At 38.9% G+C, this 72089-nt stretch overlaps 1 protein-coding gene across 2 annotated transcripts; it reads right to left on the bottom strand.

Annotated features, from left to right (window-relative positions):
- Positions 1 to 23462: 23462 nt before the first annotated feature.
- Positions 23463 to 47954, bottom strand: LOC145000007 (tRNA/rRNA methyltransferase (SpoU) family protein). Of its 2 annotated transcripts, none has more exons than XM_078959146.1 (35): positions 47629 to 47954; positions 46447 to 46543; positions 45147 to 45244; positions 44410 to 44873; positions 44126 to 44324; positions 43392 to 43703; positions 43131 to 43284; positions 42406 to 42543; positions 41925 to 42006; positions 41381 to 41640; positions 40740 to 40853; positions 40256 to 40500; positions 39287 to 39523; positions 38782 to 38937; positions 38178 to 38312; positions 37639 to 37887; positions 36544 to 36671; positions 36179 to 36314; positions 33843 to 34004; positions 32358 to 32505; positions 31630 to 31730; positions 31035 to 31196; positions 30204 to 30251; positions 29394 to 29501; positions 28124 to 28198; positions 27982 to 28032; positions 27661 to 27798; positions 27363 to 27490; positions 26903 to 26990; positions 26757 to 26816; positions 26294 to 26528; positions 25568 to 25719; positions 25107 to 25177; positions 24366 to 24522; positions 23463 to 23716 (listed from the first exon to the last, which is right to left on the bottom strand). In XM_078959146.1, the coding sequence occupies exons 1-35, from the start codon at positions 47779 to 47781 to the stop codon at positions 23537 to 23539; spliced, it is 5421 nt and encodes a 1806-aa protein (XP_078815272.1). In that variant the 5' UTR covers positions 47782 to 47954; the 3' UTR covers positions 23463 to 23536. The 2 variants fall into 2 exon arrangements, with proteins under 2 accessions (XP_078815272.1, XP_078815271.1); XM_078959145.1 differs by having other exon boundaries at positions 38782 to 38940; positions 47629 to 47953.
- Positions 47955 to 72089: the final 24135 nt, after the last annotated feature.

Below are 72089 nucleotides of genomic sequence, written 5' to 3'. Positions count from 1 at the left end.
CAAGGTTTTCGTACATATAAAGAACACTAAAATCCGAGTTATAACGAAGAAGTTATGACCAATCTAAGATTCGCGGCAAAAACTAGCAACGCTGAAAGATGTAAAACGCGAAGTTTCGATACAATAATTTTTACCCTTAGGTATCTAAACTAAAACCGTAGATTACGTTAAACCATGATCATGCATAAAAAGAATGCCCAAAACAGACTTCGTATGAAGAAGTTACAAACTTTCTAAGTTTCGTAACAGCGGTAGACAGCTAAAAACTCGAAATAGAGATCGAGAGACTTTTCTTCCGAAACAACCTAAATGAGAATCGAAGGTCTCAACAATAGTAGTGTAACGGCGAAAAGTCTGACGAAAACGGACATCGGATGAAGAAGTTATGGATTTTAACGGACTTTTCGTGTCCCGGCGCGTTAAAAATAAATAATTAAAGATAAATTCAAAATTTTCCGATGAAGTCTAAACAACAGTTGTAGAGAATATTTTCAACTACACGTGCATATAAAGAACGTCGAAAATGGAGCTCATACGCAGAAGTTACGGATTTTACAAGTTCGAGACACAAAATTCGAGGCTGTCAGGCTGGCCACGACGTGGCATAGTGACTGATGGGGTTTTCAGGCTTGGCAGAAGATGTCTCGTCCATGGAAGAGGATAAGGATCAACCCCACGATGTGGCAACCTTATGGCCACGATGTGGGACCCCAAAAGTTGTCCTATAAATAGATTTCAAGGGTTTTCCGAGTTAGGTGCTCATCTCTTTCCATCTAAGTATTGTTACTCTGCGAAATTACCTCGATAAACCATCCTGAAGCCCCGGTTTTAACACTAAAGTTCCGAAGGAAGGTTTTACACTCCCAAGATTCCCGAGAATCCTGAGAAAAATCAGCTCTTCCAAGTCGAAGTTCTGCTCGATTATCATCTCGCTTTCTTCGATCTATCAACTGAATTCATATCCCTATCAACTACACTTTCAAATGTTTTATCAATGCTTTTTATACACTTTTAAAGGGGGGGGGGGGGGGGAATACAAATAAACACACGGTTATTATCGTGTGCAATATATATACCCGATAACGTCTCTTCTTTGGAAATAAAAACTTCCGTATGCAATATATATACCCGATAACGTCTCGTCTTTGGAAATAAAACATGTTTATATATATATATATATATATATATATATATATATATATATATATATATATATATATATATATATATATATATATATATACGAATCAAACACTTTATTTATACTTTAAGTATATATGGTCATTTATGTCACTTTAAATGTTATACTTTACATAACAAGTAGGCATTACACTGGGATTTACTACATGAGCGAAACACACTTTGAAAAACTATAATATGTATATTTTATGAGAAATTCATGAACATTTTTATACTAGAAACATTTTATCAAAGGGATATTTTCATACGCAAGAACAAATGGACATTTTCATTTCGTAAATCTGTTTTATACTAAGTTTTGTTAGACATTTCACGTACTTTCGAGTATACATTTTAAGTCCTGTATTATATATCATAATCCCTTGTATGGGGAGCATGATACTTGTGTATAGATCTATACGGGATTGACAATACTACACCTAAGTTGTTAGCTACAGTTAGGCCGGCAGGCCTGGGGTGACAAACGTCATAACATTCCAACGCCTGAAGAACGTTGTTACAGGCAGTCTGGGTCATTAGTATGGTTATAAAACTCACATGGAGTATTAGAAACACACAGGTTTACGGGGTTATCAAATGCCTTAGTGATTTTATATTTACACAAATCTATTATTTAGGCATGAAAAACATCATTTTGTTATACTAATAGAAAATATTGGATTTCTAAAGATAAACATACAAAACAGTCGAGTCTTGGTAGAAGACTACTTTTATACTAATAGAAAATATTGGATTTTCTAGAAACTTTCAAACATGTACAAACCATTTTATTCAGTTTTATACAAACATAGAACAATTTCAAACGTTTTCTTCATACTTATACGAACAATTACATTGATTAATTCCAAATGTTTTCTTCATACTTATACGAACAATCACATTGATTAATTCCAAACGTTTTCTTCATACTTATACGAACAATTACATTGATTAATTCCAAACGTTGTCTTCATAATTATACAAACAATTACATTGATTAACTCTTCCTACTCCTCCAGCCATCCCCGCTTTAGGGCAGTTCCTCTTGTAGTGGCCCACTTCGCCACAACCGTAGCAAGCTTGGCGTGTACCTGCGTTAGGAACCTGGGCTGCCTGAGCTGTTGGAGCCTTGCAGTAACGGACTGTGTGTCCCTTCCTGTTGCAGTTAGATCACTTCATCTCCTTGCTAGGTCCGTGGTGGTGGAAGTTGCACTTGGTGCACTTTGGGAGAGTTCCAGCATATGTTTTTGTTGGTAAGGGGTTCGTAGGGACAATGGGAGTCACTATGGCAGCATTGATCGCCACAAGTTGTTGTTTCTTGGAGGATCCTTGCGAAGCCCCTCCTTTCCTCTTATTCCACCCCTTCCTGTTGTAGTCGGGGTTGGACTTTTGTGGTACGGGTGTAGGGATTGTCGGCTTCCTGTGTTTCCTGTGGTCTATGAGAGATTGTGCCAGCTCCTTGGCACTATCAAAAGTGACAGGCTTGGAGGCTAACACACTTGACTGGATCTAGGGTGACAGTCCCCAAATGTATCTCTCTATTCTCTTGCTCTACAGAGCAACCATATCAGGGCATAGGATTGCCAGATCACAGAACCTATTCGTGTAGGTTCCTATGTCGGATCTAACCATTTGCAGGCTCCAGAGTTCCTACTCGAGTTTTTGTATTTCTCCTCGAGGACAGTACTCTCTCATCAGCATGTCCTTCAAGTGTTCCCAGCTGATGGAATATACCACCACCAGAGTCAGGTACTTAAGATGGCCGTTCCACCATGTTAGCGCCTTGTCAGAGAAGGTACAAGCTACGAACTTGACCTTGTTGCTTTCTTGGCAAGCGCAGATTTCAAAGACAGATTCCATCTTTTCAATCCACTGCCTTAACACCATAAACCCACCAGTACCATTGAAGCTGCGGGTTTTGGCGTTTGTGAAGTCCTTGTAGGTGCATTCCCGAGGGTGTCCATGGCTTTCGCCGTGGTTCGATGGAGGTGCACCTGTTCCCGATCCACTAGGGACAGGAGTGTTGATTGTTGACATAGTAGCTGCAACTGCTGCTGTGAAAGCTGCCTGGAACATGTTGGCATCGAAGGGGTTAGGTGGTTGAGGAGGTTGAGGTTGTGGTGGTGGTGGAGGTGGTGGTGGTATCGGTGCTTCGTTGTTTGGGTTACGCCTAGGATTTCTGCGTGGCGGCATCTTTAACTATATGTTTAACAGATGACGACATGGATAAGAATAAGTGAATAATGACTGTGTCTCATGGACTAACTCCCCATAGCCCAACAACAAATGAATAGAATGTCTAAATGAAGATGACAGCATTTGGATAATAATTTCCATATGATTAGATATCTGTCAACAATACTGAAATTAAAGATGTAACAAGTTCGGGAAAAATGGCCTAGAAGTAGGCCTTACATCAACCAAGATGGAAATTTTTGACAGAATTAAGATTAGATCAAGACCTAACATGTCTATGATTTATAAAGATAGGAAATTAGACCAAAGTTTTACATAAGCTAGGTTATATCCAAAAGATGAGTCGTTGGGAATCTATCGACGATGAGAACTGCTAGCATGAATTCTTGATCCTGATAGTAGATGTTCCATGTCCCTCATACGCTTGTCAACTCTTGCTTGCTAAGCTAGAAGTTCCCTAACTTCAGCTCAAGTTTCAGCAAGTTCCCTCTGCAGAGCTATATTGCGGACTAGAGTTCTTTCGTGAAAAGACTCTAGTTGGCGAATGCGGATAGTGTTAACACCAGAGTTGGCATCAACTTCCAAAACTTGATTGATAGTCGCCTGAGCCATTATCGTGTTTTGAGAACTCCTACGAACCATGATTGGTAGGACTCTGTCAGCAGAACCTCCTTCAGTGAGGTTGTAGAAACTTCGGTCTCCATCGTAGGGAATGGGTTGACCCTGTTCATGACTCCATGTATTCAAGTTAGTGGCTCACAGAGGTGTGGGTCCTTGAAACACAGGAAGGGGGTTCAGGTTCGGGTTTTGAGCAGCTAGGGGTAGGTTATTAACTTCAGGCTCCGACTCAGAACTATCGGAAAAACCTTCAGCATGGTGATCATTCAAAGGTATTTGGTGATCATCTTCTGGTTCTGCTTCTAGCCAACAAGCATCGCCTTGGTTTGGGAAGTACGAATCGCCATGGTGAAATCCAGCCATTTTAATCTACGCGAGAAAAGGGATATAAGAAATAGCTAAATAGACGAACTAACTAAGATAATTGCAGTAAGACCAAATACCCCTATGGTATTTCTTGATGGATGTGTTGGTAAGATTTTAGACTTGTAGCTACATCACAACCATTCTTGGTCATATGCTAATCACTCCTCGGACCAGCATAGTTGATCAGGCTATGCCATTCCCAAGACTGACCATATATCCCCGGCTTACTTGTGATATTCAACAATCGTAATACTTTTGTTCTTGTCATTGTGACACTGGTTTTAGTATAATGCAGGCACGTATACTTTGTTTACTATTTTATTATTTAAAAGTATAACTCTTAGACAGAGTGTTTTAATCCCTATGCATTTATAGTTAGTATATCTTTTATGGGTTGATATACTATATTCACTATAAACAAAGCTCTGATACCAATCTGTCACACTCCAAAACCACGAACGGCGGAAACGTTCAGGGGTGGAGGACGTCATGTACACTATCACAACAGTGTAAAATAGTAAACAAGAAACAACATCATCCATTGTATTATAAGTAAAGTTTTAATACATATGTGTTCTTTCATTGTAATAAGACATCAAAAATATAATCAAAATAAAAGACGAGACTTGTCTGCTCCGTCTTCTCAAAACCTGGCCACCGTACGTGTCTACAGATGACCTGAGAATACAAGTTATTTTGAAAGAGAGTATCAGCTTTAAAGCTGGTTAATTTATAAGTATTTAAGTGTCATTGTCTTGCTTTGATAAACTGTTATGAATGTCATGTAAAACCATTAAGTAAGACATTTGATATAAGTATGAAAAGCCCTAAGAAATCCCTTATTTCCTACTATTATGAAATGTAGTCTTCTACCAAGACCCGAATGTTTTGTAAGTAAAATGATAGTTTTTCCTTTCTATTGACTAGTACTAAAAGAACGTAGTCTAACTCATCGTTTATGTGAATGTATCACAAAATAAAGTAAATAGGAAAAATGTAACCATGTAAGTGTTATCCCTGGTTGACCATGATTAACACGACATCGCCGAAGCGAAAGGTATACCCTATGAACATCCGAAGATTGTCCCCTCACCCCCTGTAGCGGCAGCAGGGTAGAGGGAGGGTTAGTCCCATAACAGCGTTAACCTAATAATCGTCTGAAGACTTTCATCTCATCCTCTGTTGCAACAGTAGATGGAGGAATGGTTAGTTCCGTAACTGACTCCTAATATCAGAAACAACCTTAGACATCCATAGATGTTCACCACCAAGTGTTACTAACAGCTGGGTGCTGGAATGCTTAGTCCCGTATAGACATCCCATTGAACAGGGATAGGCAGGAAAATTTACACAGAAGGTACGAATAAATCTTCCTAATAACTCTAGGTACAAGTATCCACGTAAGTGAATACAGGATAATGTATCTAAGTAACAGTATTCATGTATGGTATTCATGTAAGCGTATTCAGATAAATGTAGTTATGTAAACGTACTCATGTATCATGTAATCCAAGGTAATTGTACTCATGTATCATGTAAGGTACTGGTATAGACTCATGAATGAACTGACTCTTGTGTGATTCCTTGTAATAGGAATAATGTTTTGTTTCATCTAACTATCCCTATGATAATTAACTGGAAAGTAATTGATTGTTCAAGTAGATTTATACACCCTCGATACACCAGGGTGTGGGAAACTGAACGAAGGATGGAAACTATAACATCAATACATATATAAGAACATATGCATATATGTGTAGTTTTGCTCAAGAAGGTAAAAATAATGGTTTTGCAAGATGTCTAGGAGTTTTGAACAATAATTAAGAGTGACTTGATGTCATTTTAATAAACATTTCAAAACTAATACTTTTGTTATCAAGGTATTTTAAGATAGAAAACCATTTCATGTGTCACCTTTTGAAGTATGTGAAATCTACTGAGTGAAAATACAGTTATAAAATACATAATATTGATTTAATAACATACTGTTTTCTACTTGTATTCCCCCCCCCCCCCATTAAAGCATTTAAAATCATTTAAAATATTGATTAAGGGGTATGAACTCACTTGTAGATGGTGATTTGGATGAACTGGACGGTGTAGGATTGTTACGTGTCAAGTGAGGACTTGTACACACACACTACGATCCTAATGAACATATAATCACACATATATGTACTCAATTGGTCTTAAATTACTAATTGATAAGATTAAGACATCCTAGAACATAATAAACACTTTATATAAGTGTTTTAAGCCCTAAGGATTGCATCTAAGCCATTGTGGGATAAGGTACTTAGGTTTAGGGTTCCAAAGGACCCCATAATGAGTTTACCCTCCATATACCATCACACATGGAGTTTACGGTTGTAAACTCTTGAGTTTACGGCCGTAACCTCCCAAACATGGTGGTATTTTGTGTTTTGAAGTTCTAAATGATCCCTAGAATTATTCCAACTTGGTGGTTCATTTCTTGGAAGGATTTAAGGCATAGAAACACTCCTTTGAGGACTTTACGGATCTTAGGCCATTTCCTTTAGAGTTTGCAGTCGTAAACTCTTAAGGGAAAGTGTTTTTGATGCTTTCAAGTCTCTTGCATATGTAGGATAGGTTCTAGACTTTTACCTAAGGCATATGAAGGCATTAAGCACACTTTGGTGCCCTTCTTTGATGTTCACGACCCAAGAACCTTATTGGGGCCGTGAACTCACTTTGAGGGGTGTTTTGGATGTGTCTTGGGTCCTTCAATTAAGTGGGAACACTTCTATGAAATTTCTAGAGCTTTAGGTGCCTTAAAAGCACCCTTTGATCCAATTTATTAGAGTTCTCGGTCCAAGATCATCTTGGGCCGTGAACTCCCATGTGTTTGAGTTTCTTGGTTGTTTTCTTGTCCCCAATACACACACACACACACACACACACACACACACATATATATATATATATATATATATAAGTCTAAGGTAGTAGTAGTATAACACAAGGGACGGTCTAGGCTTTGTTTCGGGAGTTTACCGCCCAAGAACACCATGGGGAGTAAACACCTAAATCTAGTGATTTTGCCTTCTAAGTCATGTTATAAACACATATGAAGCTTTCTAACACTACTTGAAAGAGTTACTCACGTTTTGGTATAAAAGCCCGAAGATCCGTGAGAGAGAAAATGGCTTTTCTCTAGTTAGAAATGCGAATAATGAATGAATTTGGTTTAGAATTCTATTTATAGTCCTGATATTTTTGGCAGAAAATATTTTATTCCCAAAATGATCTCTAATATAATAGAGTGTTGGAATAACAGTGTTGCACAAAACTCTAGTGCATCCACTCTCCTGATATTTCCTGAAGTGTAAACCCTAAATCACTCAAACTTATACGGAAAAGTCTGAAAGTTTACTGTGACTGATATAACTTCTATTAAAGTGTTATTGTTTATACAGAGTGGAAATTCCGAGTTGTCACATCGTCCCCTCGTTAGAAGGAATTTTGTCCCGAAATTAGAATTTAAGAAAGTAAGAAGTTACAATTAACTAAGCGAAAAGATAAGGTTATTTCAGTTTCATCTGATCCTCTCGTTCCCAAGTGAATTCAGGTCCACGCTTTGCGTTCCAGCGAACCTTCACTATCGGGATACAACTCTGATTTGTTTGCTTGACCTCTCGGTCCATGATCTCTACTGGTTCCTCCACGAAGTTAAGGCTCTCGTTGATCTCGATCTCATTGAGTGGAATAACAAGAGTCTCGTTGGATAGACACTTTTTCAAGTTCGAGATGTGGAAGGTAGGATGTACGTTACTGAGTTCGTGCGGTAGATTAAGTTTGTAAGCTACAGGGCTGATTCTCGCGAGAATCTCGAAAGGCCCTATGTATCTTGGATTGAGATTCCCACGCTTTCCAAAGCATATCAAGCCCTTCCAGGGTGAGACCTTCAGTAGGACTCGGTCGCCCACCTGGAATTCCAATGGTTTCTTTCGCTTGTCAGAGTAGCTTTTCTGTCGGTCTCTAGAGGCTTTCAATCGTTCATGAATTTGAACGATCTTCTCTGTCGTTTCCTGAATGATCTCCGGACCCGTAAGAGTGCTTTCGGGAACTCGTCCTTTAGCTAACTGGGTATCACCCACCTCAGCCCAGCATAGAGGGGATCTGCACTTTCGGCCATAGAGGGCCTCGAATGGAGCTTCCTTTATGCTCGTGTGATAACTGTTGTTGTAGGAAAATTCAACGAGGGGTAAATGGGTATCCCAAGCTTTTCCAAAGTCAATCACATAGGCACGCAACATATCTTCTAAGGTTTGGATAGTTCTCTCACTTTTCCCGTCGGTCTGTGGATGGTAGGTTGTACTCATGTCCAGCCTAGTTCCTAGGGAACTTTGTAATGACTGCCAGAACCTCGAAGTGAATCTACTATCTCTGTCCAAGATAATAGATAAAGGAACACCGTGCTGCCTTACAATTTCCCTAATGTAAGTTCTTGTAAGTTTCTCCATCTTGTCTGTTTCTTTGATTGGCAAGAAGTGTGCAGACTTGGTCAGTCTATCGACGATGACCCATATGGAATCAAGTCCACTCGTCGTCTTGGGCAACTTGGTTATGAAGTCCATAGTGATCCGCTCCCACTTCTATTCTGGTATCTCTGGTTGTTGTAAGAGAGCGGAGTGTTTCTGGTATTTGACCTTGACCTTTGCGCAAGTAAGACTATTACTCACGAATGTAGCAATATCTGCTTTCATGTTAGGCCACCAGTATAACTTTTTAAGATCCAGATACATCTTATCTGAACCCGGGTGGACGGAATAACGAGTGTTGTGAGCTTCCGTCATGACCAAGTCTCTGAAGCCACCTTGTTTCGGTGTCCAAATCCGATCCATGAGGTATAAGGCTCCGCCACCCTTCACTCCCAAGTTCTTATCCATTCCTCTAAGATATTCACCTGCTATGTTTTCAGGTTTCAAAGCGTCGAGCTAAGCCTCCTTAATTTGCGTGGACAAGTGTGAACGGATAGTTAGAGTCAAAGATTTGACTCTACGACCAGTATATTCTTTCTAACTCAGGGCGTCGGCTACTACGTTGGCTTTACCAGGATGATAATGAATTTCGCACTCGTAATCACTGAGTAGCTCTACCCACCGTCGTTGTCTCATGTTGAGCTCTTTCTGGTCGAAGATGTGTTGTAGACTCTTGTGGTCTGTAAAGATCGTGCTTTTGTACCATACAGGTAGTGTCTCCAGATCTTTAGAGCAAATACCACTGCTCCTAGTTCAAGATCGTGGGTGGTGTAGTTAACCTCATGTGTCTTCAGTTGTCTCGAGGCATAGGCTATGACTTTACCTCGCTGCATCAGAACACATCTGAGTCCTTGATTGGATGCATCGCAATAGACAATGAAGTCTTCCATCCCTTCGGGGAGGGATAGTATCGGTGCGGTACACAAGGCTCGTTTGAGCGTTTAGAATGCTCTTTCCTGTTTCTCTTCCCAGTCAAAGGCCACGAATTTCTGGGTCAGGGTTGTTAGAGGTTTCTCTATGTTGGAGAAGTTCTGAATGAACTTGCGATAGTAGCCAGCGAGACCTAGAAATTGACGAATTTATGTAGGTGTCTTCGGTGCTGACCAGTTCTCAATGGCCTTGATTTTGGAAGGGTCCACGTGTATCCCTTCTTCGCTAACAACATGGCCCAAAAATTCGACTCGTCGGATCCAAAATTCGCACTTGGAGAACTTCACATAGAGCTTCTGCGCTCGCAATGTTTCTAAGACTCTACGGACATGTTGACTATGTCCCTCCTTACTTCGAGAGTAGGTGAGTATGTCATCAATGAAGACGATGGCGAACTGATCCAAGTAAGGACGACACACCCTATTCATCATATCCATGAATACGACGGGCACGTTTGTTAATCCGAATGGCATCACTACAAATTCGTAGTGTCCATAACGAGTTCGGAAGGTTGTCTTGGGAACATCCTCCTCTACACTCGTAGTTGGTGATATTTGGATCGCATATCTATCTTCGAGAAGTAGTTGGCTCCTTGAAGTTGATCAAATAAATCGTCAATGTGGGGCAAAGGATAAGGATTTTTAATGGTAAGTTTGTTGAGTTCTCTGTAGTCGATGCACATGTGAAACGATCCATGTTTCTTCTTGACGAACAAGACCAGTGCTCCCCATGGTGAGAAGCTTGGCCTAATGAATCCCTTCTTGAGAAGTTTGTTAAGTTGGCTGGAAAGTTCCTGCATCTCGGCTGGTGCTAGACGATAAGGAGATTTGGCTACTGGGGTAGCTCCTGGCACTAAGTCGATTCTGAACTCGACTTGGCGCTGCGGTGGTAAACCGGGAAGTTCTTCTGGGAAGATGTCGGGAAAGTCGCGTACTTCGGGGATTTTCTGAATGTCTTTCATTTCTTGACTTGTATCAACGACGTATGCGAGGAATGCATGAGATATTCCTTTCGCAAGCTTTTTTGGGCTTGAATACACGAAATGATGCGAAGACTCGTACTAGGTTTGTCACCGTAGATAACTAATGTTTCATTGTTAGGAAGGTTAAGACGAATTGCTTTTTCAAAGCACAAGATGTGGGCGCGAAGAAGACTCAACCAATCCATACCGATGATAACATCAAAACATTTAATTTGGACTGGCATGAGATCTATCTTGAAAGTATGGTCATCTAAAGTTAAAGTACAACCTACGTATATGTAGTTAGTACTCTCTGTTTTCCCGTTAGCCATTTCTACCGTGAATGAATTATCTAATGCATAGGGTTTTTGTTTAAGCAGGTGTGCAAATTTGTGCCTTACAAAACTTTTCTCTGCTCCACTGTCGAAAAGTATGCAAGCATATGAGTTATCGAGGAGAAACATACCAGTAACTATCGTAGGATCAGCTACCGCTTCCTCGTGACCTAGGGCCATAACTCTTCCTACTCCTCCAGCCATCCCCGCTTTAGGGTGGTTCCTCTTGTAGTGGCCCACTTCGCCACAACCGTAGCAAGCGTGGCCCATACCGGCGTTAGGAACCTGGGCGGCCTGAGCTGTTGGAGCCTTGCAGTAACGGACTGTGTGTCCCTTCCTGTTGCAGTTAGAGCACTTCATCTCCTTACAAGGTCCGTGGTGGTGGAAGTTGCACTTGGTGCACTTTGGGAGAGTTTCAGCATTTGTTTTTGCTGGTAAGGGGTTCGCAGGGACAATGGGAGTCACTATGGCAGCAGTGATCGCCACAAGTTGTTGTTTCTTGGAGGATCCTTGCGAAGCCCCTCCTTTCCTCTTATTCCACCCCTTCCTGTTGTGGTCGGGGTTGGACTTTTGTGGTACGGGTGTAGAGATTGTTGGGTTCCTGTGTTTCCCATGGTCTATGAGAGACTGTGCCAGCTCCTTGGCACTATCAAAAGTGACAGGCTTGGAGGTTAACACACTTGACTGGATCTAGGGTGACAGTCCCCAAATGTATCTCTCTATTCTCTTGCTCTACAAAGCAACCATATCAGGGCATAGGATTGCCAGATCATAGAACCTATTCGTGTAGGTTCCTATGTCGGATCTAACCATTTGCAGGCTCCAGAGTTCCTGTTCGAGTTTTTGTATTTCTCCTCGAGGACAGTACTCTCTCATCAGCATGTCCTTCAAGTGTTCCCAGCTGATGGAATATACCACCACCAGAGTCAGGTACTTAAGATGGTCGTTCCACCATGTTAGCGCCTTGTCAGAGAAGGTACAAGCTACGAACTTGACCTTGTTGCTTTCTTGGCAAGCGCAGATTTCAAAGATAGATTCCGTCTTTTCAATCCACTGCCTTAACACCATAACCCCACCAGTACTATTGAAGCTGCGGGTTTTGGCATTTGTGAAGTCCTTGTAGGTGCATTCCCGAGGGTGTCCATGGCTTTCGCCGTGGTTCAAGGGAGGTGCACCTGTTCCCGATCCACTAGGGACAGGAGTGTTGATTGCTGACACAGCAGCTACAACTGTTGCTGTGAAAGCTACCTGGAACATGTTGGCATCGAAGGTGTTAGGTGGTTGAGGAGGTTGAGGTTGTGGTGGTGGTGGAGGTGGTGGTATCGGTGCTTTGTTGTTTGGGTTACGCCTAGGATTTCTGTGTGGCGGCATCTTTAACTATATGTTTAACAGATGACGACATGGATAAGAATAAATGAATAATGATTGTGTCTCATGGACTAACTCCCCATAGCCCAACAACAAATGAATAGAATGTCTAAATGAAGATGACAGCATTTGGATAATAATTTCCATATGATTAGATATCTGTCAATAATACTGGAATTACAGATGTAAAAAGTTCGGGAAAAATGGCCAAGAAGTAGGCCTTACATCAACCAAGATGGAAAATTTTGACAGAATTAAGATTAGATCAAGACCTAACATGTCTAAGATTTATAAAGATAGGAAATTAGACAAAAGTTTTACATAAGCTAGGTTATATCCAAAAGATGAGTTGTCGGGATTCTATCGGCGGCGAGAACTGCTAGCATAAGTTCTTGATCCTGATAGTAGATGTTCCATGTCCCTCATACGCCTGTCATCTCTTGCTTACTGAGCTCGAATTTCCCTCACTTCAGCTCGAGTTTCAGCAAGTTCCCTCTGCAGAGCTATATTGCGGACTAGAGTTCTTTCGTGAAAAGACTCTAGTTGGCGAATGCGGATAGTGTTAACACCAGAGTTGGCATCAACTTCCAAAACTTGATTGATAGTCGCCTGAGCCATTATCGTGTTTTGAGAACTCCTACGAACCATGATTGGTAGGACTCTGTCAGCAGAACCTCCTTCAGTGAGGTTGTAGAAACTTCGGTCTCCATCGTAGGGAATGGGTTGACCCTGTTCATGACTCCATGTATTCAAGTTAGTGGCTCACAGAGGTGTGGGTCCTTGAAACACAGGAAGGGGGTTCAGGTTCGGGTTTTGAGCAGCTAGGGGTAGGTTATTAACTTCACGCTCCGAGTCAGAACGATCGGAAAAACCTTCAGCATGGTGATCATTCAAAGGGATTTGGTGATCATCTTCTGGTTCTGCCTCTAGCCAACAAGCATCGCCTTGGTTTGGGAAGTACGGATCGCCATGGTGAAATCCATCCATTTTAATCTACACGAGAAAAGGAATATAAGAAATAGCTAAATAGACGAACTAACTAAGATAATTACAGTAAGACCAAATACCCCTATGGTATTTCTTGATGGTTGTGTTGGTAAGTTTTTAGACTTCTAGCTACATCACAACCATTCTTGGTCATATGCTAATCACTCCTCGGACCAGCATAGTTGATCAGGCTATGCCATTCCCAAGACTGACCATATATCCCCGGCTTACTTGTGATATTCAACAATCGTAATACTTTTGTTCTTGTCATTGTGACACTGGTTTTAGTATAATGCAGGCACGTATACTTTGTTTACTATTTTATTATTTAAAAGTATAACTCTTAGACAGAGTGTTTTAATCCCTATGCATTTATAGTTAGTATATCTTTTATGGGTTGATATATATCTGTCACACCCCAAAACCACGAACGGCGGAAACGTTCAGGGGTGGAGGACGTCATGTACACTATCACAACAGTGTAAAATAGTAAACAAGAAACAACATCATCCATTGTATTATAAGTAAAGTTTTAATACATATGTGTTCTTTCATTGTAATAAGACACCAAAGATATAATCAAAATAAAAGACGAGACTTGTTTGCTCCGTCTTCTCAAAACCTAGCCACCGTACGTATCTACTGATGACCTGAGAATACAAGTTATTTTGAAAGAGAGTATCAACTTTAAAGCTGGTGAATTCATAAGTATTTAAGTGTCATTGTCTTGCTTTGATAAACTGTTATGAACGTCCTGTAAAACCTTTAAGTAAGACAGTTGATATAAGTATGAAAAACCCTAAGAAATCCCTTATTTCCTACTATTATGAAATGTAGTCTTCTACCAAGACCCGAATGTTTTGTAAGTAAAATGATAGTTTTTCCTTTCTATTGACTAGTACTAAAAGAACGTAGTCTAACTCATCGTTTATGTGAATATATCAAAAAAATAAAGTACATAGGAAAAATGTAACCATGTAGGTGTTATCCCTGGTTGACCAGGATTAACACGACATCGTCGAAGCGAAAGGTATACCCTATGAACATCCGAAGATTGTCCCCTCACCCCCTGTAGCGGCAGCAGGGTGGAGGGAGGGTTAGTCCCATAACAGCGTTAACCTAATAATCGTCTGAAGACTTTCATCTCATCCTCTGTTGCAACAGTAGATGGAGGAATGGTTAGTTCCGTAACTGACTCCTAATATCAGAAACAACCTTAGACATCCATAGATGTTCACCACCAAGTGTTACTAACAGCTGGGTGCTGGAATGCTTAGTCCCGTATAGACATCCCATTGAACAGGGATAGGCAGGAAAATTTACACAGAAGGTACGAATAAATCTTCCTAATAACTCTAGGTACAAGTATCCACGTAAGTGAATACAGGATAATGTATCTAAGTAACAGTATTCATGTATGGTATTCATGTAAGCGTATTCAGATAAATGTAGTTATGTAAACGTACTCATGTATCATGTAATCCAAGGTAATTGTACTCATGTATCATGTAAGGTACTGGTATAGACTCATGAATGAACTGACTCTTGTGTGATTCCTTGTAATAGGAATAATGTTTTGTTTCATCTAACTATCCCTATGATAATTAACTGGAAAGTAATTGATTGTTCAAGTAGATTTATACACCCTCGATACACCAGGGTGTGGGAAACTGAACGAAGGATGGAAACTATAACATCAATACATATATAAGAACATATGCATATATGTGTAGTTTTGCTCAAGAAGGTAAAAATAATGGTTTTGCAAGATGTCTAGGAGTTTTGAACAATAATTAAGAGTGACTTGATGTCATTTTAATAAACATTTCAAAACTAATACTTTTGTTATCAAGGTATTTTAAGATAGAAAACCATTTCATGTGTCACCTTTTGAAGTATGTGAAATCTATTGAGTGAAAACACAGTTATAAAATACATAATATTGATTTAATAACATACTGTTTTCTACTTGTATCCCCCCCCCCCCCCATTAAAGCATTTAAAATCATTTAAAATCATTACAAATATTGATTAAGGGGTATAAACTCACCTGTAGATGGTGATTTGGATGAACTGGACGGTGTAGGATTGTTATGTGTCAAGTGAGGACTTGTACACACACACTACGATCCTAATGAACATATAATCACACATATATGTACTCAATTGGTCTTAAATTACTAATTGATAATATTAAGACATCCTAGAACATAATAAACACTTTATATAAGTGTTTTAAGCCCTAAGGATTGCATCTAAGCCATTATGGGACAAGGTACTTTGGTTTAGGGTTCCAAAGGACCCCATAATGAGTTTACTCTCCATATACCATCACACATGGAGTTTACGGTTGTAAACTCTTGAGTTTATGGCCGTAAACTCCCAAACATGGTGGTATTTTGTGTTTTGAAGTTCTAAATGATCCCTAGGATTATTCCAACTTGGTGGTTCATTTCTTGGAAGGGTTTAAGGCATAGAAACACTCCTTTGAGGAGTTTAGGGATCTTAAGCCATTTCCTTTAGAGTTTGCGGCCGTAAACTCTTAAGGGAAAGTGTTTTTGATGCTTTCAAGTCTCTTGCATATGTAGGATAGGTTCTAGACTTTTTACCTAAGGCATATGAAGGCATTAAGCACACTTTGGTGCCCTTCTTTGATGTTCACGGCCCAAGAACCTTATTAGGGCCGTGAACTCACTTTGAGGGGTGTTTTGGATGTGTCTTGGGTCCTTCAATTAAGTGGGAACACTTCTATGAAATGTCTAGAGCTTTAGGTGCCTTAAAAGCACCCTTTGATCCAATTTATTAGAGTTCTCGGTCCAAGATCATCTTGGGCCGTGAACTCCCATGTGTTTGAGTTTCTTGGTTGTTTTCTTGTCCCTAATACATATATATATATATATATATATATATATATATATATATATATATATGAGTCTAAGGTAGTAGTATAACACAAGGGACGGTCTAGGCTTTGTTTCGGGAGTTTACCGCCCAAGAACACCTTGGGGAGTAAACTCCTAAATCTAGTGATTTAGCCTTCTAAATCATGTTATAAACACATATGAAGCTTTCTAACACTACTTGAAAGAGTTACTCACGTTTTGGTATAAAAACCCAAAGATCCGTGAGAGAGAAAATGGCTTTTCTCTAGTTAGAAATGCGAATAATGAATGAATTTGGTTCAGAATTCTATTTATAGTCCTGATATTTTTGGCAGAAAATATTTTATTCCCAAAATGATCTCAAATATAATAGAGTGTTGGAATAACAGTGTTGCACAAAACTCTAGTGCATCCACTCTCCTGATATTTCCTGAAGTGTAAACCCTAAATCACTCAAACTTATACGGAAAAGTCTGAAAGTTTACTGTGACTGATATAACTTCTATTGAAGTGTTATTGTTTATACAGAGTGGAAATTCCGGGTTGTCACAGTTTCCTTCATACTTATACGAGCAATTACATTGATTAATTCCAAACGTTTTCTTCATACTTATACGAACAATTACATTGATTAATTCCAAGCATTTTCTTCATACTTATACAAACGATGACATTAAATACTTATGAATTCACCAGCTTTATTGTTGATACTCTCTTTCAAAATAACTTGTATTCTCAGGTCACAAATAGACAGGTACGACGACCAGGTTTTGTGAAGACGGAGAAATCAAGACTCCTCTTTTATTTTGATTAGTTATCATGTTGTCTTATACTATGAAAGAATACACTTGTAATTTAAAATTTTACTATTAATGCAATGGACGATGTTGTTGCTTGTTTACTACTTTACATTGTTGTGATACATTACATGATGTCTTCCACCCCAGAACGTTTCCGCCGTTCTCGGTTTTGGGGTGTGACACATACTTCGGGGATGCTCTCAAGGTTTTAACTTCTGATTCTCATTGATCACATGGTCTAGGAATGCATGGCACTCCTTTCAGGGAACTTTTCAGCTTTGATGCACGAATGAAGCAAAGATTGGAACTAAGTTTATCGTCGTAGATTATGAGGGTTTGACCAGAGGGAAGGTTGAGATGGATAAATTTCTCGTAACAAAGGATATCAGCATGATTGAGACTCAATCAATTCATGCCAATGATAACATCAAGCTCTTTATTGTAAAATCAGCATAAGATCGATGGGAAAGAATGATCATCGAGGGTAAGGGTACAATATATGAATATATCGCTAGTGTTCACTTTCTCACTGATGGCCATTTCGACGGTAAACGTTTCGGTTACTAATTGAGGATTATGATAAAAAGTTGTTCGAACGAATGATTAATAGATTTTCTTTCAGCACTATAATCAAAAAGGATTGCAAGTATAAGGGCTGTCGAGGAGGAATATACCTGTGGCAATGGTGGGATCGGCGGATGCCTCATCTTGTCTTATTGCTAGGACTCTTCCAGTGTTGCCAGTTGTTGCTGCCTTGGGGCAGTTTCATTTGTAATGCCCGACTTCACCGCAACCATAGTAGGCCTGACTGATGCCCGCTCTGAAAGCTTGAGTGGTTGATTGGGTTGGTGTCTTGCAGTTTTTCGTAGTGTGACCCTTCTTGCCACAGCTGTTGCAAAACACCTCTCGACACGGGCTGGAAGTGAGGTGATGATAGTTGCACTTGTTACACATAGGGAGGGTACCAGCATACCTACTAGTAGGTGTTTGAGGTGTGGATCCGATGGTAGAAACAGCAGCAGGGATAGTAGCAGCGTGGATTGCCACAGTTTGTTGCTTCTTCGAGGACTCCTGTGAAGGCTGACTCTTTTTATTCTTCCAAAACTTTCTTTTCTCACCACTTCTCTCTGTCGGCTCCGGAGTGGTGGTTGCTTCCTCTAGGTCGTCACTATGGTCGATTAGGATTTGCGCTAGGCATTTGGCGCTGTCATATATGTCTAGTTTCGCAGCTAATACATTACCCTTGGTTGGCTGGGTCAACCCCCATATGAACCTTTCAATCTTTTTTCTTTCCGGGGTAACCATTCCTAGATAAAGAAGCGCCAAGTCGTCAAACCTCGAAGTGTAAGCGACGATATCGAAACCTTTCATCTTCAGGTTCCAGAGTTCATGCTCCAGCTTCTGCATTTCGCCCAGAGGGCAGTACTCTGCAAGCAAAAGTTCCTTCATGGCCTCCCAACCCATAGCATTGGCTACAGGTAGGGTTAAGGATTTGATTCGTCCATTCCACCAAGTCAGGGCTTTATCGGTGAAAGTGCAGGCAGCGAACTTCACCTTATCCGATTCAGAGCAGGCATAGATTTCGAAAATAGATTCGATTTTCTCGAACCATCGGGTTAAGGAAATGACACCTCCAGTGCCATCGAAAGATTTGGGTTTCGCATTCATAAAGTCTTTATAGGAACACTCCTTCTGGTGTCCCTGGCACATGTTGGCTGTGTCTCCGTAGAGTCTTCTCCATTCGCAATGGCACACGACGGTTCGTTGTTTGGGTATTGGGTAAGTTTTAGGCATGCTGAACACCACAGTCACTCCCAGGCACATGTTGGTTGTGTCTCGAATGAATATAGTTGATCAAGCTATATTGACCCTAGACACGACTACATAACTGCCCAAGTTTAACCGCAGCATACAACACCCAATTACTTATGTTTTGTTCTACTCGTAGTTACGGTTTCCGGCGGCTAGGTATACTTGTATACTTTTGAAAATACTTATATTTTAAAGTATACTTTTAGTTCAGAGCACTTCGTCCCCTTAGTGTTTATAGTCTTATACCATGTAAGGTTTGGTATACTAGTTTACTATAAACAAGGGCTCTGATACCAATCCGTCACACCCCGAAACCGATGGCGGAAACATTTCGGGGCGGAGGACGTCATGTAGTATCGCAACCAATGTACATTGTAAGCATAGTAAACAAAAAACTTTACATTACATATGAATAATTACATTTGTTTGAAAGCAAAGTGTTACAAAAGTTATACATATATCATATGAACAAAAGTTAAGACGAGTCTTCTATAAGCTCCGTCTTCTCCCAAAAGATCGATGTGTACGTGTCTAATATGGACCTAAGAATACAAGCAGTTTGAAAATCAGCATAACGCTGGTGAGTTCATAAGAGGTTTGTTTTCAGAAAATGTACAAGTTTCCTTTGGTTTTCCGAAAAAGTTTGTTATCCAAGAAAATCCCATATTTTCTTATATGTAAAGTTTAGTTATCCGTTTGTTATACGATCCGGTTATGTACAGTTTGTTATCCTAGGAAAAACCCTTATTTTCCCTAAAAGTTTGTAGTCGGTTATCGGTTCTGAAAGTAATGTACAAGTGTCTACCATACTTTATGTGTTCGTGTGATGTTTTCCTGAAAACCTGTTTATCCTTGAAAAGTACATTAGTTTTAACATGTATATAAAACTAATAAGTAAGTATAAAAGTATTCATAATCTAAATTGCAAGTTCCATAACCATACTATAGACTGGATAAGGCTCGAAACAGGGGCCAGTATCTTTTTATGACTTTTGTCACCCTTGAACCTTTCGGATCGATTGTAGCTAGCAGCCAGGTGCGGGGTTGTCAATCTCCTATAGATCTATACACTCAAGTCACGTTCTCTCTCCAAGAGATTCTGGTTACGGGGGTAGTCTTACACTCTCGTAACTAGGGGGAGTGTTACAAGGACGTGTCTCCAATCTTAAGATTAATGAATTAAAAGAAAATAAAACAGGAAATTTTGTTTTATTAGTCCTTCACTCTCGTAACTAGGGGGAGTGTTATCAAGGACTTGTCTAGAGTTCTAAGTTTAATGTTACTATTCCTCGACTCTCGTAACTAGGGGGAGTGGTAAAGTTCTAAGTTTAATGTTATTATTCCTTCACTCTCGTATCTAAGGGGAGTGTTATCAAGGACGTCTTAAAGTTCTGAGGTTCATGCTTTTAATAGTAATGATGTGGAAATTCATTTGTGAAATATAAAACATAACATTTTAAAACGAGTTTCACAAATAATATGACGGTTTACTCTACAGATTTAACGATTAGTTAATATAGTTTTTCGTGTTAAAAGCATACGAAATATGAAACAGTTCAAATGAAATCATAAGTTTGAGTACAATATTTCCTTGTACTTTTGCTTGTATCCGCTCCCCCCTGAAAACATGGAAAAATGTAGGGGTATGAACTCACCAGTCGAGAAATGTGTCAGTTTGGATGCTAAACGTTAGTTCGAGGCTTGAAAACACGCGAGGTTCCTATGTAATATGAAGAGATACATAATTTTATCTAATTAGACCTTGAACCACTAATCAAATATGAATAAACACTTCGAGACGCGAAAACACTTCAATATAAGTGTTTGGAGTGACCAGGGTAACATCTAAGGGTGTGTATGGCTTGGATATGGAGTTTACTCTTCAAGAGTAAACTCCTAATGGAGTTTTCGGCCCAAATGACCAACTCCCCATGAGTTTACGGCTGTAAACTCATGGTGGGGGGTTCTTGGGTGCCTAATGGTCTTACAACTCATGTGGGGTAATGCTAGGCTTGGTTTTAAGGCATTAGAGTGGAACTTGAACATCATAGGGACCATTTGAGGAGTTTACGGCAGTAAACTAGGAGTTTACGGCCATAAACTCTTGGGTACCCATTCAAAGGGTGTTTTGGTGGTCATAGGTCAATCACAAGTGTTTCTAGCTCAATATACAAGTCATAGGATGAAGTTAAGGCACCATTTGACCCATTTATAGGAGTTTACAGCCCAGGAACTCATCCTTGGGGGTTTTACGACCGTGAACTCCTAAGGGAGTGGTTTTCATCAAGTTTAAGGTCCCTAACACATTTGTGGTTGCTTCTAGACATTTTTCCAAGGCTTAGGAGGTGTTTAAGGGGCATCTTAACACCTTAAAAGGTGTTTACGGCCCATGAAAGGGTGTTTACGGCCCAAGCATGTTCTTGGGCAGTAAACTCATGTTTACCCCTCAAATGTTAAGGTTTTGGTGTTCTAAGTCCAGTATTGAAAGCCTCTGAGTCATATCTAAGCTTCAAATGTGGTTTGGAAGGGTTTTAAGGCTCAAAAACCCCATTTGTATGTGTTTACGGCCTAAGGCTGTTCCAGGGCCGTAAACACATGTTTATGGTCCTATTTCATAATCTAAACACGAATTTGTAGGCTAAAGATTTTATATTATGAGCTAGGATAGTTATCTTACCGATTTGGAGCTTGATTTAGATGATTTTTGGATCAAACTTGGGTTTCCAGTGAGAGAGTAGAGAGAGAGTGTGTGTGTGGAAAAGCTTCAAATGAAGCCCACTCAACTTTAAATAGGGTTCGGGTTTGGGGCTTGGTGGAATTCTACCCGATACTGACGTTAAACATGCTTTTGGCCGTACCCAATTAAGTTACCGTAAACCGACGCAGTCGAAACTAAAAGTTTTCCAATTAATAATTTCGGGTGTTTCTAATGGGTTTGGACACTCACGAGGTCATTATAAAAGTCTCAAATTAAATGACCTAACCCAAAATGTTAGCGGAAAGTTTGAAAGATAGACGGGTTTCGCTGACGGAAACGGGTTATCGTGATGGAAAAATTTTCGGGTTGTCACACTCTAAAGTATGATCATCTGTTCAAGTGGTGATCTCACCTTAGTTACTTATGGTTAAGCGTTTCATGGAGGTTAGCTGGTATCGGGACAGTGTGTTGTGAGAGGAGTAGTAGGAAGTAGTGAGCTATATGATTGATGTTTACTTGTATTATGTGCTACTTGATCCTTGATTGTTTGTATGTCGATATATGGTGGTAGTGGGTTGAGGCGGTCATGTTTTGTGTTGTAGGCCAAGATACCCGGTATGGGTCGGCTGTAAGCCATGGGCATTAGACCCATTGCATGTTGGTATTCCAGTCTGAGGACTGTCTGGACCTGCACATTCCAATCTGTTGATTGTGGATCGTTATGCATGCTTGTATATTTATCATATGTGGTATTTTGGGGGGAACTCACTAAGTTGTGTGTTTACCCAGTTGTTTATGTTTTTCAGATTTTATCGGTGATCCTACAAAGGCGAAGGCGGAACTGTACACACCCATCAGAAGCATGAAGATTTCGCATTTCTTATATTACTATGATTTTCAATAACTGTATTTTGGAATAAATTGTTTTCTTAGTAATTGATTTATAATTAGGAAGTTTTACCTTAATAAAATGAAAATTTTTGGTTCTGAAAACAGGATGTTTCAACTTTCCAAGTTTATTATACATTTTTCATGTCATGAGGATTTGTTGTCATGCACAATAAATACACTACAATTACCATGAAAGTATTACAATATAAACACTTACCTCCAACATTATGTCTCTGACACCACCATTGTTGCATAGTTGCTCAAAAGAAATCAATCAACATTGTTATTGGTAGTTTTCATGTCTCTTAATAACTCATTGATGGACGCAGCACTGTTTAATGTTATAATATTGTACCAAACCATAAAGAAACACAACCTTACCCATCTCTTGTTACCGTTTCTATAGTCATGTACGACAATCATCGTTTAGTGCACAATGTAACTTATCCAAACTTTCTTTGAAATCGGACTCTCAGTAAGCTATTGCAGCCTCCCAAAACAAAATCTATGTTCTTTCTTGCTTGCCGATCTTTGCTCTCATATTCATTAACAAATAGTGACAACAGAGTCTGTAATATGCATTCGGGAACATGGCTTGAATGGCCAATTCAATTGAATTGGCTCTATCTGATATGATAGCCAAAAACGGCATGTCCCCAATACATTCTTTGAATCTTGATAAAAACCATATCTATGACTCCACCCTTAGTTTTCCCAACACCAAATGCAATAGGGAGAAACTTAGCTATTACCATCCATGCCTACTTCTAGGAACATGGTACCCAAGTATTTCCCTTTAAGGTATGCGTCGTCAATGATAACAATCGCCACATCAACAAAGAATACAAGATCGTATAAGAAACAGAAAAAGAAATGCAGTGTTTGATAAACAATAAGAGTAGAGATCCTGAAATGAAAAGATGATATGACAAGAAAGTTGGGAAAATTGTCTTTTTCGTTTTCTTTATAAATAATAAATAATAATTAAAAAATTACAGAAAATGTAAGTATCTATGTATGTTGGATGGATGATGTTCTTTGCTGTCTGGTATACTCCCAGAGAGCAATGGCACCGCTGACATGAACATTGAGTGATCTTACAACTCCTAATTGAGGGATTTCAATGCAGCCATCCAGTATATGAATCAATTCCACCGGGATCCCCTCCTTTTCTCGACCAAGTACTAAAACCTGTATGATGATCACATTTAATTTACTTTAATTTTAATTTATAACAACAAAGTTTGCCAAACAAACAGATGAGTTGCAAGGAAGGATTGACAAAAATGACTAAATCTACCTTCAACTCAATAATTTTACTTACTTCTAAAGGTTGTAAAGGATTACAAATATATCTATTGCTTAACCTCTTTGTGTCTTAGCATTGTCTTTGTGTTTAGGCTAAAATGAAAAAAACAACAATGTAATGTACTTCGATTATAGCTCGTGTTCGTAGCAATGTGATACAAATACTTAGTGTTATAATTTGGTAGATTTCAAAGCATAGCATTGTATTGTAGTTTGAAAAATCTAGCCAACCCAACTAGAGTCTGACCATTGAATTGAAGGGGGTAGTTTGTCATCACTGGGCATCAAATTTTTTCTTATCAAGTAGGAACTGAAAGGTCAAAGCTTTGTAGGGCTATTTTCCAGGATGAGAATTGAGAAAACAACACAACTATAAGAGATGGAAAGTGAATTGGCCCATTGACATATTAGCCTAATGCATGCCAAACGCATTACAAGACCGTTTGTTGTGCTGTGTAACAAACAAACAAGGAGAAGAGAAGTAGTAATGAAATGAACAAAAGTAGAGAAGTTAGGTGGGGTGGTTGTTTACCGTTTTTGTAGGGAAGAGATATTGGTCAAGAGAAAGGCTGTTGGCTGTTTGCTCTAAACCGAGGATAGAGAAGCCCTCTCCTTTCTTCTTCTCCAAGAAACCCTTAACATTGCTTACAGGTACCTCTATTATGGGAACCCACTTCTCTGCAGTCACACTGCCAACAAACAAAATAACCTTCCGTTACTTTAATTCCAAACCTTGTTTTATTTGCTTTTTCACTTAAAATGAGGAGGAATACATAACATAAATAACAACACATTCTCATTGCCTTGCTCATACCAATATACATGAGAAACCATGCCATGGACAACATATTTGTTTAATTTGCAAAAAACTTTCTATATCTAACAACTACAGTGCAATGGAACCCGGAAACACCTCAACTTTAACTTACTTATCAAGTCAAGTTATATGTGTTATAAGATACGGTTCCATTTAAAATAATAATAATTTGTTTCGGTTATACTACATCTACACACCCCTTTGGTGGAGACGAGACTGTACTGTAGTAACAGAAAAATGAATGCAACACACCCAACCTTGTCTCATGGCCTGGGTTATGCAACGCACTACTTTTCTCTTTTTTTGGTTTGGATAAAGTACCGACTGAATAAATGATATTTAAAAGATATTAAGGAAAAACAGAACTTGAAGAAATTGAAGGAAGCCTCTTTTCCCAGACTTTCTCTATCAAGTTGTAATTGATTCAGAAACAAAACCTAAGTTTGAATAACAAACCTGATAAGTTGAAACTGCTTGTCATGCAAAATGTTCGCATTATCAATCACTAAACTCGCTGCTTTAAAAACCTGCACATCAACACACGGTATTTGTTGTGGATTGTATATAGCATCTGCAAACAACCTCAGTGACGGCTATTTATGAATAAAATGGTTGTACTGCATGCACGTGTGTGTGTGTGTTTGTACTACACTTGTTAACTGTTCTTTTGTTTTTTTTTTTTTTTTGCATTAAGGGTTAAATGCAAGAAATAACAACATACTTCCATTGATTCAGTTATTATAGGATCTTACTTTCATTTCTTCCTATTACAACAATCAACTTTGAAAAATCCAGAAAATTATAGCAAACTGGTTTTAGATTTTAAAAAGTACAATGTTCTAATAGGGATTAAAAAAAGGTAGATTTTTCGAGAAAAGTGAAAGTAGAAGGATGTTATAGAAAGAAAGTGAAAGTACCTCACAGGTGCGTGCCAATCCAGCAAGGTTAGGCACACGATCAAGTAAAGAAGCTACAAGAATGATTTGTTGTCTTCCAGATTTAAGTTTATCCATACCAACATGTCTTGCTCTTATTGCCTCATCAACAAGCTCATCCTCCTTTTCCACATCTACATAGACATACACTCAAATCAAAACTAATTTACCCAATTAAAACATCACTTTATTTTTGCATTTACGTTTACTATATAAGGAATCACCAATTTATCAACTTAGCAACTTAATTATTTTCTGTCATTATATATATATATATATATATATATATATATATATATATATATATATTTCACCGGTGTTGATTTTTCTTAATAGGACATACTATTTTGGAAAATCAAACCAATTTTAGCAGTGAAAAATGTATTTGCACGCCTTTGCTACAACTCTTTTATTTGTTTATTATAGCATTCTACTTTCATTTTTTTCCTATCACGGCATTGTACTTTGAAAAATCTAACCTATTATAGCAACGTTGTCCAAATACAAAGCAATTTTCACTGCTATAAGTGGGTAGATTTTCCAAAGTACAATGCCTAATATGAAAAAGATTTTTTAAGGTACTATGTTATTGTTAGGTAGACTTTTTAAAGTACAATAATGTTTTAATAAGAAAATCTTTTATGTATAATCCTGTAAGTTGATATTCCATACATTTTATTTAACCCTTATGCAAATGTCAAAACATACCCAAAAGTGAATTAATAGTGGTGTTTCTGTTTATAGAGGTGGAATGTGAATCCTGGAACTCATGCTTGGAGACAGTAACTTTTTTCTGGAAATCCAATGACACATCATGCTGCAATTTTGAAGTTGTTTCATCTATGACTTGACCAATTGACTCAGAATCTTGCACATGTATTTGCTCATTTTTCAGTTGTGTTGCATCCTTGGCCATTGAACATCTGAGGTCTTTTCTGACATCCTGCAATTGTATGAAATGGAATGATGAAGAAATAGAATGGACAGGATAATGGAATGAATTTCTTATGGATTTTCCATAATATATGTAAATATAACCATTAGTTCTAAATTTGAATTCTAATCCATAAATTATTTAATTCTATTTCATGAACTTTCATTTACAAAATTAACAGAAGAATATAAAAACAAACAGTTATTTTTTATTCCATCATGCGAAACAATATCTTACATTTAGAAAGTCGATGACACGCTCTAGGAGGGATACGTGAGCACATTCAAATTGGATGTCCTGTAAATGAGAGAAATAAACCAAAAATGAAGAGAAATCGGTGGTAATCAACAGTCGTTGCTAATTTGTACAAGTGTCTTTCTTACATCAACTCGATTACTGAAAATTCCAGCTGGCATTATGGATTTGTTTGGATCAAAAGCATCAAGATGAACTTCCATCGATACTCTCAACCTGCCACACAGGTCAAGACAAACTACCATTAAAGAAAGCACTTCTAGAAGATGAGTAACTGAAGCCAATGTCTAGGGGTAAGAAAGAAATGCAACATGCATATTGGGGTATCTGAGCATGGCAATGAAATGATTCATTACATTCCGCGATCATGTTTGGTTGGCTTGTAAGAATAGAATGAATTTTCAATGTTGTATGTAGTAGATATAGTGTATAGTTCTAACTATACTCTAATTTCTATACATTATATAGTTGAAAATACAGCTGCAGCAACAAACACCCATTAGATTCCTTTTCATATTCCAACATACGAAATGGTAGGTATGAATATGATAAAATAGCATAATAAAGGTAAAAACATGTGATACATACCGTGCACAGTCAGAGTTATCCTCCAAATAAGATTTTAATTCCATGAAGCACCTTTTCTCCAAGGCCGGCATTTCAACATCAAGTGCAGGCACAGGCATCAATTTGGAAAGAACTTGGTATACTAATAACTGCATATAACAACTAATCCATATTCAGACTTGAAATAGTCCATCTCCATCTATTCTCTAAAGACGTAAATGCCCTCCTCCTTGTCCTAGAAAGTTTGTCAAGTCCTGTCCAATCCCGTTTTGGAAAAGGAAATACTGCACCAGTTATAGAGAAATACCAATACAAATACCTGGGTAAAACCACGTAAACTGTGGTGATGTGACGTTAGCAGAGGAACAATGGGAGGAAGCAATTCATCTAAATGTCTAGTTGATTGAGGAGCATGAAGAATAACATTTGCTGCTATGAATACATATGATGACAGAGCCTGCACATCATCACAAACATGATTAATCAATCGCAACAAGGTAGCTTATCCAAAACGCATCAGTGAATGCCCCATCCTCCTCCAAGTCATTTTCCCAAATATTTTTTAAACTTCATTTATCTGGATAATACTTATTGTGTCGGGTGAACTAGTTTATAATATCAGGTAATGAATGATACTTGCCTGGGTTCTCATATCGTATTTCCGGACCATTGGGACTAACTGCTCACCAACCTGCAAGTCGGTGCATACGGTTATTGTAATAAACAAGCAAATTGTTTTTTCGGGGTTAAATAATATACAAATCAAACATTCCCTTCCTCACCAGTGATGGAAACTTCAAATATACATAGATCGCAAATGTTTCCAAGTACTGTCGAACACCAGGCATGTTGTTTCTCTACATCAACATTCAACAGTAAAAACTAAAAACATTATGAAGGAATCAATGGATACTCCCAACGAATATTCACATAACATGTTGATATCACCATACTTAATAAGTTAATACCAACAGCTCTTAATGGACTTAACAACCAACACCCTAACTTCAGTTTAAACTATTCATCATGTTGTGATTCCATATTATTATGATCAATTTATGTTATTAATAATCATGTTGTGACTAGATATAAAATTTTAGTATTTCATCTTTGTTAAGTTTGGTCAATTAATATTTCAAGTTTTTCATCACTTTTTAGACGGGTAAATTGGTCATTTACTCTGGTTGAGACATCCTGACCAAAATAAATAAATAAAAATACACAACTTTCTCCGAACACACACCATTTATCCACTGAACACCTAATGGGAAAAAAGAAGCAAACCCTATGTCTGATGACTAAGGGCATTGAGAAGAAAGTTTGTTAAATTCTTGATTGACTACTGCCACATTCTAAGTCCATTCTTGGTCAACCATCAGATTTTAGACTTTAGAGTAAGATGTGCACAAAATTATAATTATTCAAATGAATTGAGTTTTGCAGATTAATGACAGTATGAAGGTTTAGAAGTTGCTCAACCTAGGTCACGTACTAACCCCTGTTTCTTGGAGTTTTTAATGAGAAGAGGAGTGAAGCAATGAAGAAATGATGAAATGCAAGTAATGGCATTGTACTATCATTTACAACCTGCTTCCTTTCTTTTTCTATTACAAAATTGTAATTCCATTTTTATTCTTACTAAGGCATTACCTAATATTATAACATTGTATTATCAATCATTTTTTTTCTTGTTGGGCATTATACTTGAAAAAAATCTACCCAACTATAGCAGTGAAATTGCTTTGTACTATGATGGAATTGCTATAATTGGATAGAGTTTTCAGAGTACAATGCTATAACAGGAAGAAATGAAAGTAGGATGCTATGCTAAACAAATAAAGAAAAGGATGTTTCCATTTTTAATCCAAAAAGGTAACATATATATATATATATATATATATATATATATATATATATATATATATATATTCTTTCCTAATCATAAGGACTTTCTTCCTAAGCATAGGTCAAATGTGCTAGAGCTTCAAGAAATAGAATCGTCTTTTTCCAAACAAGTTATTTGATGATACTAGTGAAGCATCCTCTACTTACATAAAGGGCCGTATGTAAGCAATCCATTACTTGAGATACTATTTCTTCATCAACAAATCGCGATAATATACAGATCATTTGCCAGGCACGAACTTTCCGCCTATGAGTCTGCCACAGAAAAAAATCAAGACAACACAAGTTGAATTACAAGGAATAAGACGTATTTTCAGCATCTTACTTTCCATTACAGCATTGTACTTTCAATTGTTTTTTCTTTAAGATGTATTTTCAAAAATACAGTCAATTATAGAATTGTACCTTAAAAAAAATTCTTTCTAGGACATTTTACTTCGAAATTATATCTGAAAACTGTTTGTATTCGGATGACATTGCTATAATTGGGTATATTTTTCCAAGTACAATGTTGTAACAGAAAGTAATGAAAGCAGGATGCTATAATATATATATATATATATATATATATATATATATATATATATATATATATATATATATATATATATAAGAAATAGCAACATACTTTCATTTACCTATGTAGCAGCATCCTAATTTTATATATTTTTATCAGAGCATGGCAATTTCTTTTTCTTTTTTATCAAAGCAGTGTATTTTGAAAAGTGTACTCAATTACAGCATTGTAGTTTCAAAGGTTTTAGAACTAGGGCATAATAGTTTGAAAATTCTACCCAACTAAAGCAGTGAAATTTCTTGTATTTGGATGACATTGCTATAACCGGATGGATGATTATTGAGAGTATAATGTTGTAAGAGAGAAATGAAAGCATGATGCTACGAGAAATAAATCAATTGCTATAGCCTATAGTGATAAGTAAATGGCTCGAAACTAACCGCACTGTACTTCTTATATAACTCCTTGGAAAGATCGGTGTCGCTCACCTGCATTTCAAATCATCACAATCACAATGACACAATCAGCCAGACAACACACAAAATGATAATCGGAGGAAAGCAGTCATTCTAGTCCTTATAATATTCCAATTTCAAAGACTATAGTCGATCATATGATGTCTAAAATAAAATTTTCCTAATTTGCAGAATGATTTGGAAGGAATTGGGATCTATCATAGGAAATGGAAATACAACAATCTTGCAGAAATTGAATTCTACCATGTGTTTGGTTGGCAGGATCAGAAAGTGGGATGGAATTATCGAGCCTTCATGAGTGAGAGTGTAGAAAACTAAAACAAAAAGAGAGGTGTTTACAAAGGAGGAAATACTGTTTCATCGGTCAAAAGGATTTTGTAAAATCAACTCCAATGGAAATCATCTACAACCAAATGCAAGATAGGTGGGAACCAAATGCTCATACAAGTATTTCGAGTTTCAGACTCATCCCTCACATGTCTATAACACATTAACAGAAAAAGTCAACAGAATTCATCATCAGCTTTTATTGGGCTGAATAGCTACATGCTTCCCTTTATATATGTATTATAGTTTACCATAGCATCTAACTTTCATTTCTTTCTAATTCTATCACAGCATTGTACTTCCATTTTTTACTAATTAAGGAAAAATAACCTTCTACTTTTAAATTGCTTTCCTTATTAGGATGTTAAACTTAGAAATTATAGTATTTTATCTTTTTGTATTTAATTTGCATCACTATAACTGGGTAATATTTTTAAAGTACAATGCTAAATGTAATATGAAAATTACCACAGAATTTAAGAGCTCAAGCAAAAACAGTTTGCCAGATTGCAGGGAAGCATGGCTGCTTTCGGTTTCATCATTTGAGCCCACCGTATCCGCCAAGTCTGCTAGCTTGTTGAACATAACAGCAACAGACACCCTTGCATAAAGCTCCGTATTCAAGAATACCTAAATAATATCAAAACATTTTAACCACAAACTTACGCCCAGTTTGGATTTTTGTTTAGAACACTACCGTTTCTCCTTACTTGACTGAGTATTTAAGATTTCATTAGTTAGTCGTGTTGTCGTATATATGTATAACGCTTTTTTTTCTATTACGTACATAGATATTGTAAAATACAACAAATATGAGTTCGTTTTGTACTATTCATCAGCCACTTTTATTGCTTTATGGAAATGGAACTGAAGCTTATGCTTGATTGTAGAAAGTACAACTCCCGTGAGACTTGTTATCAACTGGATTCGGTAGCTGAATTGCTCTAGGTATAATAAGATCAGTTTATCAAAAATCTTAATGAACCCATTTACTATTTAATGTTAATAGTTTTTTTAGGCAAAAGCAAAACACATCATGCCTCATGAGATTTTAACCTCCCACCTCAGTTAACTCGGGATCGCAACTCGGCGACAAAATTGATACTTCAGTCTTTGCATCATGATTTTCAGTCACTTCAGCTTCAAAATCCTCATCAAATGCCACTGGTATCATAACATAATTATAACAGATACACCAAAGACTAAATGCAAGAAACAGAAACATACTTTCATTTATTTGTGTATTATAACATCCTACTTTTTATTTCTTTCCGTTACCACATTACATGTAATCTTTTTCCTTGTCAAGGCATTATAAAGCTCTATGCAACTATAACATCCTACTTAAGATTTTTCTTTTCTTATTTGGCATTATGATTTGAAATATCTATCCAGTTATGGCGTATAACTCAGTAGATTTTCAAACTGCGATGTTGTAATAACCAAATCAATGTAGTATCATTTATTTGTGTATTATAACATCCTACTATTATTTCTTTCTTTGACAGCACTTTGCACTATCGGTTTTTTGCCTATGAAGGCATTGTACTTTAAACAGTGCACCCAATGAAAATTGCTTTGTCTTTGCATTATATTGCACTACAATGTTGTAGTAGGAAGAAAGGAAAGTAGGATGCCATAATAATGGAAGTGCATTGCTATTACACCTGATATGTTAATATTAATTTCCTGGTAATGGTAACAAATAAAGGGTAGGGTAGTTATGAATATATATATATATATATATATATATATATATATATTTAGAGAGAGAGAGAGAGAGAGAGATACCAGAACCGTAGAGAGTTAAGAGCTTCAACTCCTTCATGTAGTACTTAATGGCCATTGGATGTGTGAGCCAAAGCCCTGTTAAATGTAACGCTGCAAGACGGATAGTACGCGGACTTCTTGTTCCTTCTTCAAGAATTTTCTCAACAAACTGCAGAAAGATATGCTAAATTTATTATGCCCATATTCTCTTTAACTTGACAGAAAAAAGCACGATTAGAGCTGCACTTTTTTCGCCAAGAAAGCTTCTACTCCAATAACTACTTTTTTTAAAAGTGAAGTTTGCATCATTACCAGTACAAATAACCGAAATGTTTATGTAATAATACCATAAAAACTCGTATTGTGGAAAAAACACAAAAAAAAAATAAATAAATAAAAGAGCAATAGAAAGATGAAAACTCTAGAAAAACAAGAGGCCACTCCCGTTGAACCCATAATCAAAATTACATAACTGAAAAAGAACCGAACGAAATTGGATCAGTTCTTTTGGGGATAGAAACCAACTTTTTCAGTACAATTTTGGTTTTAAGCAAAAAGAAAAAAGAAAAAAAAAAATCATGGTTCGATATTTCGGTGTCCTAGGCATAGTGGAACCACACCAGTCCATCCCGAACTTGATGGTTAGACTCCACTACGGTGACAATATTGTAGGGGAGGTCCTGTGGAAAAATAGTTCGATGCCTGGATGATAAAAAACTTGACACCTCCCGTTCTACTTCTTTAGCATGAAAGAAAAAAAAATCAAAAGGTTTTCTTATTCAAAACCCCAATTATGGCATCCCCTATGTCCCACTTCACACCTCGTTCTTGTAGAGATGAAGGCGCTTTGACATCTTAACCCAATTACCTGAAATGGTTGGGAGAGCAAAGGGTAATGCTGGGAAAAGATGAAGTGGGGACTGTAGCTCATAAGCTTACAACAACCGGCCCAAAAGGGAACTTGGGGTAGCAAAATCATGATCGGGATAGCCGACCAAAAGCTATGGAACTTGGGTGTGGGTGGGTCTTTTGTCGAAATGGAATGGCCCTTTTACTTGTTATTTTTATCATATATGTTCTCGAGTCTTCTTATTGTTATCATCATCAAACCCAAAATCCCATATGAATGGGGTAGCGGAAGGTAGATGTTGCCAGTCTAACCTCTACCTGAGTTGGACGGCCGTTTCATGTTCTTGATGTTAGAAAACCAGGAAGAAAAACGTGTTATGGAAAAACACAAATTTGAAGAAAAAAAATATGATAACCGTTAAAACCATGGAAAAAAAAATGATACACTTGAACCCAAAAACCGAATAAAATGTATTTTTTCGAGGCTAGAAACCAACTTTTTTCATTTCAGTTTTAGGCAAAAATTGAGCCAAACACTCGCCCCTATACCCACCTCTAATGCTTGGCAAAACTTTATATGTGTATACATGTAATGTAAACATATATAATTAAGTTATATAAGTATAGAAGGGAAGTCGGGCAGAAGTTATTACATACCCACTTCAAAGGCCCAGGGGTGTTGTCAAATTCATGCATGTCCATATTACCAAACACTGAATCATGTAAAACGGAAGATAAAAGTGCAGCAATAGGTGCAACCCTTCGCTTGTTACAACTGACATGCAATAACCATGAAGATTGTACCAAATGCCACATCATCTGCAACACAAAAAAAGATGTAATTTTCAGCCATCTGATTTAGAAATCTTAAATTTGAAGTACGACTTAAATACAAGAAATAGCAATGATTTGGTCAACTTTCATTTCTCATTATTATAGCATTGTACTTTGAAATTTCTACCCAATTATAGCAATGCCATCCAAATACAAATCAACTCTCACTGCTACGGTTGAGTAGATCTTTTAAAATATAATGTCTTTATAAGAAGAAAAATTAAAACTACAAGGGTAGAGTTATCAAAGTAGAAAGTCTCAAGAAGAATAAAACTTGAAAGTATAATGTTGTAGACAAGACTAGGATGCTATAATCAGGGCCGGCCCAATACAAGGGCGGCTTGGGCAAATGTTCAGGGCAGCAAGGAAAAAGGGGCATAATTTTAGCCCAATCTCTTATAGTATAGGTAAACTCAGCTCTTAAACTGGTGTTGGAGTGTTGGATTATCAGTCCCATCGACGATTCTTCAATCGAGGCAGGAAAGCAAGGGCATGAAAACTAAAAGCCCCAATTCGATGCATTGAAAAATGAAGATGCAATAATCACAATGTAGAAGACGATGAGTTTCCTATTGGCAACTGTCTATTGTCTCTAACCTCCTGATTCTTCAATACGGCTATACATCTCAGTCTCCCACATTCCAATCATATTTGGTATTTCACCAGACCAAGCGTTCAATTTGTAAAACTAAAAGACAATATCTCTCTGATTCTCTCTTCAATTCAGAATTTTGGTCTCGATTTGGCGATTTCTGTATCCCATCCATGGACGATTTGATGCCCTCCCCCATTTAATCTGTTTTGTTACCCATTCAATTCCTAAATAGTTGATATGTTCTCTCATTTAATCGATTTCTGGATACAATCCGCAAATAAATCCCCGTTTTAAGTTCTGCTACTATTGACTTTTTAAGTGAAGAGTGAAGACAAGAGTTCGAGACTTCAGAATTGGAGTTCAAAGTTTGCTTCAGGCTTCTAGAGCTATTTTTTCTATTTGATTAATCTTAACTCTTATTTCTCGGTATCTATTAAATCTGTATTTTATCTTTCTGATCTTCTCTCTAATTAATCTGAGTTATCTTTTATCTAAACTCTAAAGTTCGAATTTTGTTTGAAAGCTGGAGGTATGTTTATGTGTTTTGATTTCTGATTTAGAGAGGTTTGGAGTTCATCTATTCATGTATTTAACTTCATATTTGTCTTTCTCATTCAGGTTTACTTTTCTCTCTCAGTATGCCAAGATTCCTTGAGTTCTTGGCCGGCTTCGCAATTATAAATCTAAAATTCTTGGAGACTTAGAGTTCGTATAAGGATTTTTTATTCCATGGCATTGTTTTTTATTTGATTAGTTTGATGTTTTAAATACTAAATTTTGTATTTTTGTTTTGAAGATTCTCAATGTCAAAAATAGTTAAAGTTATATGTTTGAATAAGTTGTGATTTGAAACCTATGCCACCTGAGTACTTGACCTTTTGAACATTTGGAGTTCAAAACTACTTCTACAACTCTATAAACCATTCATCTTTTTTGGTTATTTTAGTTTCATTATTGTAGACTTAACTAAAATAGTATATCTACCATCTTTCTCTAATATATTGTTAAATAAACTTGTTAAATATATATATATATATATATATATATATATATATATATATATATATAGTCCTTAAAAGTTTAGATTTGATTATTCCTCTTTACTTAATCAGTTATTAATATCTAGTTTTATTTTTCAGTTAGAAATGCCTGAGGCTTTGTTATTGTAGATAGTGTGAGGTAGATTTTCAATTGGTGAAAATGTATAATGTATTGGTAGTGTATTTACTTTTGAAGGGCATAAATGTAATGTCGTATTAATATGAAATTTAGTTAATTAAAATTTTTACTGTGCTTATGTTTAATAAATTTATGTTATATAAGTGTTTGGTGCATTGTTCGATACAGATATATCGGCATCATTTCTTCATCTCGCCCTGGATATGAAAAATCAATGGACCGGCCCTGGCTATAATTCACAAATCAAAGAAAGTACATTATTAATCACCCATTGTTATCAAATATATTAATCAACTCCTTGGTTTAACCAATAGCATCGGTAAGAGTAAGACACTACACAGGTGGGTTTATTCAACAGAAACAAACTTGAGAAGTTTGGGAGAACCTGAACATCAATGGCATTGACATCGTATGAAGAAACAGCTGAACCTTTGCATCCTCCTCCTAAAGCAAAAAGATCCAGTACCAATCTGGCAGATCTTAGCATGGGCAGAACAGAACCTTCACTAGCATTTTCAAGGCTGTCAATTAATTGCATTACTAGAAAATGTTAGGTTCCTCAAAGTAAGTCATATCTGCCACAATCAGTTATGACACATCACAAAAATTATATACAGAGTGTTTCTTTTTTACTTCATGGACATAATAACCCGGTAAGCTAATTTCTTTTTTACTTGATGGGGAATAAAAGAGCCACAAAGATATGCAATAGAAATGATTCACAGAGGAGTCTTCTTGTGGTTGATTTACCTGTCAACTAGATCATTGAAGATCCTTCTGACTACACCATCTGAGATGAAGTAATCACAATTTTCTATGTAAACTCCTCTTTCAAGAGCATGCTTTGATACTGACAACAGGGATTCCAAGCACATCCACTGAATCAATCACAAGAAGATCGACAGGATTAAGCATAAAATATGACAAATTAGCAATACATTCTCCATGCCCAATAAAAAAAAGCATAATATATGTTATTTCAATATAATTTAGAAAGGAGAAAAAAATAAAGCCTTAATAGAATCGAAAAGGAATGGAAAGGTTATGGAAGAAACAAAGTAGTTGAATGAATGATTACATTACATGAATTTCATATGAACTATAATATTATATGGTAGAACGCAAATACAAGTTATAGTTTCAACACTGTTATAAAATTCTTTCACTATAATTAAAGAATTTATTATTTACAAAGTTATAAAATTACCAATGGACCTATGTGCCCCTCAACCAAAGGTTGAGAGTCACATCTCGTTTGGGAAGAAAGGTGTAGATTTAGGAGTAGAGTAGTGGGTGCGAGTTAACAACAGTACATTTTAATAAATAAATAAAGAGTAGAGTAAATAAAGGCTCATTAAAACCAAATAAGATTATATGATAGAGAATATTTAGAAGTTACTTTTAGAAGATAAAATTATAATTTAATTAGAACCATGCAATTTTAAAAAAATATATATATCAGAAAGGTTAGTATCATAAAATTAGGTTCCATTCCATGATTAATGGAAAAAACTACCCCTCCCTAACGAATGATTTTTTTAATGGAGGCTAAAGGATCAGACAATTCCTTTCCATCAGGCAAAACAAAGAGTTATTTTTCATTCATTATTCTGTGATTCCCTCAGATGAGACCAAACACTAATACGTAATTAGACTTGGCAATTCGAGAACACAAATCCGTGAGTGACACGAATACATCTCGAAAAGGGAGATGAAGCTTATTTCTCTGTGTATTCGTGTCGTGTCTGACACGTGAAAACGACATGAATCATCACGAATTGCCAGGTCCAACGCTAATAAAAGACTGCATCAACTGAACAAACTCTTAATACTGTAGATGCTCACCTTCCAGTCAATCAATATTGCTCTTCGCGCCCGTGCCAAATGTCCAGCCTCAATCAGATTATTGATGTTCTCCAGATATATCTCAACAAAGTAATCTATATGGGGTTTGACTTTTACTTGAGCTTCCGGATCCAAAAGATTATATGATCGGGTTAATAGACCCAATGCTGAAGGGGAAGGCATAAACACTAGTGACTTGAGGATATGATGTAACGCTTCATATGCTCCTACGTAGATTTCTGCTTTACTCTGCATACAGGACCAAATTTACTATACAACAAACTCAGACTTCATGACACCTTTAACACCCATTTGTTCTTTCTTGTACTGTGTGTGGTGAGCCTTGATGTCAATGGAACAAATATTGTTATTTTTGTCCACCCAAAAGGTGTTCAAGCTTAGCCCTCAATCTCTCATTTTTTGCAAAAGATGTGAATGCCCTTAACATTGGAAATGGCCCTAGAAGTCTAGTCCTATCCCGGGTAACAAACACAGCCTTACAGAGCTAAAGTATTATAATATAAGATGACCGTACATACCTCTGAGTTACATGTTGTGCAAGAAATTATCTTCCAAGAGAGTTGCCAAAGAACACTCAAAGTAGAATTCAAAGACTCTTCTTCAAATTGTGCACAATATGAGCAGATTGATGCAAGAGTCTTAACACAAATTATCTGTATGCATGCGGAAAATTAACAATAAAATCACCACCATCAGGACTATGACTAGAAGCAATGTGATTATGAAAGCCCTCGTATATATTTTAAGGGCTACATGCAAGAAAAAGCAATGTGCTTTCCTTTATTTGTGTACTAATGTACTATATATTTTCTTTCTAGTACATCAAAAGAAAATTCATTAGTATATCTAATTAAGGCATTGTACTATGAAAAATCTACCAAACTATGGCATTGTATTTCCGATTTTTTTGTTCTTAATGGGAGACTATATATATATATATATATATATATATATATATATATATATATATATATATATATATAAAGCCCATCATAGCATTTAAAGTATCTTTGTATGTGGATGATATTGCTATAAATGATAGAATATGACAAGTATGGTTGCTATTCCTTGCAGTTAACCCTAAGATCATGAAAGAGATATGGAGCATACTAGAAATCATACAGCTTGCAATACAGCAGTAGTGTTAGAAGATGACAAGCGCCGTTGACTAAGCCCTCCTAGCCTTCCTTTAATGGATGAAGGTAGAGTTGTGTCCCCACCCTCACCCTCCTTTGACCAGAAAACCAAACATGACTGCAGGGTATATGATTCCAGATCCTTCTGCATGCAACTCATGTTAATAACTGCCACTAATCATTTGTACCTAATTCAATAGAACATAGGGCTAAACACAAGAAATTGCATCTTTTTCTTATCAAGTGGAGCCATTTCACTTTGAAAAAATCTAGCCAATATTTTTAATTCATTTCTTATTAGGACATAAATACTTCGAAATTCTACTTGATTATATAGCAGTGAAAATTGTTTCATATTCGGGCGACACTGCTATAACAGGGTAGATTTTTCAAAGCATGATGTTGTAACTGAAAAAAATGAAAGTAGGATGCTATAGGTGTTAGTAGGTTGCTATTTCTTGCATTTAACCCAGGAATATAACTTTCTATACCAATATGAAGGTGAAGAGTTTAGTGAACTTGTTAATAATCATGGAAGCATCCATAGACCCTGCATGATCCACCATATCAAGCAAACCATTGGTTCTTTGTCCATGCCTATCAAGTGTTAAGGTTTTCTTTTCATGGAGTTGTTGAACAACACTCAAGATTAGAATCATATATTTTACTGGCAACCACTTCCAGTGACCATTCTTATTGCAGATGTCATTGCCATGTGATTCAATAAACTGCACCAACAAGTACAAGATCTGTAAGCTGATGAAGTATAACAGCAATGAACAATGAAACAATGAAACCGAATAATCTGAACAATGAAGAAGGTGATGGAATTAATGGAAGAAATTGCAAATGACAAATCAATCAGGAGATTGCCCAGGGATGTGGTCCCTCTCTCACTGAGAATCAAATCTCATGAGCCAATACAATACTAACAAAATTACATCATATCGAATCTTACACATTCCCTGCTTATTTATTCTATTTGATGGCATAACTAACTAATTAGCCACTTTTCTTTTTTGCCCTCATTCCCCTTCTAGAATATATCAGCAATGGCCTTTGTGTGTATACAGCAAAACAAAAAGATTATGCATTTGTAATGATTCCATGACAATTAATGATCTCACTCATCCAAAAGTAATGATTTCATGCTTGAATCAACCAATCAAAAAGAGAGCAATATAATGAGTAAAGGCCTTGAGATTTCAAGGGAAGAAAGAATCTGAACTAAAGCATTTACTGCTGGAAGTATGCTCATGGTCACGCCAAACTGGGGTTGAGTGTACCATATGTCGAGTCAAACAACCCCAATTTTGCAAAAGGATTTAGAAGGGTCCTCATTTTGCAAAAAAACCTCTTGTAAACTGCCCAAATTATAAAAAGGTCCCCTACATCATGATTCTTTTTCTCAATCTTAATGAAATATAATTTTATCAACCATGAAGCCACAAAAAAAATACCTGAAATAGAGAATCTAACTGATGTTCCTCCTCTAGTATAAGAAACAGTGTGTGTGCCCATCTTTTTGCTTTAAGCTCCCACATTTCCATGTCTTCATCGTCATAATTGACAATATCATTCTTTGAGTGATTATGATTTATAAAACTTTCGGGGAATTCATTAAGCTTTTTCATGAGCTTGGATGATGTAGAAGCTTGCTTTTTATAACCTCGAAGCCATTCCTGCCCTTTTTCTCTTAATGAACCTAGAAAATAGTGGTGGTACAATAAGTAGAGTGATGTATACATATAACTGGTCCTGAAATATGCAAACAATCCAGTAATTCGGTCTGGTCGATGGCCTGGTCAACTCGGTCTAAATAAAGCCAACGATTATATATATATATATATATATATATATATATATATATATATATATATATATATATATATGGGTAAAGAGATTAGAATGATAACTGTAACCATGAGTTACATGTAAGCTTACCTCCATAGTTAAGAAAGTCATGAGGGAAAGAGGAAATAAAGTGAAGAAGGGTCTCGAGAGGCACATCAGATGATGACATTACTGAAATAGTAGCATCCAGAATATTTCTGCACACTGCCAGTACTAATCGTCAGAAGAACTTACATAATGATGCACAACAAAAATACAAGTACTCAAAAAAAAAAAAAACATAAGAAGGTATCCAGTTCAGGGGTGTAAGCGAGCCAAGCTATCTGGGCCCATTAAAAGCTCCACTAGAGCCCGAGCTTAAGTGTGTGTGTGTGTGTGTGTGTGTATATATATATAATCAGGGCTAAACACATGAAATGGCAACATACTTTCAGTTATTTGTTTATTATTGCATCCTATTTTCATTTCTTCGTATAACAGCACTGTAATTTGAAATTCTACCCAATTATATATAACTGAGAAGATTTTTTAAAGTACAACCAATGTCTTGATAAGAGAAAAGTTGAAAGTAAAAAGCTGTATATGGGTAGATTTTTCAAATTAGAATGCATCAAATAAGAAAAGAATTAGAAGTAAAATGAAAGTAAGATGCTATATGATAGTACATTGCGATTTTTTGCTTATGATATACTAAATATTTATATATTTATATTTAAGTAGCAATCTTGAACCTTTAAGACGATAATTAGGATTGAAATGTTGTTTGCTGGTGTCAAGGATAAATCTGAAAACATCAAGTAATGCTGCCTTATCATTGTAACTAGTATCTGTATCTGCAGCTTCCAATTCCAAATCAACTTCTTTCTTGTTGAGTCTCCTAACCCCATCAGCAGCAGCCGCAACACATTCAGCAAGGCTCATCAATCCCGCCCGACTAAAAGACTGGTTTTTTACAAGTAATGCTACATCCATCAACAATCTCATCTGCTCCCTGAGACATTACCAAGTCAATGGATATAGATGGTCTAGAAAGTATTTGGATGAATGATAAAATGGAAATAAATGCAAATCACAAAGCTCCTTTCCCTCACGGTCACTATTAGGTCCTTCTTTTAAATGATCCATTACATCAGAAAGAAACAACACCTATGTCATCTGTCCCACAGGTCCTTTGCAACTTTTGCAACACAACACTTGACTAAGAAGAAATTGAAAATGCATCGCTGTATCTAAAAAAAAATTACTTTATTTTGGTTTCGGGGTAGAAAATTTTACCCTTCACTTAGGCATGCAGTATATTGCTGTAAAAATGTGCTAGCACCATCAATTGTCCTTGAAGAGTAGACTCCTTTTAGTCCTAGAGAATAATCGAATAACCAATTGAGGAAATCAACAGTCAGTAAATATCAATAGACAACTAAAATATAGGAGTATTTGTCAACCAATAAATAACGATTTTTAAATGGCTTCTAATACAGTTACCATTTCAAGAAAAATACAATGATGCAACTATATATTTAATAGCCACTTCTCCGAACAAAATCAAGGTGAGTTTCAACTTTCAATCCCCATGTGGATTTGGCTTTTATTCCAGCCACCTACTAGCACGATGTGGGCTACAGGTGTTGCTGGAAGAATAACCCTTTTGCAGAAACAATATATGAAAACTAGCTATGAAAAAGCAATTTATTTGGATGGTTTTGATGATATAAACCAATAAAAGACATGAATGAGAAAGAAAAAATATGGAGCAAACCGAATTCTTTGTGGTGTACGGGATCATTCAGCCCTTGTATGAAAGAACCAAGTACAAAATCTCTAGGCACAAATTTCGCATAATTTCCATGCTTCTTCCATTCTATCCTAAAAACCGACTGCATGATCAAACACCGGACTGCACAATAAGAAGAAACATTTTAGAAACCTTTGCGGTTGTTGCCTGCTTGGATCATTCATTGATGTCTAAAACAAATGATGTCAAACTTGGCAAAATGTAAGGAAAAGCTAAACAAGGCCCAAGTTGTAATAAGGAAAGTCTCATGTCACTGACTTCCTCTATTAAGCTGTTTTCTATGCATCAAGTCAAATTCGTTCATTGATGCAGCAGATATAAGAAGAAACACTAAGACCTTGTCTTTTTCTTTTCCCATTAAGTCTTGTCTAGATTAAAAATAAAAATAAATAAGTGTTTTAAATTTTGAAAAAATGACTGGTGCACTTGGATAAGTCTAAGGAAAATATAAATGAGGACAACTTTGTAAAAAGTTATCACTTAATGGGGAAAGCCTCATTTCCTTGACAATCCGTATTAAGTCGTTTTGTCTGCATTAAGTCAAACACCATACTACCTACATATACAAGAAAAAACCATAAGTCATGTCCCCATTAAGTCAAAAAGAAACAACACCAAAGCACACTAAAGACCCATATAATTTACAGAAAACCAATTTTGTGATGAGTATATATGAATAGACTGCTTGCCTTGAGGATTATCATGGCAAAGCCCTCGTTCCCACAACACAGCTAACCAATCAAACATATCTTGTACTGTTTCCATAGGATCAAGTTGAAGCCTTTCACCAACAGCCTTCAAATGATTATCACAAGATTCAGATGTCTGGAGCAACAGGTTCATCTGCACAAAACTCAAAGTCTTAAGTTGAACTCTGAAAGAAAAAAGATGGAACTTTCAGCATCAGAGACGAAAAATCTACATATGTATAAGCAAAAAGGTTAATGAACCTGGTAATTCCATGCAGCCTCAACAAGATGAGTACCATACTCTTCAAGCATTTCATAGAGCAAGAAAAATGCACCCCATTTCAACTCCCTGCTTGAATCAGAATCAACTGTATTATTGCATAAGCTCTCTATACCAAGAGATTTCGCTTCCTTATTAGCCCAACGCTCTTTTTTTGTCAAACCATGAGAGTTTGAACTAGTCTCATTAGATATTGTCTCCAAAAGACTTGTGTCTTGCTTTCCTTTACTCCTTGTAGCTGTACTCTTCAATATATGTAATGCCTGTTTCCTCACTATGCTTTCTTTGTCAACCTAGTATTAAAAAAAATTATAAATTGCAGAATGTTTTTAATAGAAATGGAGCCTGTCAAAGGAATTGGAATCCCAACAAATTGTATGCTCATGAAATTGCAGTCTGTCACTAGTTTGGTTGGCAGGAAAGGAAAAAGAATTCAATGATTAAAACTGAACAGTTTTTTGAAATTTAAAGTTATAACTAGATATATTCTATATTGTGTGTGTGTGTATATATGATGGGGGTATGTTGGTCTTTTCATATAAAATGAAGAACAGAATTGACAACCATCAAACATGGAATTTAAAGGATTTTGATGGAAGGGAACTCCATCGATTTGGCAATGGAATGGAATCTCAATTCCAATTCCATCAGATTACGTTGAAAATCCACGAACCAACTACACCCCTAGTGTAAAGAAACAGATAGAGATATATACCAAGCCATTCTTCATCTCGTCCCAGAACTCCTTCTCAGCCCTCAGATCAAAATCAAATGTTCCATTATCCTCACATCCATCGGTCTTGGAGAAATAAGATATATACAAAGAGAGTACAGTATATGCATCTCTTCTCTCAGAAGACCCCAGCTGAAACAAATTCTTGCAGCATTTCCAAATCTTAGCAAAGAAATCCTTCCTGGAGAGTAAAAAGAGACGATGTAACATCCATCATCTTCACATAGTAGCAAAAACAATACAAGGAGACTTGAATGTGTGTGTACCTGGATAACATAAATTTCCGGGTCTGAAACACATTTGCAGATACAAATGCTTTGAAAATGTGTGGAAGGAAAACAGTGATGGCATAAGACCGATGGTCAGGGCTGTGTGAAAGCATTTGCAAAGTCATGCTACAAATATCCCAAACCAGGTTTCCCGTAAACATATCCACAACACTGCATCCATTTGCCAAAACTGATCCTGATCCTGATCCTGATCCAGACCTACTTTCTGAAACAGGTTTACCTTTTACACCTAAAGTAGATGCCAACATATGGCATGCCGTCAACAATGGGAAATACTTGAAGCTGGTCAATGTGGAGTCTTCAGCAGTCCACGTATATTCTTCACTTTCATGCATTCCCATGGTGAAACCAATCACTTTGATAAGATAGGGAACCATAGTTTCTTCTAATACCCCCCATGCATTTCTTTCTTTCACAGCATCCAAGAAACAACCCATGACCTAAATCAAAACCATATCAGCAAATTAGTGAACACAGACCTAGTTGATGTGGTGGGTAAGGTTCATAAGATGCAACAAAGTAGACATTTCTTTCCAATTAGTTTCAATCTTTTTCTTATCAGGGCATTATGTTTTGAAATTTTACCCAGGTGTGAAACTTGGATGGCATTGCTATAAATGGTAGATTTTTCAATAGTACAACGCTATAAATAAGGAGAAATGAAAGTGAATTGCTATTTCTTGCATTTATTACTTCCCTAACTTGGGCCTGACCTTGTCAACTATCGCACGATTATAACTCTGTGTCAACCTCATCAACGGAACTAACACCCTCCAAACAAAATTCCGTAAAGCTTCAACATTATTAAGCCCTGCAGAAAAATAACTTTAACTTTTAGCTTGCAGGAACAAGAAAGTAAGAGTGTACATGGAATATTATCTTATCAAATTCGAGTTCAGAAAAAAGAAAAGTCTATCGACAACAATATGAGCGATTTGCTTTGCTGTCAGCTAACCGTTATTCTGTGGGTTTCTCTAATGTGCTTATCAGATTTTTTCAAGAACATATTGTTAAATATATTAAACTCAGTTAAGTCTTTTTATTGTATGAAGATATAGCTACAACAACTTGATCGGTTTGCTTTTGGCGTGCTTATCAGTTGTTTTTGGCGATTAAATTGTAGTATACTTCCATAACATGATTTTATATATGAATCTATTGATATTTTATAATGAAATGATGCCTAAGTGGTTTATTTAGAATATCATGGAAGTAGACTTGTGCTCTCTTCAGTGGTGTTGTTTCTGGAACTAGGTGCGTCATGTACAAAGCATGTCATCTAAAACACTTGGCAGCCAAGTGATATATATAGACTTTACGTATGCTGATTGCTGAATTAAAGGGTGATTAGCATTTCATATCATTGTATTTGCCATTTGTATCGTACGCGCCCAGCATATGCCAAAATAAAAATAAAAAACTCAAGTTGGCAAAAACTAACATATGTTTGTTTTTCACACAAAAGGTTCTTTGGAGATGTTTAAGATATTTGAGAAAATGATGGCATACTTGGGTTAATGGAAGGAAAATAATGATAGCAAAACCATATAAAATAAATAAATAAAGAGTTGATGGGAAAAGCCTCATCTCCTTGATTTTCTCTTTTAAGTCGCTTTTTTTCTGAAATAAGTCAAAAAGAAAACCATATATAGCTTTAACTGACTAATCATGACCGCATTTAGTCCAGTAAATTAGGGAAAAAAAAAAAAAAAACAGCACCTTGAAGATATGCTGAGAAAAGATCACTCACTCTAACGTGTTCAACTATTTTTCTGTTTCGTTTTCCAAGTGATGGTTGCTTGAAAAAGAAGCGGATACAGTGATGTGAATCGTGAAATGCTAATCACTCATGGACTTTATATACACTCCAATCCCAGATTGAAAAGTTCACAAGACTCATTTCTAAAAACATCACTCCAAGACCATATAAATAAGCAACTTTGAAATGTGACCTTGCAGGAAAACCAATTCAAAGGTATAATTTAGACATTTATAGAGCAACATGTTGTTTACCTGGTTTCTTCAAAAGGTGACAGAGTGCACCCACATATGATGCAATATAATTACAACACTCATCATCCAAGCTTTCTTCATTCTCATGTGTAACTTCCTATTACAGAAAACAAATAGCCATGGTTAATATATTTGATTAAAATCATGAAAATCTTTTAAGACTAGAAATTTCACAAATTAAAAATGGATTATATTGCAAGTTGTTATTCCATTCCGATTCAAAGGATAATTAACAAAGCGGAATGAATCATGTTCCTTCAAGAATGGTCCATTCCATTCCATCATGCAAAATCAACAGTGACTCGATCATACCGATCATATTACTCATAGCAAACACTACTGTGGTTAGAGTTTTTTCAGTTTTCACTTTTGCTTGATAGTTGTATGCAGTGGGCGTTAGTATAAATTGGATTGATGACAAACACTTACAGGAATTACTTATATATTTGAAATTGAAGGGTTCAATGTTATCTGAAGTCTCATGTTGACCAGACTAAAGCTTTAAGAGTTAGCATTTACTAGCCTGATATGTACCTACTGAAGCAGTTTCAGATTCCAGAATATCAACGGTTTAAAGTTCATCAACCAAAGATGACATTCTGAAGATCGAATATTAGCTGCCAGCAGCTAAAAAATAAAAGAATTGTTCAAGGGCCAACTAATGAAGATTTGGTCAAAAGCAGTGATCAGGATTTAACATCAGTTCAACTGTGCACACTAAAGGACTCGTCCAAAGTGGCACAGTTGTTGCTGATGCTAAAGATGTGCTGTCATAGATGTATGACTCAACACTTGAAAGGTTTATAAAGACCGATCGAATCTCTGAAAAGTTGTCTAAATCTTTTGACAGCCTGTTTGTCTTATTAGTTTTGCCAAAAGCATGATGCTATTTAAAGGCTTCATAAACAATGTTTGAATGAGCAAGCTTTTAACCAAGACATTATTTTTCTATTATTTTTGTAACACCTAACATATTTAGCTTCAAATTTGAATCGATTTAGTAGGTAGCTGGGTTTTAGCTGGGACTGGAGCGTTTCTGTAACGCTTACACAAACAACTAAAATTGTGATACTTACCATTGAAAAAAAAAAAAAAAAAAAAAAAAAAAGAAGAAGAAGAAGAAGAAAGTATGGGCAATTCACAATATTAGTTGCGACATCATCTCAATATAGACCAAATTACCTGTAAGAGGATTGGAAGTGCATCAAGGAGCAACGAGAAAAGCAATGGTGGAGGGGAGGTTGTTGACGCTAAGATGCAATCTAACGTAGCTGGTATGGCAGACGGAGGGATACGCCGGAAACTGGACATGAGTGATGTTGCGTAATTCGTCATTATGTGTGGCTTTGCGATTAGGTTACGATGAGGGTTTATATGAGCGATAAACTATGGAGAGAAATCCAAAAAGGGATTTTGCCGGTAGGAAGTGAAGCAAGAGCAGGTTGATCGATAGAAACGGCTGGTTAAGGGTTTAGTAGGGGCTTTACCCTGTCTCCTTTGTTTCTAGACAAAACTGCGGTATTTTTTTTTAGAAAGTTTATTCCAAATTTCGATTTTTTTTTTTTCATGGTTATTTCAAAGTATGTTTCTGGTTTTGGTCTTTCAGATTACGGAATGCTTTTTTGATATATGTTTTTATGTTTTTTCTATTTAACTTAATAGAAAAAGAAAATTAATAATTAATTTATGCTCTATTTCTCTTTCTCTCCTCAAATTACATATCAGCCATGAGAATGAATTTCGACTATCAGTAACTTGAGTCAAATAACATATACAAAACTCCAATTTTTACTATTCTGAAGATTCCATATCATCATCATCAGAATTCTTTCCGATTTTTTACGACCCATCTGTGTTAATCGGAACATTAACATCGACTACATTTATAAGCTTGAAACCGCTAACTCTTCAAACCAAAAGGATCGTTAAATCAATTCCTTAATTGCTTCCTAAACCACATCATAAGTTGTGAGTTTGTCGATAAAATTAATATACGTTAGTCATAGCTACATCCTAATTTATTCGAGCATTCTCGTTCCTTTTTCGGCAAATAATATTGATTTTGACTACAAGAACTGGCTTCAATCCACAATCATTAGAACACTATATTTAATCTGTTTTAGTTAACCAATTTGATAATCAAATCCACGTCAGTCACTTTGACGATATCATTACATGTGAAACATCAATTTTGATTATCCAAAAACTTCTTTGATTAATTAATTTTCAATTTTGACTATTGCTTCATCACTTCATCAGTTTTGACAATCGTTCCATCACTACACCATCTTCACATAATCTTCCCATCACTTTCACAAAAGAGAGAGACTAATTACGTTGGGGAAAGGAACTAACTGACCTGATTGGATTCTAACCATCACTCCTTTGGTCATCATCTTGTTGGTCTGGTTAAGTGGTAGTTAAAAGATGTTATATAGCACCTAAACGATGGTTGGAACTTCACAAGTCTCTCAGAAATGTGTTCTCTCTCTTTTTTTTTCTCTCTCTCCTTTATATCTTCGTCGCCGGAGAAAACAATCTCACAGCTCTCCTCCCCGTCGTACAGAGCTCGCTAGAGAGAATCGAGCTTGGAAAGCCCATTCACTCAAAGATCTTGGTTCTTGTTGTGTTGGTTATTGTGATATCTCGTCGAGACTTAACACCACTTTTGGATGACGTGACAGGGTTAAGTCTAAGAATCACAACACAGAAAGAAAATGTGTCGGTCGTTGTCCGGGAAGGGTTCCCGGAATGATACTCCGACGGTCTAGTCGACGAAATGATTAGAGGATTAAGGTTTAATGGACAATAAAGAAATAGGTGATCCCCTCTCTTGAATGATAATGGTTCTATTTATACTTGGCATCGTGGGGACAGGGACCTGACAAAACCTTTTTGTCCCTTGTTGAGCTGACAGGACGTGGGGACATCCCATTGGTGAAGCGTGCTCCACTAGTGGTTATCCACTATGGGTGCAAAATCCTTAGAGGGCAACAGCCTGAGGACTACACATGTCGCTCTAGGAGGCGACTGATACTATTTTGTCTTGCTGTTGACTGGGTTTTGTCACACCCTTGGTCGAGACGGCGGAACATGTCGGGTTGTGATACTAAGTTCATGGAGCACATGTAAACTGAATATATAGCACAAGTATATCAATAAACAAAATAGCATTCATGTTCCATCGTGATATTTGAATACTAGGTTTTTTCATATAATAATAGTATGTGAATTGCCTTAACAGATATGTAACATCCTCCTCTTGCATGTATCACAATATTATCCGCTTTGGGCCACTCGACACGAGGACTTCCCAGGGGGTCACCCATCCCGGTACTACTCCCCTCCAATCACGCTTAACTGCGGAGTTTTTATGGGATCTGTTGCCCTCACGACTTTAAAACGCGTTGTGATAGGGAATGTATCTGTAACGACCCAATTTCACGTCCAAAAATTTCGTTTTTAAATCAATACTTTGGAAAACATTTGTAAATAAAACATTGTCTGATCAAGCCATTTCATAACATACATCGTGTCTGGAACCAAAATATGAAAACAACCAAATATCTGAGTACAAATCCTAGAACAAGTTCGTAAAGCGGAGAACAGTGTATGTGTATGATGTGTCGCTACCGCGCCAGCTCCTTCCCCTTCGATGAAGAGGTATCTGAAACCAAAATTGAAAACTGTAAGCACGAAGCTTAGTGAGTTCCTCCATCGTACCACATACCATACAACTACATAACATACATATATTGTCAGGCATATTTGGGTGTCCGACCTACCCCTTCGGTCCTCTCGACCGGATGCTGACTAGTATATTTGGGTGCTGGTCTCTCCTTCGGTCCTCTCAACCAGATACCGACAAGCATATTTGGGTGTTGGTCTCCCATTCGGTCCTCTCGACCGGATACTGTGGACTATCTCCCCTATTGTCACTAGCACATAGCATCATATCATACTAGCATGTAGACATATCAGGTAGTAGCAAACCTAGATGAATATCACATAGACAATCATCTAATCATAAAACTCCTACCAATGGGCCGACATTGTGGTCGTAGACCCACTGCTAGTGGAAGGTAACTTGCCTCGAAGTAGTTGCTGATCTGCACGGGAACTAACTATCTATTGCTGCTGCTCCGGAAATCCTCTGACTGTAATTCCCACAAAACACTCAATCAAACCCTGCTAACTATCCTTGGAGTAAAATGACCATCTTACCCCCAACCAAGTTAAAGTCAAAGTCAACTACCAGTTGACCTGACTCGCCGAGTTGGCTCGCCAACTCGTCGAGTCCCTATCCTTCTATTTGTCCTTATACCCATATCTACTCGTTGAGTTAGGCGATGACTCGACGAGTTTTCCTTCCAAATGAACATCGACTGAGTCTTCATCTGACTCACTGAGTTGTATGAACAACTCGTCGAGTTTATCTTCAACTGATAAACAGGTCCTGTCCTTGACTCGCCGAGTTGTATGAACAACTCGTCGAGTTCATCTTCATCCATATGAAGATTGCCTTGGACTCGCCGAGTCTGCTCATACACTCGTCGAGTCCCATGAATATCCCGAACAATGGCTTAGTCCAGAACATTGGGTCACTCCCCAGGACTCCCTAAAACCTTTCCACACTCAACTGGGTCCTTTTGACCTCAACTGATTTGGGACTCAATGTTGGACTCGCCGAGTCTGTTGCATATTCTCACTAGATCTTCAATTTCTGATGTACAACTCTTGATCACAGAATAGCTCTATGCTCCTAGGACCGTTCTAGCACGTAAAGTTACAACCTTTATGTGCTTGCATGGGACTTTAAGCTTAAAAGGTCCTAAAACAAGCCCTTGAGTTGAATGAAGCCTTTCTTGGGTGGAAGAGTACCGTGTTTCTGCTTTGTGACCCCTCAAGGGTCCTAGATCCGTACCCTCATCCCTAACCATGCTTGCATTCATGGTTGGCTAGCCAAAATGGCTCATAAATCCCTAAACCTACACAAAATCGGATCTAGCATTTAGAAGAACAAGGTACATACTTTTTACCTTGAATGTACTTTAAATGATGCACAAATTTGGATCCCCTTTAGTCCCTTCTTGCTCCTTCAAGCTTCTCTTCCTTCCTTGGATCACAAAAACACCAAACTCACTTCAAATTCTCTAGCTTGCTTCAACAACGGCTGGGGTTTGCGATGGGGAGGGGGGTCCTCTGGGAGTAAATGGGACGAAGGAGGTCGGGTTAAAGTGTTTAAATAGGGTGCAAACCCTCATATTAGGGTTTTTGTCCAGACAGGGTCTACTTGCCAAGTTCGGGAACTGACTCGCTGAGTCTACAGCTTAGACCCTGCGTCTTATCCTGCTTCTACTCGGCGAGTTGGTCCTTCAACTCGCCGAGTCCAAGGCCAAAAATGCAAATATTTAAAGAGTTAATTACAAAGAATACGTACCAAGAACCAAGTGCTACAAATCTCCCCCACTTATTTTAGACTTCGTCCTCGAAGTCTGCTGCCCGTTCCTAAAACAGCTCAGGGTAGTGCTCCATCATCTCTTCCACCAGGTCCCAAGTTCACTCTAATCCCTTCCGGTGTTGTCATTGCACCTTCACGAGCTCCACCCTCTTGTTCCTCAAATCCTTCGACTTCCGGTCGAGGATTGCCACTGGCCTCTCAATGTAATTCAAGTTGTCATCAACCTGAATATCCTCTAGGGGTACCACCGCCGAGTCATCCACCAGACACTTCCATAGCCGGGAGACGTGGAAAGTGTTGTGGATCTGACTGAGTTCGGCTGGCAGATCCAGCCTGTACGTTACCTTGCCCACCCGGGCTACAACCCTAAATGGTCCAATGTACCTTGGGCCCAACTTTCCCCGCTTCTTGAATCGGTTGACGCCTTTTCAAGGTGACACCTTCAGGAGAACCATATCCCCGACCTGGAACTCCAGGTCTGAACGGCACTTGTCGACATAACTTTTCTGCCGACTCTGTGCAGTCTGAAGCCTGCTCTGAACCTTCTGAATCCTCTCGGTCGTCTTGAGCACTACTTCGATGCTCCCCATGACCTGCTGGCCAACTTCACCCCAACATATCGGGGTCTTGCACCTCCTCCCGTACAACATCTCGAAGGGAGGATGGTCAATACTCGCGTGGTAGTTGTTGTTGTATGAGAACTCAGCCAAAGGGAGATAAGTATCTCAGCTACCATCGAAGTCTAGCACACATGCCCGCAACATATCCTCCAGAGTCTGGATGGTTCGCTCACTATGACCATCCGTCTGCGGGTGAAAAGCAGTGCTAAAATGCAGACGAGTACCCAACTCATCATGGAACTTCTTCCAAAACCTGGAGGTAAACCGTACATCCTTGTCTGAAATCACGGAGACTGGCACTCTGTGCCACGCCACTACCTCTTGAATGTAGATATCGGCCAACTTTTCTGCCGAAATACTCTCATGGATCGGTATGAATTGGGTGTTCTTGGTTAATCGATCCACGATGACCCATATAGAATCCACTCCTAGTGCGGTCCTGGGAAGCTTGGTGATAAAATCCATCGTGATGTCCTCCCATTTCCACAGCGAGATATCCAACGGCTGCATCTTGTCGTGCGGCCTCTGGTGCTCGGTCTTAACCTTCCTGCAGGTCAAGCACCGCTCAACGTACCAAGCTACATCTTGTTTCATACAGGGCCACCAATAGTCTAGACGAAGATCTCTATACATCTTCGTCGCCCCGGGATGAATGGAGAATCGGGATTTATGTACCTCCTCCATCAGAACCTGGCGCACACCCCCGAGATATGGCACCCACACCCTACAGTGTAGTGTTAATAACCCTCGGCTATTATAATCAAAGGAGGAAACCTGACCCACTATACGCTCGCTCTTCCGATGTTCCTCTTTCATAGCCTCCTACTGAGCCTCCCGAATATGCTCTAACAGCGGAGTCACCACTGTCATCCTCATGCACACGCCTCTGATCGGCGCTGCCTTATGGCTAAGTGCATCGGCCACCACATTGGCCTTCCCTGGGTGATAAAGGATCTCGCAGTCATAATCCTTCACCACGTCCAACCACCGACACTGCCTCATGTTAAGATTCGGCTGATCCATGAGGTACCTCAAACTCTTGTGGTCCGTGTAAATGGTACACCATACTCCATAGAGGTAATGCTGCCAAATCTTGAGGGCGAAGACAACCGCCCTCAACTCTAAATCGTGCGTCGGGTAGTTCGCCTCGTGAGGCTTCAATTGCCTTGAAGCGTAATCAATGACATGCCCTCTCTGCATCAGCACCGAGCCCAAACCTGAAATGGACGCGTAACAGTATACCACAAAATCCTCTATGCCCTCTGGCAGGGCTAAGATCGGTGCTTCGCACAATCTCTATCTCAAAGTCTCAAACGCTGCCTGTTGCTCAAGCCCCCATCGAAAGACCATGACTTTCTTCGTCAACCACATCAGTGGTACGAATATCTTGGAGAAATCCTGAATGAATCTCCTATAGTAGACCGCTAATCCCAGGAAACTCCGAATCTCAGATGGAGACTTTGGAACTTCCCATCTCATCACGGCCTCTACCTTGGTCGGGTCCACTAAGATCCCGTTCTGGTTGACGAGATGTCCGAGGAACTACACCTCGCGCAACCAGAACTCACACTTTGAGAACTTAGCATACAAGTTCTCCCTCCTTAAAGTCTCCAGAACTTCACTCAGATACTCCTCGTGCTCCTCGTGCGTCTTGGAGTAAACCAAGATGTCATCAATAAACACTATCACATACCGGTCTAACATCAGTCTACACATGCGGTTTATGAGGTCCATGAACGCAACAGGAACATTGGTGAGCCCGAAGGGCATCACCACAAACTCGTAGTGGCCATAGCGCGTTCGAAACGCGATCTTCTGCACATCCTCCTCTCTGACTCTCATCTGGTGATATCCTGAACGTAGATCAATCTTGGAGAACCAAGATGCTCCCTGAAGCTGGTCAAAGAGGTCATCAATCCTCGGAAGTGGGTAACAGTTCTTCACCGTTACCTTGTTCAGCTCCCGATAATCTATACATATTCGATGTGACCCATCCTTCTTCTTCTTCACAAATAGATTTGGGGCTCCCCAGGGTGAACTGCTCGGTCTAATGAATCCCTTGTCTACCAGCTCCTGCAGCTGTGTAGACAATTCCTACATCACGGGAGGAGCCAACCGATACGGTGCCTTGGCTATTGCAGCCGCACCAGGGACTAGGTCTATCCTGAACTCCACCTGTCACTCCGGAGGTATCCCAGGAAGCTCCTATGGGAACACGTCTACGTAGTCCCGCACCACCGAAACCTCGCTCACTGTCGCCTTACCCCTTCCCGGGTATCCATAACATACACGACATATCCCGCGCAACCCTGCTGAAGGTAGCGCCTAGCTCTCGCTGTTGAACATACTGTGGGTCCATGTTGTGGCCTCTCATCGTGGATCACCATCTCTCCCCCACTTGGGGTCCTGATTCGCACCAGCTGCTGAGCGCAATCTATCACCGCCCGATTGGGGCTGAGCCAATCCATGCCTATAATCACCTTGTTCCCACGCAATGGAATGGGAACCAAGTCTACCAAGTAGCGCTCCTCAAATAGCCTCATAACGCAATCTCTGAACACTGCTGATGCTTGCACCGATCAATCATCGGCAATCTCTACCTCTAAAGGGCAATCCAAAATGCCCGAAGACTCAGTGAATTTCTTGCTAAGCGCAATAGAAACAAACGATCGGGTGGCACCCGAGTCAAACAACACCTGCACGGGGATACCGTTCACATGGAACGATCCTAAACGCATATACACAAAGTACATATCAATATCATAACATCATATAAATAAATCAGAGGGAAGAATCATACCCGTCACCACATCGGGTGCGGCGTGTGCTTCCTCGGTAGTCAGCTGAAATCCGCGGCTCCTCACCACTTGAGCCTCTACCTTGCCCTGTCGGCCATCAGTAATCCGCAGGGTCGCTGGAGTTGGCGCTTTTACTGGCGTTGCTGCTAACAACTGGGGGCAATTGGCCTTCTTGTGGCCCCTCTGGTTGCAGTGGAAACACAACAACTTTGACGTCTGTATCGTAGGTGCAGGGGCGACTGCTGAAGTGCCCCATCTTGCCGCACTTATAGCATCCTGAAGATCCCAACTTGCACGCTCCCTTGTGCGTCTTGCCGCATTTCCTGCAGCGGCCTCGCCCATGTTGGCCTTTCGGACCTGCGTCTGGTCCCTTGGGCTTCTTCCCCGAAGCCCCCGTAACCTGCCCCTCCTCTACCTTCCTTTTCCAGATGTGCTCCAGGTCGATCTCCCTTTCCCTTGCCCTGGCAGTCATGGACTCCAAAGTAGGGCAAGCAGAAAAACTGACATGCTCCTGAGTATCAGCTCGTAGCATGTCATGATAGCGGGTCCTCCTCATATCCTCATCACCCGCATACTGGGACACCAACAACGCCCTCTCCCGAAACTTGGCGGTGATCTCCACCATAGTCTCTGTCATCTGCCTCATATCCAAAAACTCTCTAGCTAACTGTTGGAGCTCCACCGCAAGGGCAAACTCCGCTCGAAACCGGGTCACAAAGTCTGGCTATGTCATAGCCTCAACAGCCGAGACTCCCAATGAGTCACCAACAGACTCCCACCAGTCTCTAGCTCTGTCTCTCAAACATCCTACTGCAAACCTCACCTTCGACCCCTCGGGGAAGAAGCTAGTCAACTGTGCAGACTCGATGTCTGCAATCCATTGTCTGGCAGCTATGGGGTCCTTCGCCCCATGAAAATCTGGTGCGCCGCTGCCCCTAAAGTCCTTGAAGGATAGTGTGCAAGATCCTGACTGGCCAGATGTCAGGTCACTCATGAACGCCCTGAGGCGATCCTCCATTAGCTTAACTATCCTTTCCTTGATCGACCCGAAGATGATGGGGGTCGACTCAAGGATGCCTCTGGTGATCTCTGACACGATGAACTCGCGTAGCCTCTCGTCTACTGGCTCGGAACCTGATCCCGAACCCGATCCCTCTCCTGAACTACCAACGGCTGGCCTCGGACGTAAAACCACCATTCTGCAATACATAATAACAACCGTTAGTGATACTGATACCTCTTGAGGGATCACATCTACTACAAGTTCCCTGGTCTCGTCTCAACCTTCCTCAGTTTGGGTACAAATCATTTGCTTTCAGTAGTACGGGCCCATACTACCTTCCACATCTATCTGTACCTTCTTCAAGGACTGCCTTGACTCCACCAAATCCCTTTTTACCATTGTTATCCTCATCCTAGGTTTACCCTAGGGAAAATCTCTGGCCCTACCCAAACCAGTCCTTAGCTGCTGAAGGCCTCCTTGTAATGTCAATTAGCCATTACCTGAATACCATCACATGTGATGAGGCTCAGATAATCCTTCGAGTAACAGACTCGTCCCTACAACGGTTAGACTCAGACAAGAGCTACGCAATAGGGCCAAATCCAGCACTCTGAGATTATCCAACCCTGACCACATGTGATGTGATGTATTCACCTAATGGCTAATTCCCATCACTCAAAGTCCCATAAAGCGCAAAGCAAGCAGCGTTTGGATACAAGAAAACTACTCAAGCAAGTCTGTTCTCATAGTGAGAAACTATACTAGCATACAATGCTAAGCTCATGCTATCAGGCATAACCTAAACAGGCTATCCTACTACTGTCTACTCTATACTAGCATGCAATTCACATAAGTTGAAGCACATAAATCAGGCACATAAGGCATCACTCCTAGATCCTTAGTCTTATTCTAGCATGTTGCTCTACTTGAAACTGATAGACATAACATAAACTTGTATGGGTACTTTAGGGAATACTTACTTGAGCTCGGCCGGTCGCGCAAATCACACACTTCGTTCTTTCTTAAAACTCTTTACTTAATCTTTTAGAAAACTTTTTCTTTTTCAAAATCCTTTAATCCCTCGGTTTGAGTTCAGACACCCCCGAAGGTGTGTCCGAATCCCTCAAACCAGGGCTCTGATACCAACTTGTAACGATCCAATTTCAGGTCCAAAAATTTCATTTTTAAATCAATACTTTGGAAAACATTTGTAAATAAAACATTGTCTGATCAAGCCATTTCATAACATACATCGTGTCTGGAACCAAAATATGAAAACAACCAAATATCATAGTACAAATCCCAGAACAAGTTCGTAAAGCGGAGAACAGTGTATGTGTATGATGTGCCGCTACCGCGCCAGCTCCTTCCTCTTCGATGAAGAGGTACCTGAAACAAAAACTGAAAACTGTAAGCACGAAGCTTAGTGAGTTCCCCCATCGTACCACATACCATACAACCACATAACATACATATATTGTCAGGCATATCTGGGTGCCCGACCTACTCCTTCGGTCCTCTCGACCGGATGCTGACTAGCATATTTGGGTGCTGGTCTCCCCTTCGGTCCTCTCGACCAGATACTGACTAGCATATCTGGGTGCTGGTCTCCCCTTCGGTCCTCTCGACCAGATACTGACTAGCATATATGGGTGCTGGTCTCCCCTTCGGTCCTCTCGACCGGATAATGGGGACTGTCTCCCCTACTATCACTATCACATAACATCATATCATACTAGCATGTAGACATATCAGGTACTAGCAAACCTAGATGAATATCACATAGACAATCATCTAATCATACAACTCCTACTAATGGGTCGGCATTGTGGCCGTAAACCCACCATTACTGGAAGGTAACTCACCTCGAAGTAGTTGTTGATCTGCGCGGGAACTAACTATCTGTTGCTGCTGCTGCTCTAGAAATCCTCCGGCTGTAATTCCCACAAAACACTCAATCAAACCCTGCTAACTGTCCTTGGGGTAAAATGACCATCTTACCCCCGACCAAGTCAAAGTTAAAGTCAACTACCAGTTGACCTGACTCGCCGAGTTGGCTCACCAACTCACCGAGTCCCTATCCTTCCATTTGTCCTTATACCCATCTCTACTCGTCGAGTTAGGCGATGACTCGACAAGTTTTCCTTCCAAATGAGCATTGACTGAATCTTCATCTGACTCGCCGAGTTGTATGAACAACTCGTCGAGTTCATCTTCATCCATATGAAGATTACCTTGGACTTGCCGAGTCTGCTCATGCACTCGTCGAGGCCCATGAATATCCCGAATAATGGCTTAGTCCAGAACATTGGGTCACTCCCCGGGACTCCTTAAAACCTTTCCACACTCAACTAGGTCCTTTTGACCCTCAACTAATTTGGAACTCAATGTTGGACTCTTCGAGTCCAAGGATGGACACGCCGAGTTTGTCGCATATTCTCACTAGATCTTCAATTTCTGATGTACAACTCTTGATCACAGGATAGATCTATGCTCCTAGGACCGTTGTAGCATGTAAAGTTACAACTTTTACGTGCTTGCATGGGACTTTAAGCTCAAAAGGTCCTAAAACAAGCCCTTGAGTTGCATGAAGCCTTTCTTGGGTGGAAGAGCACCCCGTTTCTGCTTTGTGACCCCTCAAGGGTCCTAGATCCGTACCCTCATCCTCAACCATGCTTGCATTCATGGTTGGGTAGCTAAAATGGCTCATAAAGCCCTAAAACTACACAAAATGGGATCTAGCATTTGGAAGAACAAGGTACAGACTTTTTACCTTGAATGGGCTACAAATGATGCACAAATTTGGATCCCCTTTAGTCCCTTCTTGCTCCTTCAAGCTTCTCTTCCTTCCTTGGATCACAAAAACACCAAACTCACTTCAAATGCTCTAGCTTGCTTCAACAATGGCTGGGGTTTGCTATGGGGGGTCCTCTGGGAGTAAATGGGACGAAGGAGGTCAGGTTAAAGTGTTTAAATAGGGTGCAAACCCTCAGATTAGGTTTTTTGTCCAGATAGGGTCTACTCGCTGAGTCTACAGCTTAGACCCTGCGTCTTATCCTGCTTCTACTCGGTGAGTTGGTCCTTCAACTCACCGAATCCAAGTCCAAAAATGCAAATATTTAAAGAGTTAATTACAAAGAATACATCCCAAGAACCAGGTGCTACAGTATCCACACTCATTATAAGGAATGTTGGTTCTCCTTCCCAGGCGATGTGGGATCAGGTGTAACCCACCTTCACCCCCCCATTATAGGGTTCGACTTCCTTGTCGAACATATCGACCCATGCCCCAGCTCTGATACCATTTGTAACACCCCCTGGCACGCATCACAATATTATCGGCTTTGGGCCACTCAACATGAGGACTTCCCAGGGGGGTCACCCATCCCGGTATGTGACAACCCGGAACTTCTATCAATGAAAAACTCGGAAAAAGCATAGGGGTATGAACTCATCGTTTTGACGTAGGATTTGAATGTAAGATCGGTATGGGTGTTGAGTGTCAACTGAAGCCTCGAACACAATGGGACCCTATTTAACATGTAATGACACATATAGGATTCAAATTAGGGTATTTTACAACTAGACATGATAGGAAACCACTCTAAGGACTTGGAATCACTTGAACTAAGTATCGGAACCATATACGATCGAATGAGTGAGGTGTGCGGCCACCCTTTAGGTGTGTACGACCCATGAGTGTACGGTCGTACACTCATTATGGGGAGTGTTTTTGAGGTGTTTCCAAGGTTCTACAAGCATCCAATGAGTGTTTTAGGTCTCATACCTAGTGGTTTTGCAAGTTTAACGTCAAATATGAACATCAAAGTGGGTGTACAGCCCTGAGGGTGTATGTACGGCTGTACAAAGGGGTGGGCGGCCGTACAGAGGGTTGTGCGGCTATACACTCTTCATCTATACCCAAAATGTCGATTTTTCAAGAGAATCAAGGCTAGGGTTGTGTCCAACTAGAAGATAGGGGGCCAAAATCTCACTTTGGAGGGCCTTTAAGGTGTGTATGGCCGACCTTATGAAGGTGTGTGGTCGTACACCTTCAAAGGATGAAGAACAAGGCCTAAAACATGAAGAATCAAGGGATCTTTCAAGTATAACTGTCACACCCCCAGACCAGCAGAACGGATGGCAGAAACATCCGAGGGCGGGCGACGTCATACGTAGTATCACAACAATCGTATCATAACAATCAAGGTAAACACAACCATTAGATTACAATATGAATATTTACATCTGTTTGAAACATAGTTTGTATACATCAAAAGTAGCAAAAGATAAAGACGATACTCCAAAATGCTCCGTCTTCTCCAAAAGCTGGCGAAGGTACCTGTCAATCGTTTCCCTGAGAATACAAGCGGTTTTGAAAACGTATCAGCATGAAGCTGGTGAGTTCATAAGCATGTTTTTGTATGGGAAACTAGTCATTGAATTTGTACAAATGATTTCTTTTCATTATAAGTAAATATCGTTTGTATCGACACCCTGGTTATCACCAGTAAGTAAAATATATTTCGTTCGAAAACCCTGGCTACCACTAGTAAGTGATGTAAGTTTTGTTCGAAAACCCTGGCTTCCGCCAGTATGAAAGGTAATTTTATTACTTAAAATAAAAGGTTGGATCCCTGGAATACCCTCTAGTGTAGTAAGTATGTAGTCTTATTAATTAAAATAAAACTATTGAATAAGGAAATCCCGTAAACAAAGGTTAGTTGATACTATTGTGAGTTCGTATAACCATGCTAATATGACTGATGACCTCCTTGACGTTTCTTCAAGCATCGTATGATTACAAAATTTGTCACCCCAGGCGTGCCCGCCTAACTGTAGCTACGATTCACAAATTTCACGCTCTCTCTCCAGGATGCTCTGGTTATACTAAAGGTGAGAATTTACTGGTACCCCGAAGAGCATAACGAAGATAGGTTTCACAATCCTGTATTAACTAGTTGACGTGTGGTTCGGTTATTCTCGAGTTCGAAATCATTGGTAAACGGTGTAGAGTATAAATAATTATACACAAAATAATTATTTAGTAAGATACTCTTGTTATCTGTAGATAATAATGGATAAACTAAATTTGTCATAGTTTATGTGTTTGAATCTGTAAAACCGGTAATGAATTCCCCAAACTAAACCTATTATAGTTTGACTGGTATGTTATGTTCATTAATTGTTCTGAAAACTATGAAATTATGTTTAGAAAGCATCCCTTATGCTCCGCATAATACAAAAGGGATAAATTATCTAAAAGTTCGATGTAAAACCGTTGTAATTGCATCAGTTTTTAATGTGTGAAAACCTTTAGGTGTGGCCTGTATTTCCCCCTAAAAATGTTATAAAAACTTATAAAAGCGTAGGGGTATGAACTCACAGTTAGTTGGATGCAAAGGATTAAACCGGACGATCCTTGAGTTGATGTACGTTGCATTTAACGAAATCCTAATATCACATAAATACATATATGTATCTAAATTAGTGATTTCGTTGGATAAAGTGTTAGATAAACACTTGGTTTTGGTTAAGGAATGTTACCTGGACTTGGTTGGATCGAGGAAAACAGGCTTTTCCCCACGAAAGTGTTGTTTACGGCCGTATATGGAGTTTACGGCCGTGAATGGAGTATACGGCCGTGAACAGGGTTTACGATCGTGAGCTAGGTTTGCAGCTTTTGAAGATCTGGGGGATTACGGCCGTAAACTCAAGAACAAGAGTGCTGGTTTTCGACTAAAAAGTGTTCCAGAGGCTCCCAAACGGCCCCAAATGACGATTTCCAGCGTTTTTCGGGTGAAAGGAGGTCTTTATGAAGTTTACGGTCAAGAGGTTTAGAGAGAGAAAGTGGGTGTTTTCGGTCAAGAAGGTTAAAATAAGGTAGGGGTCCTGTATTTATAGGCCAGGGGTATGGTTGGTGGTGGGGTCCAACTGGCACCGACCGTAAATAGGGTTTTACGGTCTTACACGAGTTTACGGTCGTAAACTCGCCTTGGCCGTGAACTCGTTGTTTTTCGAGGAGTTGAAGGTTTTTCGCATGATTTTTGTTTTTTCGACTCATATGTAATTATAACAATAACCTTAGTTAATTTACTTAACCCAATAAGTTGACCTACATCCCTATGATGTAGTCCAAGTATTCAAGGTAGGAGTATGAGTATCGGAAAAAGCCATAAAATGGGAGTCGTTCCTACTATGTTACCTTTATACTGGGAAAGGTTTCACTCTCCAGCATGGAAAGATTTAAGAACAGTTCGAAATTAAGACCGCGTGAAGAAAGGCTCATGAAGACTTATGGCCAAACAATCTCAATAGAGGTGTGGGGGGTCCGCTCTAATCGTATTACTTGCAACGGGAAAAAGGCGATTTACCTAACACATAGCGTGAGTAGTGTAATCACTAACTCACTAAATTTTTATTATTTTATGGGTGCATTAGTGTGACGAACACGAGGAAAAGACACTTCTCGGGTTCCATACACTGGCTCCCTCTATATACCTCGTATCTTTGAATGGGATCGGCGTTGGTTTCCTTCGGGTAGTTACCTAGGATTTTCTTCTCCTATAGACATATTGAATTTCTACTCCGCCTTACTTCTGAATATGACTCTGGGTGTCATCACTTCATGATGGATGACTGGTAATCTCGGAAGTTTAGGCGAATTTCTCACCGATGTCCCTAAAACGATGTAGGCACTTGGTGATTTCAATAGTCTAGACCTAGTTCATTTATTTCCGACTGGAAATCTTCTCAATGAACCTCTTCGGAGTCTGAATCAACTCTTCTGCCGAGTACTGAAGTGGATAGGGTTTTTTACAGGGTTCGTGCGAGAATAGAAATGTCTAAAGAATCCTAAGAGATTATTAACATTTCACTGAGTGATCCATATCGAGTCCTGCTACGATTACATAGGGTATACAAATCATATATAGCTTAGATCCGATAGGCCTTCGAATATGTGATACTACTCTATATCTACATCCCAACGAGGAAAAGGAAGTAGAGAGAAACCACACATTCTTAGCCCATGGGATCCTTATTATATATAACCTTGGGAGTATACCCTCTGTAATTATAGGTATATCAATAAGGATCTTTTTAGTTTTTCACACAAGGTTATCTATGGATCCTAAAATACCCCTATGGTATTTTAATTTCTTGTTTGTTTCTTATCTTATGAATATGATTCTGGGATTGATGTGAGTCTTTTAGTATTCCAAAATACTCATATAGTATTTTAAACTTTATGTTTGGCTCTATCATTCCTAGTTGGTAAGTTTCCGACCTGTTGCAACACCACTATCACTCCCAAGCACACGTTCATTGCATCTCGAATAAATGTAGTTGATCAGGTTACATTTATTCCAGCTTACGATTACATAACTGCCCAGGTTTGACGGTAATGCTCAACATCTGAAGACTTTTATTCTTGTTCTTCTTGTGATACATGTGTTCGAGTGTTTAGATTCTGGATGTTCTTATACTTTGGTAAAATATGGTTATATTTTAAAGTATAATTCTTGGTTAGAGTGTTTTATCCCTATGTATTTATAGGTTGTATATCTTTTATGAATTGATATACTTAGCTCACTATAAACAATGCTCTGATACCAATCTGTCACACCCCAAAACCGGAACGGCGAAAACGTTCTGGGGTGGATGACGTCATGTCAAGTATCACAACATATGCAGTATAGTAATCAAAGTACAACAACCATTGCATTAATAGTAATAGTTTTACATAGTTTACATTGTACAGAAACATCAAAGTAATACAAGTAATGATATATGTGCAGCTTGGTACTAAACTGTCTTCACCAAAATCTCCTGGGACGTACCTGTCTATTGCTGACCTGAGAATACAAGTTATTTTGAAAGCGAGTATCAGCATTTTTATAAATGCTAGCGAGTTCATAAGTATTTAGTGTCATTTGTGTAAGTAAGTATTTTATTCAAAATAACTTTATAAAAGTAGTAGTTTAGAGTCGATGGTGTATTAGAGTCCTTTCCAGAAAATCCTATATTTTCTAAATAAAAGCAGTCTTCTACCAAGACCCGATAGTGTTATGTTTTAAAGAGAATTTCCCTGAAATATTATCATTACCAAAATACGGTATTTGACTTTAAAGAAAGTAGGAGAATATTACTAGTAAAAGTACTAAGGGAAAATATCATATGCCTCAGCAGAAGATACTGCTGACTAAGGCAAAGAAATCATAGACTCCAGGAGAGTATCGAATGAACGACATGCCTGGCTCAGTCTAACAAAGGAGTCATAGACCCCAGACAGTATCAAATGAATGATGCGTCTAGCAAGGTCTAAAAACAGTGAACACAGACCCCAACCAGTATCAATTGAATGATACATCTAGCAAGGTCTAAAAACAGTGAACACAGACCCCAGACAATATCAATTGAATGATACGTCTAGTAAGGTCTAAAAACAGTGAACACAGACCCCAGACAGTATCAATTGAATGATACGTCTAGCAAGGTCTACAAATAGTGAACACAGACCCCAAACAGTATCAATTGAATGATACGTCTAGCAAGGTCTAAGAACAGTGAATACAGTGTTAATTCCCATTACCTTAAGGCCATGAATTATAAGGTAACACCGAGATACTCGTAACCATACTGATAGACACTAGAGAACTTGACGCCCTGCAAGCATCGGAAAGAATGTGACATTTGTCACCCCTTGGCTTGGTAGGCCGTGGATTCTAGCTAGCAGGTAGGGTGTGGGGGTGTCAATCCCGTATAGATCTATACACACAATGTCCGCTCTCCCTACAGGAGACTCTGGTTACCAACTAGACAACGGAGAAGGCCGTGTCCTGAAGATGCATCTCGTATAGTGAGATCTGATGTAAAATACTGGACTAGTGATAGAGACTCATAACTGAACTGACCGATGTAAACCTATATGTCTATGCTTGTATACATAATATATAACTAATGATCAAACGACCTTCGGACGGATATCCGATCCCACCAGACCACATCTCAACGAAGAAAAGGAAATAGGGCGAACTAGTCTTCCTAAGTCCTTTAAACATTATTTATATAACTATACAAGCACAGAAATACATTTAAATAAGTAGAAGCATTTAACGAAGTTGAAGTGTTAGCAAGTAGAAGCGTATCGTGAAGTAGAAGCGTTATTAAGTAGAAGCGTATCGTGAAGTAGAAGCGTATTGTGAAGTAGAAGCGTATAGTGAAGTAGAAGTGTATCATGAAGTAGAAGCGTTATTAAGTAGGAGAGTTTTACAAAGTAAAAGCGTATCATGAAGTAAAAGCGTATCATGAAGTAAAAGCGTATCACGAAGTAAAAGCGTATCACGAAGTAAAAGCGTTACGAAGTAGTAGCATTAACTAAGTGGAAGTATAACGAAACAGTAGTATCTAAGTAGGAGTATAAAAACATGGAAGAAAACTTTGATGAAAACTTTGGAAACCTTTATACTTGAGAAAATCACGACTTGGTATTCTTTTGTAAAATAAGTTTGAAAAACCTTTAGAAATCCTTTGAAAACCTTTCATTAAGACGTTTTGAATGTAATTCTGATAAAACAATATAAGTGAAGAAGAACCTTTGTTTTGAATACTGTTGTAACTGAATTTGAAGTAAACATACAGCGCTATAGACAATTTGAGAAAAGCTTTGAACAAGTAAAGACGTTTTGGAAAACCATTTACAGTATCATACTTGGTAAAACAATTGATAGTGTAATAAATCCTTGTGCATGCGAGTTATCAATCACATGTGATTGATATGATAACTGGCATGTTTAACTTGTATTCGCCCCCATAAAAGCATGTAAAAACATTTAAAAGGTTAATTCAGGGGTATGAACTCACCTTTGTAAGCGGATCGAACGAAAGTGGCGGTTAGGTGCTCGGTGTCAAGTAAAGACTTGAACACACTTAGTGACCTATAAACATATGATGGCATATTTTTACACACAATTAGTAAATATAATACTAATTAAACACGTATAAGCATCCTAAGATGCGAAAAAAACTTTGGTTAAGTGCTAGGAGTGTCCCGGGTAACATCTAAAGGTGTGTATGGCCTACATAGGGAGTTTACTCTTCAAGAGTAAACTCTTTATAGAGTTTACGACCCTAAGACCTTATCCCCATGAGTTTACGGCCGTAAACTCATGGGTGGTGTGTTCTTGGATGCATTAAGGTCTTATAACACTTGTGGAATTTGGCTAGGTTGAATTATAGGGCATAGGAAGTGGTTTAGGCTCCAAATGGACCATTTTTGGGAGTTTACGGTCCATGACCAATCCTTGAGGAGTTTACGGCTGTAAACACATGATTTTACGGTCTTAAACTCATTATTGGCCATTTCTTTTGTTGTTTGGTGGTTCTAACTCATGCATGTAAGGTTCTAGTCACTTTTAGGAGCATAGGAAGGTGTTTGGGCACTTAAACACCTTGGAAAGGTGTTTATGGTGTAAGAAGTTGTTCTTGGGGAGTTTACTACCTTAAACACATGAGTTTATGGTAGTAAACTCATAAATGTCCATGAATCACGTTTTTGGTGCCTCGAACGAAGGATTACAAGGCTCTAGGCACTCATGGAAGCTTTTGGGGGTGTTTGAGGGGTAGTTTAACACCTTAGAAGGTGTTTATGGTCCATGAAGAAGGGTTTACGGTCTAAGAACATCCTTATACCGTAAACTCATGTTTAATCCCCATTTGGTCCGATTTTGGTGTTCAAGTCCTTTCGGGTAAGCCTCTAAGCCATTGCTAAGCATGAGAAGTGGTTTGGAAGGGTTTTTATGAGTGTTTACGGTCCATGAAGGTGTTCTTGGACCGTAAACTCATGTTCTTGAGGGTTTCGGGTGTTTAAGTCACGAATTTGCAAGCTAGATAAGTTAGATAACAAGCTAGGAAGGTTTACTTACCGATTTGAGGCTCGAAGGGGTGATTTTTGACCAAAACCCGTTTGTAGAGAGAGAAAGTAGAGAGAGAGTCTAAGGTGGTAATGAAACCCACTTAACCCTTATATAGGGTGGAGTTTATGGCCTGACTGGGGTTCACCTGACATCAACCGCGAACGGGGTTTTTCACAACTATTATTAATCACGACAAATTTTAAAATTATACTGCCTTAATTTGTGTTCGCTTGACGAATATTATTTAAAATATTCCAACGGGTTTAAATCCGGTCAAAAATATTTTCGGGATAAATTTGACTAATTTTTGACGTAATTAGTTTCGATGTTAAAACTAACGGAAATTTTTGGGTTGTCACAGCTTTCCACGCTTTCCAAAGCGTATCATGCCCTTCCAGGGTGAGAGCTTCAGCAGAACACGGTCTCCAACCTGGAACTCCAACGGTTTTCATCGTTTATCGGCATAGCTCTTTTTTCTATCTCGTGAGGCCTTCAGTCGTTCTCGGATTTGTATGATATTTTATGTGGTTTGATGGATGATTTCTAGGCCGGTGAGAGTGCTATCAAGGACTTGCCCCTTGGCTAGCTGCGTGTCGCCCACCTCAGCCCACCACAGAGGGGATCTGCACTTGCGGCCATAGAGGGGTTCGAACGGTGCAGCCTTGATGCTGGTATGATAACATTTTTTTGTATGAGAACTCGCAAGGGGCAAATGGGTATCCTACGACTTACCGAAATCGATGACACATGCTCTCAACATGTCTTCCAAGGTATGTATTGTTCTCTCACTATGCCCATCTGTCTAAGGATGTTAATTTTTGCTCATATCCAGCTTAGTTCCAAGAGCTTTCTATAGGGACTGCCAAAATCTCAAGGTGAACCTGTTATCTCGATCGTAGATAATGGAGATAGACACATTGTTCAGTCGAACTATTTCTTGGATGTAGATTCATGAGAGCCCCTCCATTTTAAATGTTTCTTTGATTGGCTGAAAGTGGGCAGATTTAGTCAATCGATCGACTATTACCTAGATGGTGTCGTGCCCACTCGGAGATTTGGGTAACTTAGTGATAAAATCCATGGTAATCCACTCCCACTTCCACTCAGGTATCTCTGGCTGCTGAACCAAACCTACAGGCTTCTGATATTCGACCTTCACCTTGGCACAAGTCAGACACTTGCCCACGAAGGTAGCGATCTCTGCTTTCATGTTTGGCCACCAATATAGTTTCTTGAGATCAAGGTACATCTTATCCGATCTTAGGTGAACGTAGTATCTAGTTTTGTGAGCTTCGTTCATGACAACCTCCTTGTAAACACCGAACTTTGGGGTCTAGATCCGATTCATGAAATAGTAGACTCCGTCTCCCTTGATTTCTAAGTTCTTTTCCATTCCTCTTAAGGATTCACCAGACACGTTTTCTGGTTTTAAGGCTTCCAGTTGAGCCTCTCTAATTTGTGAGGATAAGTGGGAATGGATGGTCATTGTCAGTACCTTCACTTTACGACCTGAGCGTTCTTTCTGGCTAAGGGCATCCGCCACCATATTGGCCTTGTCGGGATGGTAGCGTATTTCACACTTATAATCGTTGATTAGCTCTACCCATCGCTGTTGTCTCATGTTCAACTCTTTCTGATCAAAGATATGTTGTAGGATTTTATGGTCAGTGAAGATTGTGCACATGGTTTCGTAAAGGTAATGTCTCTATATCTTCAATGCAAAGACCACTGCTCCCAACTCCAGGTCGTGAGTTGTATAATTGACTTTGTGTGCCTTCAGCTACCTTAAGGCATAAGCAATAACCTTTCCTCACTGCATAAGCACACAACCTAAGCCTTGATTGGATGCATCACAGTAGAGAACGAAGTCCTCCATCTTTTCGGGCAGAGACATGATAGGTGTACTGCATAGGGCCTGCTTCAATGTTTGGAATGCAGTGTCTTGCTTTTCACCCCAACAAAAGGGTACACCTTTATGAGTCAGAGTGGTTAAGGGTTTGGCAATTCTTGAGAAATTCTGGATAAGCCTGCGATAATAGCCAGCGAGACCCAAGAATTGACGGATTTCTGTGGGCGTCTTCGGTGCTGACCAATTCTCTATCACTTTGATTTTGGAGGGGTCCATGTGTATGCCTTCCTTACCACGTAAACCAAGAAAGTTACTTTTCGAATCTAGAATTCACACTTGGAGAATTTAGCGTATAGCTTCTCCATCCTTAGAGTTTCCAACACCAATCTCAAATGCTGTATGTGATCTTCTTCGCTTCTGGAATAGACAAGTATATCGTCGATGAACACAATTACGAAGTTGTCCAGGAAAGGACAACACACCCGATTCATCAGGTCCATAAATATTGTCGGTGCGTTGATTAGACCAAAGGGCATTACTGCGAACTCGTAGTGACCATATCGAGTCTGGAATGCTGTCTTAGGGACATCACTCTCATGGACTCGCAGTTGATGGTACCCTCATCTTAGGTCTATTTTGGAGAAGTAGCTGGCTCCTTGAAGTTGGTCGAAAAGGTCATCGATCCGAGGAAGAAGATAACAATTTTTGACGGTGAGCTTGTTCAGTTCGTGATAGTTAATATACATTCGAAAAGATCCATCCTTCTTTTTCACGAATAAGATCGGGGCTCCCCAAGGTGAGGAACTCGGTTTGATGAATCCTTTGCTGAGTAGCTCATTGAGCTGACTGGATAACTCCTGCATTTCTGATGGCGCTAAGCAGTATGGGGATCTAGCTATGGGGATAGCTCCAGGAATTAGGTCGATATGAAACTCGACTTGGTGCTCGAGAGGAATTCCCAGAAGCTCTTTAGGGAAAACGTCAGGAAAGTTGCAGACTTCAAGAATGCTCTCATGGTCTTTAACTTCCTGTTTCTTGTTAACGACATAAGCTAGGAATGCATGACACTCCTTTCGCAGAAGTTTCTTGGCTTTGATGCACGAAATAATATGAAGGTTTGAACTGAGTTTATCACCATAGATCATGAGGGTTTCACCAGAGGGTAAATTGAGACGGATAGCTTTTTTGTAACAAGGGATATCAACATGATTGGGGCTCAACCAATCCATGCTGATGGTGAAATCAAATCTCTTTATGGAAACTGGCATAAGACCGATGGGAAAAGAATGATCGTTTAGGGTAAGGGTAACAGCGTACACATATGTCGTTAGTGCTCTCTTTCTCTCCGTTAGCCATCTCAACGGTAAATATTTCAGTTAAAGTCTGGGGTTTATGTTTGAGAAGATGCTTGAATGCATGCCAGTTGTAGGATCAGCCACTACCTCCTCTTGCCCCATAACTAGTATTCTCCATACATTGCAAGTTGTTGTTGTCTAGGGGCATTATCTCCTGCAATGCCCGACTTCCCCACAGCCATAACAAGCTTGTTCAACAATTGCTCCAGAGGCCTGATTGGTTGGTTGGATTGGAGTTTTGCAGAAACGAATTATGTGTCCCTTCTTGCCACAACTGTTGCAGAGCATTTCTCGGTATGGGCTAGGATTATGATGATAATTGCATTTTTTGCACCGAGGGAGGGTACCAGCATATCCACTGGTAGGTGCTTGAGTTGCAAGAACAACAACAGGAGTAGTAGCAACATGAACTGCCACTGTATGTTGAATTGTTGATTCTTGGAGGGCTCCTATGAAGACTGGCCCTTTCGCTGTTTCTAGAACTTTCTGTTCTCGCCACTTCCCTTAGCTGGTTCGGGAGCGACTGTCACTTTATCAAGATCAACTCCATGATCTATAAGGGTTTGTGTTAGGCACTTGGTGCTGCCAAAAGTGGCTGGCCTAGCAGCCAAGACATTTCCTTGCGTTGGGGGCGTCAATCCCCAAATGTACCTTTCTATCTTGTTGCTTTCTTTGGTGACCATTCCCAGGAGAATAAGTGCTAGGTCTTCAAACCTAGAAGTGTAGGCAGCAATGTCGGAACCCTTCATCTTCAAGTTCCATAGTTCATGCTCCAGTTTCTGCATCTCGCCACTTGGACAGTACTCAGCAAGCATAAGCTCTTTCAATCTCTCCTAACCCATAGCATTCTCTACTGGCAGAGTTAGGGATTTGACCCGACTATTCCACTAGGTCAGTGCTCTATCTGTGAAGGTGCATGCGGCGAACTTCACATTGTTGGCTTCAGAACAGGAGCAAATTTCGAAGATGGACTCGATCTTCTCAAACCATCGAGTCAGGGCAATAATACCTCTATTGTCGTTGAAGGATGTGGGTTTTGCATTCATGAAGTCCTTATAGGTGTACTCCTTCTGGTGTCCTTGACTACCTTGATGATTTTGGGAATGAATACCACTTATCCACCAGAACCACCAGAGTTGATTTGGGACAAAGCGGCAGTCACAACGGCAGTAACAACTGCCTAGAACATAACGGGATCGAACTGAGGAGGTGGCAGCGGTATTCGCTTTGTCGAGGAAATTTGCTCTTTTTTGGGTCTTTTCTTTCGAGGCATCTTGTGCTATATCAGGAAGAAGAAGATGGTAAGTCCCTTAGACTTTCGAATCAAGAGATATAAAACAAGGTATATCTCTATATGTTAGATAAAGTGTGCTAGTAAGCGATAAACAAGGAAAAGTTACTAATACGAGTAAACTGTCGCTAAGAAAAGAATGAGTAGCAACACTTGGAACGAATCTTTACAATGTAGTCGGCTCTGGCTAAAATACTCATATAGTATTTTAAGTTATCTATTTTGTTATATCGATATCTTGTGGTATGAATTCTTGGTAAGTTTTAGGCCTGCTGCAATACCACAGTCACTCCTAAGCACATGTTGTTGATTAGGCTATATTGACCCTAGATGTGATTACATAACTGCCC

The sequence above is a fragment of the Lactuca saligna genome, chromosome 6, assembly GCF_052625555.1.
Source record: "Lactuca saligna cultivar CGN05327 chromosome 6, ASM5262555v1, whole genome shotgun sequence".
NCBI classification, from domain to species: domain Eukaryota; kingdom Viridiplantae; phylum Streptophyta; class Magnoliopsida; order Asterales; family Asteraceae; genus Lactuca; species Lactuca saligna.
This window is presented reverse-complemented; position numbering and strand designations above follow the sequence as displayed.

What these genes read in the sequence shown, in the direction of transcription:
- LOC145000007 (XM_078959145.1), bottom strand. Translation starts at nt 47,781, where the DNA reads ATGACGAATTACGCAACATCACTCATGTCCAGTTTCCGGCGTATCCCT. An exon ending in CCCCTGGGCCTTTGAAGTGG is followed by an intron (nt 32,506 to 33,842) that starts GTATGTAATAAC and finishes ATCTTTCTGCAG; the next exon opens with TTTGTTGAGAAAATTCTTGA. An exon ending in TTGAGCTCTTAAATTCTGTG is followed by an intron (nt 30,252 to 31,034) that starts GTAATTTTCATA and finishes TTTGAAATGCAG; the next exon opens with GTGAGCGACACCGATCTTTC.